The sequence below is a fragment of the Vigna unguiculata genome, chromosome 1 (genome assembly GCF_037176805.1).
Source record: "Vigna unguiculata cultivar grain cowpea cultivar isolate G323 ecotype 2 chromosome 1, ASM3717680v1, whole genome shotgun sequence".
In the NCBI taxonomy this organism is placed as follows: domain Eukaryota; kingdom Viridiplantae; phylum Streptophyta; class Magnoliopsida; order Fabales; family Fabaceae; genus Vigna; species Vigna unguiculata.
The window spans coordinates 43,191,890-43,263,978 of record NC_140792.1 but is presented as its reverse complement, the minus strand read 5'-3'; the positions used below and the strand labels follow the sequence as shown (position 1 = coordinate 43,263,978).

General features: G+C 30.9%; 6 protein-coding genes across 9 annotated transcripts; 4 read left to right on the top strand and 2 right to left on the bottom strand.

The window, feature by feature from the left end:
* The first annotated feature begins 7,938 nt into the window (after positions 1-7,938).
* LOC114165285 (aluminum activated malate transporter family protein) lies at positions 7,939-10,442 on the top strand. Its single transcript, XM_028049941.2, has 6 exons — positions 7,939-8,331; positions 8,472-8,612; positions 8,725-8,997; positions 9,093-9,202; positions 9,290-9,433; positions 9,648-10,442. Exons 1-6 carry the CDS (start codon positions 8,043-8,045, stop codon positions 10,137-10,139), a joined length of 1,449 nt encoding a protein of 482 aa, XP_027905742.1. The 5' UTR covers positions 7,939-8,042; the 3' UTR covers positions 10,140-10,442.
* Positions 10,443-20,971: 10,529 nt separating this feature from the next.
* On the bottom strand, positions 20,972-29,021 carry DGD1 (UDP-Glycosyltransferase superfamily protein). Its single transcript, XM_028057407.2, has 7 exons — positions 28,344-29,021; positions 27,658-27,690; positions 27,038-27,125; positions 23,207-23,691; positions 22,861-23,127; positions 22,236-22,585; positions 20,972-21,894 (listed from the first exon to the last, which is right to left on the bottom strand). The coding sequence occupies exons 1-7, from the start codon at positions 28,926-28,928 to the stop codon at positions 21,360-21,362; spliced, it is 2,343 nt and encodes a 780-aa protein (XP_027913208.1). The 5' UTR covers positions 28,929-29,021; the 3' UTR covers positions 20,972-21,359.
* A 16,944-nt stretch (positions 29,022-45,965) lies between these two features.
* LOC114193872 (receptor-like kinase TMK3) lies at positions 45,966-49,513 on the top strand. Its single transcript, XM_028083842.2, has 2 exons — positions 45,966-48,581; positions 48,803-49,513. Exons 1-2 carry the CDS (start codon positions 46,262-46,264, stop codon positions 49,309-49,311), a joined length of 2,829 nt encoding a protein of 942 aa, XP_027939643.1. The 5' UTR covers positions 45,966-46,261; the 3' UTR covers positions 49,312-49,513.
* A 2,898-nt stretch (positions 49,514-52,411) lies between these two features.
* LOC114191942 (mediator of RNA polymerase II transcription subunit 27-like) lies at positions 52,412-55,811 on the bottom strand. 3 transcript variants are annotated; one of them, XM_028081405.2, is made up of 7 exons: positions 55,453-55,768; positions 55,164-55,329; positions 54,064-54,511; positions 53,596-53,655; positions 53,439-53,507; positions 53,296-53,339; positions 52,412-53,216 (listed from the first exon to the last, which is right to left on the bottom strand). In XM_028081405.2, the coding sequence occupies exons 1-7, from the start codon at positions 55,751-55,753 to the stop codon at positions 53,048-53,050; spliced, it is 1,257 nt and encodes a 418-aa protein (XP_027937206.2). In that variant the 5' UTR covers positions 55,754-55,768; the 3' UTR covers positions 52,412-53,047. The 3 variants fall into 3 exon arrangements, with proteins under 3 accessions (XP_027937206.2, XP_085530018.1, XP_085530016.1); XM_085673892.1 differs by lacking the exon at positions 53,296-53,339 and having other exon boundaries at positions 52,412-53,250; positions 53,396-53,507; positions 55,453-55,811; XM_085673890.1 differs by lacking the exon at positions 53,296-53,339 and having other exon boundaries at positions 53,063-53,250; positions 55,453-55,811.
* Positions 55,812-56,926: 1,115 nt separating this feature from the next.
* LOC114180352 (protein CHROMOSOME TRANSMISSION FIDELITY 7-like) lies at positions 56,927-59,426 on the top strand. Of its 2 annotated transcripts, none has more exons than XR_003603682.2 (4): positions 56,927-57,352; positions 57,427-57,929; positions 58,431-58,607; positions 58,694-59,426. XR_003603682.2 is itself a non-coding variant. In XM_028066658.2 (4 exons), the coding sequence occupies exons 1-3, from the start codon at positions 57,011-57,013 to the stop codon at positions 58,549-58,551; spliced, it is 966 nt and encodes a 321-aa protein (XP_027922459.1). In that variant the 5' UTR covers positions 56,929-57,010; the 3' UTR covers positions 58,552-58,599; positions 58,694-59,426. The 2 variants fall into 2 exon arrangements, 1 of the variants encoding a protein (XP_027922459.1); XM_028066658.2 differs by having other exon boundaries at positions 56,929-57,352; positions 58,431-58,599.
* Positions 59,427-67,534: 8,108 nt separating this feature from the next.
* LOC114165277 (uncharacterized) lies at positions 67,535-68,567 on the top strand. Its single transcript, XM_028049934.2, has one exon. The coding sequence runs from the start codon at positions 67,577-67,579 to the stop codon at positions 68,441-68,443; it is 867 nt and encodes a 288-aa protein (XP_027905735.1). The 5' UTR covers positions 67,535-67,576; the 3' UTR covers positions 68,444-68,567.
* The last annotated feature ends 3,522 nt before the right edge of the window (positions 68,568-72,089 follow it).

Genomic DNA, 72,089 nt, shown 5'->3' with positions numbered 1-72,089 from the left:
CATAGATGTGGTCATTGGTCATTCTCAAACATCAACATATTGGTAATTAATGTGAATTCGTAAGTACTTGATTGAGTTTTTATTTTTGTATAAAAGATTCAAAGCGCTCTTTTATATTAAATTGACGTTAATATTGTTTGAAGTGTCGTATGTTAAAATCTAGGTATGTTATATTTCAAAATTTAGGTCATTTTCACTTTGAAACTCTTTCAATTTAAAATAGAAAGTGATATAAATTTTAACATGTGACACCTCTAAATGATGTTAAGAAATATGAAATTTAGATCTTTTGTAGTGAAATTTATTGATAGTTTTTTTTTTTAAATAACGGTTCTGATATTATATTATAAGTGAATTTTTAAGTTTAATTCAATTTTATAAAATTGATTTAAAAGATAAAGTTTGTACTTCATTTATATATTATAAAATTGTCTTATATCTAATTAACGTGGAACTTTAATGCTGTTATACATTAAGGTATCACTCAAAATCAAGATAAACCATTAAATAAATAAAAAAGACTCCACTGACTACGGTAGTTTCAAATAGTTGAATGGATATACAAGAAGTAGAGATGGCAAATAAATCCGTCCCTGTGGGTATTGCCCGAACCCGTCCCCGTTTTGACGAAGAATCTCCGCATTGACTGGGTATGGGTATGGGTATGGGGAATCCCCGATTTTTTCAATTGGGTATGGGGATGGGGATGGGGATGGGGATGGGGATGAATATATCCCCGCCATAATACTCGTCCCCGTCATATTTCCATCCTCGTTTAAATTATTAAAATATTCACAATTAATTAAGTAACCCTATATATTCTTTTTATTTTTTATTTCTTCTAAATATTTGGTTTGTCATCATGAAACTCATTCGCATCTCCAATATATTTTTTATCTTATCATAATCTTTATGTAATTATGTCAAAATGATGTATGTCAATTAAAAAAAAATTATGTCTAACATTTGAATACTTCTATTATTTTTTAATATTTTTATTTATTGTATATTTTTCTTTCACATGAGAATGTTTAATACTCTTAATTTAAGTGTTTAATAGCATAAACATTTCATTTACTTGGTAATATAAAAAAAATATTTACTTATTATTATTAATTTTTATTTCATTTCAAGAACTCTTTTATTTCGCTAAAACAATTTTTGTCATTTCTCAATCATTTAGTATATATGTTGATATTTGAAAATTTTTCTTAGATCTCTAAGATATTTTTCGTCTTATCATACCCTTAATTATACATTTGTTTTTCTTTGTGCAATTCTTTCCAATAGTCTCCAAATTGTTTATAAGACACACATTTGTTAATTTTTTAATATTTTTATTTTTGTTTATTTTCATCATGTAGAATACTATTTCGATAATTTTTATCTAATTATTTTTTATTTTCTAACTCATTACAATCATACTTTAATTTTTTCACTATAATTGTATAAATAATTTTTATTTACTACAATATAAAAATTTAATATAATTGTCATGAATATTTTTTTATCACCATCCAACATATATTGGAGTTTAAAAGATACAATATCTATGATAAAATTTTATTATGTTTATTATTTGTTCTTTGCGTCATTTTTTTTATCAACCATTGAGTATATATGTTGATATTTGAAAAGTTTTCTTAGATCTTTAAGATATTTTTCATCTTATCATACCCTTAATTATATATTTGTTTTCTTTTGTGTGATTCCTTCCAATAGTCTCCAAATTGTTTATAAGACACACATTTGTTAATTTTTTAATATTTTTTTTGTTTATTTTCATCATTTAGAATACTATTTCGATAAATTTTATCTAATTATTTTTTATTTTCTAACTCATTACAATCATACTTTAAGTTTTTCACTATAATTGTATAAATAATTTTTATTTACTACAATATAAAAATTTAATGTAATTGTCATGAATACTTTTTATCACCATCCAACATATATTGGAGTTTAAAAGATACAAGATCTATGATAAAATTTTATTATGTTTATTATTTGTTCTTTGCGTCATTTCTTTATCAACCATTGAGTATATATGTTGATATTTGAAAAGTTTTCTTAGATCTCTAAAATATTTTTCATCTTATCATACCCTTAATTATATATTTGTTTCTTTTTGTATGATTCCTTCCAATAGTCTCCAAATTGTTTATAAGACACACATGTGATAATTTCTTAATATTTTTATTATTTGTTTATTTTCATCATGTAGAATACTATTTTGATAAATTTTATCTAATTATTTTTTATTTTTTAACTCATTACAATCATACTTTAATTTTTTCAATATAATTGTATAAATAATTTTTATTTACTATAATATAAAAATTTAATGTAATTGCCATGAATATTTTTTTACCACCATCCAACATATATTGTGGTTCAAAAGATACAAGATCTATGTTAAAATTTTATTATTATATTTATTATTTGTTCTTTACGTCATTTTGATTATTATAACTTTTATTAGTGTATAAAATATAGATTCATTATAATTTAAAAAATTGAAGTAAACAAACATTTAAAATATATTTTAATTTAAATATTTTTTTCCTTTTATATTTTTTTAAAAATATTTTTCCTTTTATAATTTTTAAAAAAATATTTTTAAAGTTTATCAACTAGGTTTCATTAATGTTTGCAAATTTAATAAATGTTTTGGTTCCCATTAAATTTTATTTGGTATTCTAATCTAAAATGTAAATAATTATAATTTATTTCAAAGTATTTGATATCAAAAAAATAACCATATTCCTAATATTGAATATTTGATAATATTATGTTTCCTTTATCGTAATTTTTATTATTTTATAAAAATTAGTTAAAATTAATATTAAAGTAGTAAGTAAACGGGTACGGGTATGAGTACGAGATTATATCTGTTACCCGGTGGGGATGGGGATGGGACAAAAGTTTGATATCCATTGGGTCTGGGTATGGGGATAGGGATGAAATTTTTTTACAAAAATGAGTATGAAATAGTGAAACCCGTCCCCGCCCCGCCCCGTTGTCATCCCTAACAGGAAGTATATTTATTTGACAAGAAAATAGAGAGATTATCCACGTGCTTGGATGGATTTGTTTTATAACATAATTTATTTTTACATAAAAGTTGAAATGTTATACTATAAATGTGTGAATTGCGAAAAATAAAAATCTTAGAAACTTAGGAGAGTAATTTAATTAAATAATTTTAAATTTTATTTAAAAATAAACATTTGATTTTTTTTTTAAATTTATGTCTTTTTTCATTATATTTTCTTATTAAATGATTTGGGATCTGGTTGTTTTAATTTATGTTGGGATGTCATTTATTTCTTATCCAACAAAAGTTGCCATGCATTTCTTTAATGATTGTTGCCTTTTTATTAATATATATACACACACACCCACATTTATTTATGTTAAATTTAGATTAAGTTACTTAAGATTTTCTTTTGTCAACTTTAGCAATGTTTTACAGTTAATTAAATACAAATTTTCATCAGCAACCTATTATTTTTAATTGTTTCAAACAACATAATATTTTGCAAATTAATATTGAAAACATTATTTTTGGTAAATATTAATTATTATTTTTTTGTTGAGATCAATGAAATTATTTTTTAACATATGTAACTTAATATTTTTTTTAATCAATGTGGATAGAGATTATTTTTAATTGGCATTATTTTCTTTGACCTAGGTTAGAATTATTTTTTATTTCACTCTTACAGATTACAACTAATATACGAATAATTTTTTTTAATATCTTCTATTTTTTTTATTGACATAGCTAATATTATTTTTTATCCAAGTATTTTTTTTTTTGACTAACCTTATATTTTTGTCAATGTCAAATGATTTTTTTTGTATACGTTCAATAATTGATAATAGAAAATATCAACTAAAAACTTAAAAAAACCCAATTTAATCAATATATTAATTTAAATAAATATTAATTGGAAAAAACTTTTATTAATATTTATTGAAAAATTTGAATTATTAAATATGATAAAATATTATTTTAAAATATTTTTTTTGGAAACAAATTAATTGACTAAAAATTATAACAAGCTATTAAAACCAAATTTTAAGAAAAAGTATCAAGATTAAACACTTTTTTCTAATAAAAAAGTAATATATATATATATATATATATATATATATATATATATATATATATATATATTGAACTCATATTCATTATAATTGTGTTTAATGATTTTTTTTGAAAAATGTACATAAATGATATTAAAATCAATATTTCATCATGGAGACCTATCAATGTATAATATAGATAAAAATTATGCTCTGAGAAAGACTAAAAAAGTTTTATTAATATAATAAAAACAAATTATGCTCTGAGAAAAAGAAACACATACTTTAATTGGTATTTTTGTTTATTATCTTCAATTTTATAGTTTTCACGGATAAGCCAAACTTGAGTTAAAATGAAATTTGAAGTTAAAAAGATTAATATATGTCAGCTCGTAATGCTTGAATGATTATGATGAAATATGTTCAACATGTTTCATTTGTTTTCATTTTGGAAATCTAGTAAAAGAGTATATAGCTTTAGAATATTAGAAACATTTTCACTTAAAAGGAAAAAATAGTGAAAGATAGGACTGAGTCAGATCTTACTCATTATAGTGGATGCTGACTCTGCTCTGCTTCAATACAATACACATGCCTAAACAATTTTATGATATGCTTACTACATACTATAGTCAACAAATTTTAAAATGATTCCTAAGTATACACCACAACACTGAAACTTCTTTTCTTTGTGTTTAATAACTTGTTGTGCTTATATTCAATATTTCATTTTTTTTTTCAATTGCTTTATTCCCTCGTGCTTATTATATTTCTTTTTATTGGCAATCACAAAACAACAGATATTGAATTCACTTTACTTGGTCTTATTGGAGAATCAGAAATGCTGATGCCAACATGTTTTTGCCTTATCCTTTTTTTTTTTCTTTGTCGTCTTTCTTTTTATCATAAGCAATACACTATCTATTGTTGGATGTGTAGTGTAGTTTTTAATTAGTAGGTTGTTTATTATTGTTTTAAGATGAAGCTAATATTGAGAATATTCAAGAGATTCAAATGTATAATAATATTCAATTACAGGGACGAAATCCTTTTGTCAGAATGAACCTAAAAGAGAGCTTATAAAGTAGTTAGTTGATCAACATGTGGTAGAAGTTAATTACTGCCACAAATTCTGACCAAAATACCATTTTGTTTTCTTTTGCTTTTATTAAGAGAAAACAAATATATATATATATATATATATATGGAAAAAAACTAATTGCATTGTTATTTAATTGCAAATTCATGATATGATAATATTATATATATTCATTCCTGTTTTTAAGTCCTGGTCCAATTCTTTAAGGGAGTTTTTTTTATTTTTCTTTAATACCACCGTAATGGCTGACTTATGCATGCTTCGTCATTTTTCCACTTTCTAGACAAACTACACATATTTAATATTAATAATGAAATTATATCTTGTCTCTGTATGTGTAGGTTATTCGTAAACTTGAAACAAAAAACTTTAAGGTATTTTTAAACTGTTTCATCAGGATGTCAACACGGTGGGTAGGGTACGGGTAGTAACTTCCTATCTATCTTACTTGCTGGATAAATATTTGTCCTGCACCCGTATCCATATATGTCGAGTATCCGTTATGCGGGTACCCGTCTATTTTTTTCTATATCCGCGGATATTCACGGATATCCGTAGATATTTATAAAATTATTTAAAAAATAAATATTTAATCATAAATTCAAATAAAATAAAATAAAATACACCACTGTTATAAATTTTAAATAAAGTTCAAACAAACTCAAGTCCGTACATGTTCAAATAATCATAAAATAAATATAAAATGACGTTTAACACAATGAAAATTCTTTAATTAGTGTTTTGATCAACAAGCTCACTTTCTCCTATTGATTATTGAGAAAAAATTAGGTCTGAATGTTTTTTACTAATATATATATATATATATATATATATATATATATATATATATGAGTATTTTTGTGAATTAAAGTTTAGCGGGTACGAGTATCTACGGGTGCAGATACTATGATACCCGTACCCGCCCGTTAACATGCGGTATCAACGATACCCGTAACCGCGGGTAGCGGGTATCCATTTTTAATATCTGTTTCCTACCCATTGCGGGTTTTATCTGCGGATACCTGCAGATACGAATATTTGTAACGAATTTTGACCATTAATTTTGGAGAGTCAAAATAATATTTTAAAATTTATATATTTTATTGTTATCACTAGTACAACAAAAATAAATATATAATATATAATTTAATTATAACTATAAAAAAAATCACATATATTTAATAAATTTTTCTTTGTACTTTTAAATTATTGAAACCATCAATAATTAAATCAAACTATACACTACTAAAAAAACATATATTTTGTATTAGTTTTGTTTTGAAATTATTTTCATAAGAAATACTTTCAAATTTTGTTATGAAAAATAATTTGTAAGAAATTGCTACCAATTTTTTAGTAAAATATTTATGGTTAGAAAAATTTGTAGAAAATACTTACAAATTTTATAATTTTGTAGAAAATAATTATTTATAAAAGAATTAGCATCCAATTAAAACTCTTAGAAAAAATAACAAAAAAAAAAATCTTGCAAAATTTTATGAAAAGATTGCAAGAAAAATCTCATGAAATAAGAATTCTAGTAGTGATAAATTTTGGGTTATATATATTTTTTCAATCTAAATAATTATATTATGTATAAAAAATTTATCTTCTATTTTATTTCAGAATCTTGTTTAATAATTTTTTTTATTTAAGTAAAATATACTTTTTATTTTTGTTAAAAATTGCTATAGGTCAAAGATGATCGATAAATTTTTTAAATTTGAATAATTAAGAGTATTAAATAAAACCGAAGTTAAAATTTTAAATTAATTTTTTATTGAACATGATAGTAGCAATTTAATTATGAAATTATTAATTAATATTAAATAAGTAAATAAAAGGGATGATAATAAATATTTTTCTTATATATATATATATATATATATTTATTGTTGAGAATAGTCTAAGTGTGAGTCAAAAAGTCTTATATTAGATAGAAAAACAAAGTTAAACACCATAAAAGATTAAAAGTACATAACACCATTGTCTTAAAATTTTAAGAATAAAAGTGGTGTCAAATGTCTTATATGTGTGAAACTAATGTTATACATCTAGAACCACAATCTTAATAACATATGACTATAACTATAAAATATGAAAAAATATATATAACCAAACGTGTATATATATATATATATATATATATATATATATATATATATATATATATATATATATATATATATATATATATATATAATTATAATGATGAAACATTTTGAATTGAAATTTATGAAGAGATTTAAAAAGGGTAAAGGAAAAGGGGCAAAAACAAGAGGAGGTGGGATACAGCGATTCAATGGCTGACTCTGACTAAAGTATATATAGCAGTTACTTGTTTTACTCAATTACTACCCTATTTAATCTTTCTTATGCGTCTCTACTTCTAGATTATCTTTCTTTAATCTGCTTTCGGAAGTAAACTACTCTAGCTGGAACCATATATCCTAACATTCCCTGTCTATGTAAGTTTTGGTAGATTAATTATTTTGGTCAGGGAAATCAGTTTCTTAAAGTATATACTTTTAGAGTTATGGGCATTTTGTATTTAATCATAATAACATATATATGTGCCGTGACAAAGTAACTTTTCTCTCAAAGAAAACCACTCTTTCTCTCCCCGCAAAAGGACAGCAACTCATGTATCTCATTTAAAAAAATCTTTGCTGCACGACACACCTGTACTTTCTGTTCCTATAAATATCACTCTTCAAACTCATTTTCTTCTCAAGCTTCTCAAAATCTTTACCTTACATCATTTCATATATGGTGTTTGTTCCTAGCTTTCTTCTAGAAGTTATTGTATCAGCACATTGTGGCAAGGTTCTTCTCCACTCCATATCTAGTCATGGATATTGAGTCAACAATGGAAGCAAACAAGGGAGGGGTTTTTGTTGATTGGAGGAACAGCATCAAAGCTTTGCCTAGGAACATGAAGTCCATGGTTATCAACTTCACAAGGAGCATAACAAAGATTGGAAAAGATGATCCCAGACGAGTTTATCACTCATTAAAAGTTGCATTTGCTCTTACCTTGGTTTCCTTGTTTTACTACTCCAGGCCTCTCTATGATGGCTTCGGAGTCGCTGGAATGTGGGCTGTTCTGACAGTGGTGGTTGTATTTGAATTCAGCGTAGGTGAGTGGAGACATCATAGAATAATGCACAAACACACTCTCATGTATATCTCTCATTATTATATAATTAATGGTCTAAGTCTGAAAGAGTTTAAGGATTAATGCATTAACATATGATATGTTTGGTTCCTAATTAACCAGGTGCAACCCTCAGCAAAGGTTTAAATAGAGGATGTGCTACATTGCTAGCTGGTGCTTTAGGAGTTGGAGGGCAACACTTAGCGACTGCTTTTGGAGAAAGAGAAAAACCTATTGTCCTTGGCATCCTAGTCTTCATTCTAGGTATATATATTATATAAGCACAATATTAAAGCAGAAAATTAGCTTCACCATGGATTTGAGACTATATCATTTGCTTCTTAAACAATGTTCTAAGTGGTTTGCGTTTTTTCAGCTGCGGGAGCTACTTTTTTCAGATTTTTTCCAAAGATCAAGGCAAGATACGACTATGGGGTGGTGATATTTATATTGACCTTCTGTTTAGTTGCTGTCTCTGGGTATCGAGTGGATGAACTCTTCGAGCTTGCTCATCAGAGACTTTCAACCATTTTAATAGGAGCAACAGCTTGCATGGTTATCTCCATTTTCATTTGTCCAGTATGGGCAGGTGAAGACCTTCACAAGTTGGTAGCTTCAAACATACAAAAGTTGGCAAATTACTTAGAGGGTATATATCTATACTCGGGCCACTATATATAAGTCACATGCTTCCTTTTTTTTGTGTTTCATGTGTTAATATCTGAAGCTCTTATCATTTTTCAGGATTTGAAGTCGAATATTTTCATTGCTCAGAGGATAAAGAAAAATGTGAGAAGTCAGTTCTTGAAGGATACAAAAGTGTTCTCAATTCCAAAGCAAGTGAGGAGTCCTTGGTGAGTTTATTTTTTCTTTTCTTCTGATATTCAACATTTTTATTTGTTAGATTGATCAAATATATTAACCTTATATATAATACACAGGCAAATTTGGCAAGGTGGGAACCGGGACATGGCCGTTTTCGTCTTCGACATCCTTGGAAGCAGTACTTGAAGATTGGTGCACTTACTCGGGGATGTGCTTATAAGATTGAAACCCTTAACAACTACCTTAACCCAGAAATCAATGTAAGACATCACTCTCCCTACGTGAAAAACAAGAATATTCTAGTCGTAGTCACTTTCATGTCTATTATCAAAGTATTTTAGCTTCATATATAATAAGGAAAACAATTTGAAACAAATTAACAGTAATATACACTAGTGAGAATACTCTAAAACTAAAAAACAATTTTAGCTTCATAAGCTTGAAGCTAATATACACTCATTTTGATGGCTGCAGACATCTGTGGAATTCAAGTGTAAAATTCAAGAACCATGCACAAAGATGATTTCAGAGTCGAGCAAGGCGTTAAACGTAATATCTTCATCAATCAAAACAATGACACATCCATCAGCTGCCAAAAGCCACATCGAAAACGCAAAAACTGCAGTTGAAGAGCTCAAATTTGCCCTTGAAACTGTTTCTTTGGAAGACGCTGAACTCCTAGCCATAATCCCAGTTATCACAGTAGCTTCAATACTCGAAGAAATCACCAAGTCAGTGGAGAAAATCCACGAGTCTGTTTCCGAGCTTTCTCAGTTAGCCTATTTCAAGAGTGTTGCAGAACCCAATGTCTCGCCAGAGAAGCCACACCGTCTTCATCGAGGTATCATAAAACCTGTTGTGGATATTGAAAACACTGTCGACCACGTTGAAATTACGATCCCAGAGATAACCACAGACTCGCCAGAAAAAGAAAAGACAGCAACAAAACCCTCCGAACATATGTAAATAGTTGTCACTTACTTGAGACTAGTAATTTGTCATTGCTCAACTTTTTTAGTCTTCAGTTGGGTTAACTAGTCTCCCATCTAATTTTACTCTCGTAGTGTGGAGTAGTTAAATTAAGGTGAGAGGATTTTTCATATTCTTACCTTAATTTCATTACTTTACGTCTTCTTTTCTGTTCTACTGACAGGTTATGCTAGCTGTCATTTGATTTACTAAATTAGATGCAGAAAAGTAAATGGTAAACTAGCTATGTTCTCAGCCACATTTGGTGTTTTGCTTCTTTTCTATGTACATGTTGTATTATTCTACGTTTTGTTAATATTGATCGTAAGCCACACAAATTGTTTGTGAAGTTGAAACAAAATTGGCATGGCTATTATTGTGCCTAGCTACGTTAAACGTGGAACTCTTAAAAGCATATTGTTGGATGGGTAAGCATAGAACCTTGATGATTTCACCACAAATGAATATTAATTTAATTGGAATCCAAATATTAATATTTTATCAAAAAATATAAATAAATAAATAAAGGCAAAAAGGATCATCTGTGAAAGGTATGGAGTATAGCACCCTATAAAGGACAAAAGTACGAAATAATTGTTCAAAGTATTATACTTGTGAAATTATCGTTGAACTTATTATACCCATGAAAGACTTATCATTCAATCTAAGGATTGAATGATGTAATTGAAAAGAAAAAAATGTTAAAAATATTAAAATAATTATATAAGTAATATAGAACTCACCTAATTATATAAGCAAATAGAATTATATAAAAAATTCGAAAAAATTATATAATTAATTTTTAATTAAGTAATATTTTATAACATAATAATCATTTTTAATGCTTTATTTAAAAATAAATAATAAAAAGTTAAATTTTATTGATTACATTACAATTAATCCAACCCCTGGCAAATGTTGAAACTCAGCGGAACTTATTCCAAAATTCTTTTATTAGATTAAGTAACGACTTTGCGTAATTAATTTTTTTTATCAATAAGTTTGCGTAATTCGTATCAACCAATTCGCATATACATCCCTGATCAATAGTAATTTCAAGTTTTAAGATACATTTAAGAGGTTAGTTTCTCTCACCAATATTTTTTTTTTTCATAAGAATGAATCTGAATTACCAAAAGTATAAAGTTATTTACAGTATATCCCGTATTGATATTAATTAATAACGTGTTTGTGTACGAATCCATTGTTAATCTGCTTTTCACAGGATTCCTTAAGCAAATATAATGTTTTCCTTACATAGGGCACAAAAAATGCAAGCCTCATTCCATGAGAAGAAAGGAACATGCAGCCAAAGCATTGGAAACTATAAGCTCTTAATTAGTACTTCAAAACTAAAGTTCGTGACACAGAATCCTTCCGCATATACCTCTTAGGAAACCTAAGGAAACCAGAACATGAAACTCTTTCAAAACATTTGAATAAGATATATGTAATATGTAAGTGAGAAATCTCTTAAATCGACCGTCGTAAAACTTTAAGTGTAACTCTTCATAAAATTAGGATATAAAGTAAGATTTGTATTTCACTTATATATTATAAAATTGTTTTATTTTTAATTGAGGTAAAATTTTTAATATTTATATTGAAAATTTCACCTTAAATAAAAATAAGGTCAATTTATGATATAAATGTAAATTTAAATCTTATTTTATAAATAAATTTTGTGAGATTGAACGAGACGTATTTGATATTTATTATCTTGAATTAAGAGTGAATCTTGATGTTTATGTTATTGTATTTCCTTCTCCGCTGCTTGTCAAAATACCCATCACATTATGTCATGCGTGCTGTTCTCAGTTTTTTCTCTTTTTCAATTTCTTCTTCAAAGGATGGTCTAAATAACACTACAGTTTGTACAGAGAGTTTGAGTAATTTTCGTGACATACTAGATTCAATCATCGTCTTTATCATTGTAAAGAAAAACTGTTCTTGATTTCTAGGTTTTATATTTGAACATAACGTGAAAGCACCACTAAACTTTGCTGCTTAAAGATAGCGGTGTAAATACTTTTCACCCTTTCATCTGCAAGTGACTTTAAGAAATGAAATACGTACGGAGAGATATTAATAAACAATATACTGTGAAGAGAAAGAGAAAGAGAATTTTGAAAAACATGGTAAACACAATTGCGTTGTATCAATCCCAATAAAGGGAATTAGAAATAGAATAAAATGCAGTTCATATAATAATGCTAATTAGTAAAAGGTAAACTGAGTTAAACATGCATTGAATTCTTATATTTGACTACTTAGAAAGCGCATAATAAGACAAAGGTGAAAAAACAAAAAAACTGTGGTAGAGTTACCTCTGTGTTCTGTCTTCCAATAACTCGGACAAGCAGAAGGTGGGTATTATAATAACTCAACACTTGAAGCCATATCTAAAAAGCTGCACATCTGCTACTGAATCACTTGGATCTTAAAAAATAACGTGAGCAAATGTAACTATAACAAAGTAGGTTATTAGATGCATGAATTTATCACAAGTATATTCATGAAAGATGCTCGACTTCACTTCATCGTAAACGAATATCTATACAAAAAAATGACGTTATGAGCGAGCTTCTATAATCAACAAAAAGCAGTTTTGGAATTTCATTGCATGAATTTAAGGTTTCTTCTTCATAACTTGTCAGCACAGACCTATCTTTTAAGTTTATTTACTTGTTTTTTAGATTAGTTTTTTGTATATATATATATATATATATATATATATATATATATATATATATATATATTTCTTGTAATTTTTTATATATAGTCAATATTACACTATCTCTTTTTTTTTTATCAACAAAGAATAAAATAAATTAAATGTTCTATTAAATAGAACATTTGAGGGGTACTCTAACCTTTATACAAAAAAGCAGAACCTAAATAAATAGATGCAATAGCTTAGCATCATGACTCCATCAAAACAAGAGACCATTCAAAACTAAATGATCACAATTTGGAACAATTTTGTGATCCACAAAACAAAGGAGACAAAGAGTATGTTTACGTAAAACACAGACCCCTACCAAATTTCCGAATAGTATAATAATAGTATACATTAATCACACCACATTCTTCCTAATATCAATACTTTAAACGTTTGAACACGTTCTCCACCTCTTTTTTTCATATATTCCTTTATTTTCTACACGTGCATGCACCGATTAAATAGTTAAATCAATTTTTACTTTAGACCATGTCAAACTAAAAAAAATTAAGATTTTTGGGTGTGGTTTAAAAAATACTAAAGGTCACATTTTTGTATTTTTTTATATAGTTAATTATTTAGAAAACATTTTTTTTAAATATTGTCCTAAGAAAATATAGGTTAAACAATAAAACTATGACCTCATTTTCTAAAATAACAATGTGAAAAGTCTAAATTCAAATAAACCTAGATTTTTTATTGTTAGTTATATGTTGAGTTTAATTTGTGTTTAATATTGTGTACAAAGAAAATGTTGACTATTTGTTTTTAGTATTACATTAGAAAATATAGATAGTTATAGATAATATAAAACATTTTTAAAATTATGGGTAGTTTTAGCACATATTTAAAATTGTGGTAATTTATCTATAAATATTTTAAATTATCATATGGTTAGATAATAATTAAATTATTGTAAGATGTATTAATTATCCAATGAATCAAATATCTCAAGTCATAATCGAATTATAGTGCTTAACTATCGAAATTTTTTTTTTGTACTTATGATCCAACAATTGATATTATGGTTCTTCAATTAATTGTTCCTTTGTGAATACATGAAGGAACTCTTCTGAGTTTTCGATTCTATTCTAGATCGTCTCTATAAAGTCTTTTCAACCTCACCCTGGTGGCTTCCGCTTCCATTATGGATTCCTAAGTGATAGAATAGCTATAAGCTATGCATCTCATCCTGATGACTAAGAAATGATTTTCAAATATTCGTGGCTTTAGAAAAATAATGTTGCCTTTAAGTAAAGTTTACAACTACATGTTTCACAACTGAAAATTTGTAGTTGCCTTATTTTAAAGTTACAATTTTCTTATTTTAATCAATATTTTTAAGTTATTATCTAGCTAAAAAATGGCGTAGTGACAACCTTATGTCTATAAACTTGGTATAACTCAATAATCAATATTGGTATTTTTGTTTCAACAGATTTAGTATGATTTACTGTAGGCATGAAATTCAAAGCATAATTAACGAGAAGAAAAAAAAAATTAAAAACACGAAAATTAATGCAAATTTAATCATGTACACTTTCTTTGCATAAAAGAAGAGATTTACGGTGAAAATGAAGACCCAAATATGATTTATTATATATATATTTTTTAACTCAATAACTTGTACATAATAATAATAAAAAAAATTATATTTTTATAATTTTATAATTTTAAATAACAACTTCAATTTCATTTTAACCAAATTTTACTATTTACGTAAATTTATATCATATTTATTCTTAAAAACAAAAAATAGTCATCTAATTCATTAATTTTTTTATTTATTTATCTTATCAAATTATATATAAATTTTTACAAAATTTCATGTAAAATTTATTTAAATTCATAACTTTTTCCTTAATCCAATTAATCTCAACTTCACCTTTTTTTTTTCTTTTCAAATTCATTTAAATTCACTATTTCAAATTCATCTTCGATTCTAAACAAACTCTAAGTAAGTCGGGACTCTCCTCCCTCCTAGGAACAAATTTAGTGACGAGGGTTTTTGTTTCAATCATTTGGCTTGAGTACCATACGCAACTATTCTGTAACAAGAAACAGGTTTTAAGTTTAAGAAACATGCATCTGGTATTCACTCATAGCATTAAGCTTCGTCTTTTTTTTCTATCAACTTTTAGAAGATCCCATCTTAATTTGTAACCTGATAAAAGTAGTGCATGCATTTTGGCACAGTCGCACGCATGAGATACCCATTGGTACAGAATAGCAGAGTTAAGTATGGGCTAAATCAGATTAATCCCAATCAGAAACTGGAAGATTCCACGTACCTTATTACCAAAGTGTGAGGCTTATCTTTAAACCTAATTCTTAGTAGCAGAGTTATTAAGAGATTAATTTGGTCAATGGGAATCACATGCTATGTCAAGTTGCACTATCAAATGGAATGGTTATTAATACCTCATTAACTCAAAGTGCATCGCACGCTATATATGTAAAAGCTGAGCGTCAAAGTAATATGCCTCTTCTGCATCAGCAAAAACCAAGTGTTTTTTGAGGCATAGGTCAAGACTTCCTTTGGTTTATGAATAAAAGATGTCAACTTGACATATGTTGCTGGTCAAAAGAAAAAAATTGATGCTAAGATGAAATAAATAGATAATAAAGTGTGAAAAAAATGGTAAAAAAGTATAGTAAAGAGAAGAAATTACATAAAATAATCTAAAATTCAGCTAGAATTAATTATTTAGTTGAACGTTTATACTCAGCTTAAAATTATCTATATTTCATATTAAGTTATTTCAAAAGATTATTTTTATAAAGTAAGGATTTTACTGGTGGTCGCATATAGAAAAATAAAATATGATTACTATGTAATCTTTCATATTATATATAGAGAGAATTGAGTTAGAAAATAACAAAATAATTATTTTATTTTTTGGCTTAAATATACATTTGGTTCCTATTTTTGTTGATTTTATTCAATTTGGTCCCTATTTTCGTTTTATGTTCAATTAGGTCCTAATTTTCGTTAAATTGTGGTCAATTTGGTCCTTTTCACTAACGGTGTTTAAATAGTTAACGTTTTTGAACAGTACATGCCACGTGTCAGCTCCTGATTTTTTTGATTTTTTTTTTTAATTTTTTTTTTAATTTTTTTTTAATTTTTTTAAAATTTTTTAAATTTCAAAAAAAGTGTCCACGTGTCAAGTCACAATTGTGCCACGTGTCAATGCTAGTGCCACGTGTCAATTTCTGATAGTATTATTTTTTTTGTTCAATTTAGTCCCCATTCGTTATTTTTGTTCAATTCAGTCCCTATATTCGTTATTTTGTTTAATTTAGTCCTAAATTTTGTGAAAATAGAACCATTTAATTTTTAAAATTGACATTATTATTACTTATTTTTTAAATTTAATTATAAATTATAATATTTAATTATTAATTGAATATAATTGTTAGATTCAATTGTTAAATAGAATATAATTATTTAAATATTATTAAAATATAATTATTTAAATATTATTAAAATATAATTATTAAAATTTTAAAAATATATATTAACATTTGTGAAATTTACATTTAAATTTAAAGTATTTAATATTTTTATTGCATTTTATATATTAAAATCTAAAATATTTTATATGTAAATGTTAATTTTACAAATATTAGTTTATTTTTCTAAAATATTTTGAATATTTAAAATATTTTTATATATCAATTTTAAAAATATTTTAGAATATAAATATTAGAAAAGAAATTAATAATTATATTTTCATAATATTTTAAATAATTATATTCTATTTAAAAATTAAATATAAGAATTTATTCAATTTATAATTAAATTTAATAATTTATAATTGAATTTAAAAAATAATAAATTTAAAGATCAATTTTAGAAAAGATATTAATATAATTTGTATAAAAGATATTAAATTTAGTGTCAGACTAAATTGAACAAAAATAAGGAATATAAGAACTAAATTGAACAAAAATAATGAATATAGGGACTAAATTGAATAAAAAAAATAATAATATCACAAACTGACACGTGGCACAATTATGACTTGACACGTGGACCATTTTTTTGAAATTAAAAAAAAATTAAAAAAATTAAAAAAAAAGCAAAAAAAAATAAAATAAAAATCGAAAAAACCAGAAGCTGACACGTGGCATGTACTGTTCAAAAACGTTAACTATTTAAATACCGTTAGTGAAAAGGACCAAATTGACCACAATTTTGAGGATCTAATTGAACATAAAACGAAAATAGGGACCAAATTAAATAAAATCAACAAAAATAGAGACCAAATGTATATTTAAGCCTTATTTTTTTAATATTTATTTTATCAAATCAAATTTATGTTCGCTCTTCTTTGTTTCATTTGTTAATTTCATAACTGTTATTAATAGTACCATAATTATAAAAAATCTTCATTATCATTATTATCACAATAATTGTTATACCACTCTATCACATCAATTTTTTTTATACAACCCTTGCCACAATTACCATCATCTTATGTCGTCTTATTATTTGTTATATTACATACCATCATCCTTATTTCTAATATATTATTTTGGTACACATAGCATGTAATATGTTTGTTTCCCTTTTATATCCTATTATGCCATCTACTCTTATATTTTATCTTATTCTAATTAACTTCAAACAAGTCCTGGAAGATCGTTAACTTTAAGGTTACTATAAATAAATTAACCCACTTAATTAATTTACAGTGAACTATAAATCACTACTGACCTATGATTTTTTTAAGGCTGCTAAGTCAACTCAATTATTTGGCATTGACAGAAACGATAATGAGAAAATTTTCATATCCTAAAGTCAAAGTAAACTATGTTTAAAATTTACAAAGAATTCAAATGTAATAGAATTCACCAAAATCTAACTCTTCTTAACCCTCGGAATTAGATTACATATGTTTCATAATTTTCTTCATCAAAACCTTTTCAAAAATAAAGCAAAAAATTAAACAAATTTCTTTTTTAATTTCAAATTAATTTATTCAAGAATAGAAGTGTTTTTTTTAAAATAAATGTAAAATGTCTTCTACAAATTAATATATACAAAATTAATTTTAATTCATAAGAGAGAAAAAAAAACTTTTTTTCCCTGTAGAAATAGCTATTATGAGATTCTATGTCGCTCATTAATTATATAAATTAAGTTGTTGACTTGGATCCTCTCCAGACTATCAGTTCTCTCCAACCCCTCTATCCCTCTAATTCTTCATTATTATTTTTTTCACCATATGTTTTACTGTCTTTTTCTTTTCCGTGCGTTTTTATAATTTATTGGACTTTTTTTCTTGCATCTCCAAATGTTTATTCCTGCATCCTCATATGAAAAAGCTTCTCATGTTTCCTTTTTTTCAAATTAATTATCTTTGAATTGTACAATCTAGAAGTAAAAAATACTTCCAAAATACATAAATAGAAACTCAAGAAATTAGAAAGAATTAGAAAAAATAACTCGTGAATTGCATAATCCACAAGTCATTTTACTTTCAAATTACAAAGTTCAGAAAAGCAAAATGGGGTCTTTTTACATAGGGTTGAGTCATATGTCTCTCCAAAAAATTACTTTCGCAAAAGTCATTTGACTTCCAAATTACACAATAAAAAAAAACAAGTGGGAATTTCTTTTATACAGGGGTGGAGAAAGCAATATATAATGGTGCAGAAAGAAGCTACCAAATTTTTTTAGACTGGAGTGGCCCAAAGGAATCTGATTTGGATGGTTCCCACGGAAGCCCCTAATCGAGTCTAGTTAATTTGCAGTAACAATTGCTTCCTGCACTCCTCAAATTTCAAGTGCTCCCATCAAATATGTGAAGTATCAAAATTAATATTATGGGTTTTATAATCTACATTTAGTTTTGTTTTATCCTTTTCTTCTTTTTCCTCACTAGATAGTGCAGATGTGTGTGAGTTCTCCATTCACCCACCCTCACAAATTGTTCTATACCCTCAAATCAACATCCATTAAATTCTCTCCCAACAAAACACAAATTCAAGGAAAAGAATAAAAAAATACCCAAAAGGAGTTGCGGATGTAGAGAGATGGAGTTGCAGATGCAGATGCAGAGAGATCGAAATTGCAGAGAGAAATGGGTACGCGGAGACACTTTTAGAATTTGGTCTTTCTTCCTACACCTCCAAGCATTTCTTCTACACTTCCAAAATCTTTTTAAATTCCAAAAGAACCCTTTGATCACTTAAGAAAATCCACGGACATCACACCCCCCAAAATGACTTTCGGATGTCGACTTTCATAAGTCAAAATATATCACCGGAATTTGACTTCCGAAAATCAAAATGTTCACCGGAAGTCAACTTCCGAAAGTCAAAATTATCACCGGAAATCGACTTCCGAAAGTCAAAATATTCACCATCCGAAAGTCAAAATGTATCACCGGAAGTCAAAAATTATCACCAGAAGTCGACTTCGGAAAATCAAAAAATTAATTCTATTTTAAATGATTTTAATTCTTTTTAAAATTTATGTTTTCTAACTTTAATTTAATATAATTTTTTTAAAAACATTAAAAATATTAAAAATTTAAAAATTTAAAAATTTAAAAGAAAAATTACTTTAGATTTTTTTTTGTCTGTTTTTAGTTAAAGTTTTACTATTTTAATTTAAATTATTTTTCTATTTTATTTTTAATTTTATTTATTTTTTTGATATTACTATATTTAGTTTATTTATACATTTAATGTGTATAGTATTTTATATTTTATTTGAATTTTTTTAATTTTATTTAAAAATAAAATATTTAACTTTAATCATATTTTTAAAAAATTTCAATTATCTATTTTTTTATATTTTTAAATTTAAATTTATTTTAATATAATTTCTTAAAAATTTAATAAAAATAAAAAAGAATTAAAAATCATATTTAAAATAACATATATATATATATATATATATATATGTAAATAATGAAATTTTAAATTTAAAAAAAAAAACGAAAATATATATAGATATATATTTTCTTTTTGTTTTTTTTAATTTACAGTTTTATTATTTTAAAATCAATTTAAATATTAAATAAAATTAAATGAAGCAGAATAAATTTTTATTTGTTTTGTTTTTTTATTTAAAGTTTAATATTATTTTAATTTTACTTATTTTTATATTTATATTTATTTTACAGTATATTAAATAAAAATAAAATTATATATATAGATATTAATATAATTTTTATTTTTAAAATATATATTAAAAATATGAAAACATAAAAAATAAATAAAATAATATATAATAAACTAAAAAACAATTAAAAGTTAGAAAACATAAATTTCACAAAGAATTAAAAACATAAAAAATATAATTAATTTTTGGACTTTCGGAAGTCGACTTCCGGTGATAACTTTTGACTTCCGATGATACATTTTAATTTCTGGAAGTTGATTTTCGATGAACATTTTGACTTTCGGAAGTCGACTTCCGGTGAACATTTTGACTTCCGGAAGTCGACTTTCGGTGATACATTTTGATTTCCAAAATTCGACTTCCGGTGATATATTTTAACTTTCGAAAGTTATATATTTTGACTTTCAAAAATCGACATCAGTAAATAATTTTGAGGGTGTGGTGTTCGTAGGTTTCTTAAATGGTCAAATAATTTTTTGAGAATTTAAAAAAATTTTGAAGGTGTAAAAGAAATTTGGAGGTGAAAGAAGAAAGACCCTTAGAATGACCTTTCCGGAAAGCATATTTATGCGTTCTGATCTCTCATTTCGGAATCCACACCTATTTTGTAACCATGTCCCGGAACACATTTTCAACATTATCGGAATCCATTTTCCGGGAGAGTTATATATGTTCTACCTCAACAGTCTCACAACTTTCACATAAAACAATCAAGGATAAAAATAGAATTCCAAAAATATTGGCTGTATGTAGAAATTGATAGGGTGCAGCAAGCAATTGGTTTTGAAATTTATTCATCCTTACATAAATCAGTGACAACACTTTCTTCCCCTCTTTGAACTAATTTCTTTCCTGATTAAGATCACTGCAGCAATGCCCTTTATTCTTTAATTTCTCTCTTTCCCACCAACCAAAATGCCTGATATTTCCATGTGGAGAGTGAATGCCCTAAGGAAGTCCTTCAAATTACCACAACTGAACAATTTATTCCACGTAAACCGATGCAAATTTATTACAGCTTATTCTCCACTAGTTACGTGGGAGAACGTTCTACTTTTTGTCATGCAACTTTACATTAGCTTTCTACAAGTGTTTTAGTAAAATATTAAACTACATCACTTACAAAAAAACAAAAAGAACTACAAAAATTAAGAATTGAAAACCTAGAATGCTAGAACCAAAGACAAACCACTGTAATTCAGAGCAGAAACTAAAATTCAAACCACTAAACTATCACCATCCATCCATAAGTTTTCCTACCTACAAGCATGAGATGATAGTTTTCACAGCACTGCTTGTCATGATCTGGTATGACAAGTTTCCCTTCGTCACCTGTTCAAACTAGTCAATCCATTCACCAGCCATAGATGGGATTTTCTACCTGTGGCGGCAAAAGATGAAGGTCTTTACAGTGCTGTTTATCGTAGTCACGTGTCCCAGGTATTGCTCCTGTGCATAATCTCAGGAATTCATTCCCAGTGAGACAATAGTGAGCAAATGCTAAGCCTCCATCTACTAGTTCCGTCAGATTAGGCATTGAAACTGACTTGGGAACGAGCTTTCCTTTATCTAGGCTTGACTTTTCACCATTATTTTCCTTATTCAGGATGCTGTCAAGCTCAGAATATTCCATAAATCTTTGAGTAGCGGCCTCCCAAGAAAGTTGATATCTTTGCTCAGGTGTTAGAGGATAAGGCTCGTTTTCTAATGCTTCTTTTACTTTTGCCACAAAGTCTTCGGACGTCCTGTACGTCAAACAGTTGGGAAATGACCTGAAGAACTCGTTTGACGGATGATCAGCACAAACTACAAATTTTCCCATGGCAAGTGCCTCAGCTGTAGCAGTGCATAGCACATCGCTAATGCTAGGATTTATAAAAACTTTGTACCTACAAGAAGGATAAATAAATTGTGTCAAAACAGGAACAAATTTTATAAAAAACAAGTTTCAGATTGTCAGGGTATGTAAAGCATAAGAAAGAATCATGTGTAGGTGAATGTGCAGTATGCATGCATAAAAAATTGCATTTTCTGAACACAATCAATTGATTCAATTCACCTTAAAAAGGTAGGGGAGTAAAACATAGCACAGTTTCACGTTGTAATAGATGTGTAACTTCAAAATTTATTTTCACCATTTCATTTAGGGTATTTCACAACAAATTCTGGACTACTGTTGTGAATATATTTCACTATAAATTTCGGAGCTCAGTTTTCAGACTGTTCCTACCCGTGAAGAGAATCGTCTGCATGATCTCTTCCTTTTTGAAAGCTGAGATTCAAATCTAACTTCCTAGCTGCACTCTGAACTTCATTAGCATCCTCTCCATTTCCAAACACATCCAACTTGAAGCCATCAAGGTCAGCCTTATGTTTTGCTAATAAATCTATCAACTCCTTATATCCCTTTGCCCACACCATCTTTCCCAAGAAATACGCGCCTTTTGTAAAGGATTTCTGCCCAAGCTCCCTCTCTGTAGCAATTTTTTCTCCAATTTCCAAGAACTTCGGATTCACACCATGAACATTGCAAATTACAGACTTGGGTAAATCCTGAGTAGCAGCTGAGAGACGAAGAACCTGAGTATATAAAACAAAAAATTTAGCACATTTTCTCTTGTTTAATTCTTTTATGGTTAGAAATCCTTTTATCAACAAAAACACCAAAACCATCTAGTAATCTCCTGAGTTAGGTAGTGGCGGCCTAGACTTTTTTTAATTTTTCTTCTCCTTAAAGAAAAAGTCAGGTCAAACACAATTTTATAAAAAGCTTTAAAGTAACTTTTCCAAAATAAAGGAGTTTCTACTTTTAGAAAGAATGCCCAAGAAAAATACTAGGATGATAAATTACATACCTTGTGGCAGTATGCTCTAGTAACCCAGTTGTTTATGTGTTTCACAAAGAATGCCTGGAGTGCTCCATTTTTCTCCCTCTTGATATATTCCAAGTAATTTGTGTGAACAATACCAACAACATGGTTGAATTTGTCAGTCCAACGTTTGCCATGATGATACCAATTTAAATGTTCCGGCTCTTCCAGGATAGCAATGTCAGCATCCCTAGATGGTATAAATTGAGAAGTATCTCCAGCAGGTATTATACTCCGTCTTTCTTTTGAAAACTAAACATGAGAATGAAGAAATGTAAAACTTGACATAAGTGATATGAAACATAAAGGAATAATTCTATTGAAAACTTACCTTCCCAGGATAAAAAGAAATTTTGAAGTCTGCCTTAAAACCAATCCTTTCTTCAAGCCAGCTACGTATATAAACTTCCTGTTCTTCTGGTGAAGTAAAAGTAAGACTTCCGGGGTAAACAAGCTCTTGATCTGATTTACAAAGCCATGGAACCAACAGAGTGACCTTTTGCTTGGCAGATTGTGATAAATATGCAGCTCGAAATAGGGGGTTTACAGCTGTTCCTGTCATCCAAGGAAGACTAGCAGTTGTGACTATTGCGACATGTCTTTCACTTTCAGACGGATCATGCTTAGCATGGTCTGTCCAGAATCCACCTTCGTGACGGTGTCCCGTGCTTTGAAGGACGCTTGCTATTCGTAAATCCAATTCATCATTTATGTTTCCATTCCCAACAATAGAAGACTCTTCCCCAGATAGGGATTGCAGTAGAAAATGGTTTCTGCGTTTGCTATACAAACTTTCGACTATCTTGTCACATACGTCTGCAATGAAACCACTTGAACAAATCATCAAAATTGAATAGCAGATAAAGTGAAACATAAAACCATGAACTAGATAACTAACTTCAAAGAAAACAAAGATATTATCCAGTCTACTTAAAAACATTGATCTTGCACCAAATTTGAAAAAATTTAATTACTATAGTCACTGATCAGTGACCAAGCACTAAACAGTTTCACATGAGTATGCTGCGCTAATTTCAGTTTACTATAAGTAGCTCAGAACAGAAAACATTATCTGATTAAAGGACATTCATAACCTATTCATTTCCTATATAATTATATTCTCAATCCAGCTGTTGAAATATAACTATGTAGATCTTAAGTGACAAATGATGGAGAATTTAAACAATAATAGGTTTCAGATCAAATGGTTAATATTTCATTTGAAAATTATATAACACTGTACATTATAAGGAATTTTGGCAGAGACAAATAAGAAATTAATATTACACAAATTTATTCTCATAGAAACTCAGAAAATAGGATGGAAACAAGAGAGAAAGAATTAAAGGAACAGAACAGAAAGGAAGAATAGAATTCTCTCCAACCATTCAGGAAGGATCTCTCCTTTCATGTACACAAACTATCAAATTCACATAAGGAGTCCCTCCCCAAACCTTATTTCCCATATGAATTATTAAAAGGGTTGTTTGGGATTGCGTTTTGTGTACACACGTGTCTTGCTATTTATAAGGAAGTGGTAAACTGTCAAGAGATAAAATCAATAATTAATAGAGAAATATTTGAAAAATAATTACCTATTGGATGTAATAAAATCATATCATATTTCCTCATTTAATGTAATCAAGTCATATCTTTAACACTCCCCGCATATGTATCATATTAGTCAAGATTGTTACAAATGTGTCGACTTGATAGACTTGGTGAACATGTTAGCTAGTTGATTGTTCGAGCTTGTCACAAAGCTTCACACATCGATTTGGTGCAAGTGTGTGAAGATGACATGCAAAGGAGCTGGTGCACATTAAAGCAGTTGGCCATGAGTCACGAAGGGTAATGATTTCGTAAAAAGGGCAGCTCCAATCACGGTCAAAGGATGTGTACTGGAGAGCCAACAAAATTTCAAAGGGCGCAGCGGTTACTGGAGAGCAAATATTGCTTAAAGAGCGTTCTGACTGCCAAAAAGAAAAAATGGTCAAAGGGCACGGTGGTTGCAGGAGAGCAAACTGCTCAAAAGACACGGCAACTACCAAAGAGAAAAAAATTCTCAGAGTGTAGCGATTGTAGGAGCACAAATATGATTGGCAGCTGGTGGAGAGCAAAATTGCTTGGAGGGCACAATGGCTTCTGGAGTGCAAAAATGCTTAGATGGCGTGACAGCTGCTTGGGATTTAAAAATTGCTTGGAGAGCGTGGTTGCCGCTGGAAAGCATAAAATGCTTCAGCGGCTATTGCTTATCCAAGAGAGAACGTCAGAGACAAAGTCAAGTTCAATACGTTTAGGTCAAAAGTCATAGCCTAACATCATATTGATGACAAAACAATTCACAGATGGTACCACTCAGATACTTATATTGAAAGGATTTTGTAATTATGTGTTGTGTACACATGAGTATTCTCATTTATCATGAAGAAGAGACAGAAATTACAATAATAAGCAACAAAATCAATAATTTAAACTGAGAAATATTTGTTAAGAGATTTTCCAATTTGATGTAATCAAATCATATCCTATTTCCCTATTTAATGTAATAAATCATCTCTTTAACATTGTTCCTGCTAAAGCTGAAATGGATGCTTAAGTGAGAAACACTTATTGTAACACTCTTTTTCAGTCTCTTTTTGCTATTTGATCTCTATTATCAGTCAAAATCTGCCTCTCCTCATGGAAATATCCCTTATTTATATAGAGCAAACTTCACCTTTTCTCACGCCAGTTAGACAGTAACCCAACCATGATCAAGCCACTACAGTAATTGCCTCTGTTCCTTGTGGCATTAATATAGGAAGCAGTGCTAGTGGGTAAATCAGGTATGCGATATGTTGCTCCCTACTCGACTTCCTAGCGACTACTACTGCCAAGCACGGTGACCTAGTCAAATAGTATAATGCCTCGGCCCCTAACCAATAGCTGGGGCGATTTGCCTCCCTTATGAGGTAGGCCCATAACTGTTACATAAATGACGATGATTGTTTAAAAACATTGCCCTAGAGCCGAGGTATGGACCAAAGCCCGATGCTCAAAATTGCATCAGCAATGGAAGTGTGAAGCCTAAGAATGAGGCGCTTAACCTCACCCTAGGGCCGAGGTATTAACCACAGCCCCCGGCTCAAACTTGCATCAACGATGTGGAGCCTAAGAATGAGGCACTTTTACATCGCCCTCGGACCGAGGTGCGGACGAAACATGTATAACCAATCCCTTCCAATTAACTAACCAATTAGTCCAACAAAAGACTTAATGGATCAAATGAATAACATCCGACTTTATTCAATACTCACCATATTTCCTATCAATTGATGTGTTTTTGTGATAAATCAAAAGTGAATAACTAGAATGAGTATTTTGAAAATCTGAAATTGGATTAGAAGTATACCTCATGTAAATCATGCTAATAAAAATCTCACTAATGAATCTTTCTACTCATTACATTATATTAAAAATTAGTGTAAAATATAATGACAAATGAACATATCTTAAATCGTGATCACAAATTTGTTGTATCTTGAATTTTATTATTTTCAGTGCATGATAAAGTTGACAACTAAGCACTTGACAATCATATTGATTACAATCATTTTCAACAAGAAATTATTTGATGGTTTGGGAAACAATTTTTCATCTTTTGAACAATAATATTCATCTACTAACTAACTAATTATCTGCATGATCCCCACATAGTTGCATGAAATATGTGACGAGTTAATCACACACACTGTTAAATAACTAAGGGATGAGGCAGCTAACAAATACATCAGAAGTCGACCCCTTCCCACTTACCAATCACAACAAGAATAATGCAGCAGTATAGCATAGCAATGCAAATTCCAAAAAGAAGAGTAGAAAAAGGACATGGGGAATTATTGTGGCAGGAAAACATTACATCGGTTTCTTTCATTTACCTACTTTACCAGATACATGAAAAAGAATGCTTATACTAACCATTCATTGTTTAAGATTTCAGGAAAGAAGGAGAAACCAACTAGGTGATTTATAAACACAAGAAAGTAGAAACAAAAAAGTCACTTTCCATTGAAAGTGAAAATGTTTCTACCAAAGTTTACTGATTAGGAAAAAGCAGAACATAAACTTCCAGTAAGATGTATAAAGTGGAAATCCCAAGTAATTGTGCATAACTATGTACCTCTTTTCACTCCAAGATGGTCCAAAAATGGCCCAGACTGTTTTACAAAGTAGGCAAGAAGTTCGGGTACATCCAATGGTGGCACTTCCTATGAAAGATGTATGAAAATGTTAACCATAGTTTATGATTCAAATCAAGGCCACAAGTTCAGAGCAGACAAGAATCAGAACTCAGGAATGTTAATGACACGTGTTGAACACATCCATAGCATAGATGTCAGTGTGATGCTTAAGTGACTTAGCCCATATTTCTTTAGTATCATATATCCAATCTTCTCCTAACAGATTGCCCTAATTTCTAAATTAAACATTAATGTTAGTTTGAAATGGAATAGAAAAAAATGTCTATGCCAACTAACTGAAAGAAATATTTTTTGATATCCAGCTAAATAAAATCAAAATAGTGGAACTTAATGCCCAGAGGCGCAACCTAAGGATCCATGGACCGGTGTTTGATCGTATTCAACAATATATATGCATAGTGATCCATTGAAAGTTAGATTAGAACCTTCAAATGACCAGTCACATACAATTTCTTCTTGTTAATTTACAAAAAATTACAAAATATTTGCCCAGACATATTTATGTGAACAAAAGAACCAAAACATACAACGAACAAACCTTTGACTCCTCAGGTTCCTTGCACATTGATTTCTGCAAGAAAGTCAAGACATGAACATGTAAGCTCTCATAACAAAAGCTCTTCACAAAATTTGCTCAATTGCCCAAAAAATACAAGCCAGCAATCACAACAGCAGTTAAAAAAACAAAATCTCCCGAATCCTCATAAAGAACATTTAGGTAGAAACCACATACATGAGCCGAGCACATGACTCTCTAAAACTAAACAAATAAACCTGTCAACACACATCTCAACCAACAAATGGCTTGACCTCAATACTGTTGCACTCGTGCCCGAAATATGGCTCTTACAATAATCATTTCAAACTCCTTCTTAATTTCCTTAAATGTATCATTAAAGTTATTAAAACATCCAGTAGTACTAGTAACAGGAACCAAACACATCAGTTATCAGTTCAGAAAGTAATTTTTAAACTGTCATAACAAAAAACGGTTTTTAACAGGTAAAAACAAATAATCTTCCTCCAAGTTCTAACTGTAACATCAATAATCCATCTGCATAGATGATTTTCATTAACAAATGCAGTGGTACAGCCAAGCAAGTTCTTCCGCCAAAGAAACAATGACTTAAAGTTAGCCACAACCAGAGACCCTACCCAAAACACACAGAACCCTACAATTAACAAGAAACCGAGTAAATTACTAAAAGAGAAAGAAGCACAGACCAACCCAGACTTCACTTTCTCCACGAATTCACTGTTCTTGAAAGCCTCGAAAGAAGAACCGCGCTTCTCAAACTCCTTGAGCCTGATCTTCAATGCACGAATCGGTTCCCAGTCCTTCGATTCACCCTCGCCTTCGCTTTTCCACTCCTCCCAGAAACTCAACCTCCTTCCCCTCTTCTCGAAATCCAGAATCCCATCTTCCTCCGCTGACACAATAGCCTTCTTTATCGCGGAAAGGTCGATTCGAATCCGCGTCCTCGGGCGCCATTTCTCCAGAACCCTCTTGCTGAAATCGGGTGAGGAATAAGCGCGTCGAATCTCCGACAGCTTCGGGCGCAGACTCTTGACGAACTCGATCTCCCTCGGCGGCGGAGAGCGCATGGCCGGAACCGAGAACGGCGGCGTGGCGGAATTGAAGAAGTTCTCGAGCTCGCGGTCGAACGACGTGGCTAGGTCTTTGAACGAGTTCGCTCGGTCACGCATGAGTTGAATATCAGCGTCCGCCGAGTCTCGAACCTCGCGCCAGCCCTTCGACAGGAAGGAGAAGGCGTTCGATGAGGTCGGAGTATGCGGATGCGTCGCCATGGATCAACTCCGACACCAGTGCGTTGTTTCTAAGAGTGTATGCAACGCGGAAGAATAACGAATTGTGTCTCCTTTCGTAAGAGCCACAAACGAAGATGGAGGGAGGGAGCAACCAAGTTTTAACGGTCAAGATTTTCGGAGAGTTCCCAAATTTTCTCGAAGCTTGGTCATGCCACGTAGGATGCACAACGGATTACATGGTGTCGTGGAAAGATCACGTGCTGTGCTGATGTGTCAAAATATGGTTGGCCCACGTCCCGTCTCTGTGATTATGGGATGTGGATTCGAGGAAGAATATTCGACCCGCCTAGAGAAAATATGCTTGTTAAATACTAAATCAAAACTATACTATCATACCAAAATATATATTCTATTGTTTTTAGAAACCCCGTGCGCTTAAGAGTCCTAGTATAAAACAAAAAAAAAAAAAAACCATAAAAATGATTTCTTTTATCTCAACTTTTCTTAATGTTCCAAATAATACAGTTGGCATTCTGTATCCCATTTTCTCTTCCTCTCTCCCATAAGTTCTTCCAAGAATGACAGTAGCAACTTAGCCAACGTAGGTTGGCGCCAAATAACTATGAATTCTTATAATTGTGGCTCTAAAATGGAAATACCAGAAGTTAACATAATTTGTTGAATTATGGATTTATTATAGCTCCCGTTATTTTAAAAATTAGTTTATAATATAGGTAGACATAAATCTCATTTTAAATTAAATTTAAATTACACTATAACTTAAGATAATAAAGATAATATAAAATGATTGATCAGAAATACCAATACTTTAATTTATGAAAGTTGTAATAAAATGTACTGTAAAAAGTTTTTGACACCACTGGTTAACTGGATTCAAACGTTAATAATTAATGTTGGAATGTAAATGCAATTGTTTGAAACTCATTATTTAAGCAGTTGATGATAATGCGACAAAGAAGTGATGGTTTTTATGACAAGCAATTGACACTAACAGCAACGGTGTGGAAGCACGCAAAAAAGAACCATCGAAGAAGACTCCTTCTTTTTTTCTCTCTCTATCTCTGTAGCCGGTGAGCAAACAAATAACCACCGATTCAACTATTCATGACATGGGGACCAAGGACAACATTTTTGTGCTAGTGCTTGGATCCTTCACGGTAGTTAGTACTAAACTTCGTTTTCTCACGAGTATTTTAGTTTGACTCCAATGTTGGGTATTCCAGCCCATAACCATTTATTTGCATCACACATCATGTGTGTGGTTTGGATGCTCCCACTGTCTGGTTGCTGGTTGTTGTGTGGGTTATTAGGAATGTGAACCCACTATGTTTTGTCCCATTGTGTTTCTTATTTTTTTCGTTTGGCGCACCTTCCATCACGCCACACGCGGCTCACCATTATAGTCTTTCCTCTTCTTTTCCTAAATCCTAATGTTTCGCTTACCTTATGAAAATTAGATATATGCATGCACCGTGTCTGCGGTTGGAATAGTGATTTGGGGTTGCTCAACTGAAGGCCCATTCAAATACGTCTCTGGCTAAGCTACGTTTTCGGCCCAATATTTGGGACTACTCTTGGAAATCTAACCCACATATGATCGAAATCGATTCCATAATTTTACTCTTTTTATACAAATAAACCCATATTTTTAATTAAGTAATACGAAAACTGGGACCTTAATCGTCTAAAGAATTGTTTCCCTAATAAATCCATATTTTTTATTACACATAAAAAATCTTTCATATCTTTATTTCTGTATTCTGTAAATGAAATTTGGGAAAGTTTACTTACGTAATTTAAAAAATAAATAAAAAATAGGTCTATTTAATAAAAAAATGGCCATCCTTAGAGTAGCTACCGTAAATTTAAGAAAGAAATCCTATAATATAAATTTAAAATTCTAGATCGTGATTGAGATAGTGAGTCATAAAAATAAATAGTTTAGTATAAACTTTTACATTGTAACAAAAAGTATAATTCAAGATAAAAATAAAATAAAATAAATATATCATGTCATTACTTTTTGCAATAAATATGAACTTACAGAGATACCAAACGACGTCCAGCAAAATTTAAATCACCAAATAAGAAAATACATCCTAGTCACTATAAAAATTATATAAATACATAATATATATAAAATAATCTCTTTTCATAAACTAAAAAAACAATTAATGTAGTTGGACTCTTAATTATTATCAGGATAATAAATTAACTACCATTAGTAACGAATTAAAAAAAATTGCTTAAATATATTAATAAAATTTTTATTTGCAATAAGTAATTCATAATTTTGAACATCCGTGTGGAATGTTGCTAATTGTCATCATTTTGTGGGCTATTACTTGCCCACTATATGTTTGTCCCACCGTGTTTCTTTTATTTTCCGTTTGGGACCAGATTCAATTAGGCTATGTTATAGACTTATAGTGTATAGTTTCTTCTGACATTTCCTTTCCATAGTTTTAACGTTCACTTTCATAAGTTTCTTTAATTTTGAAATGCACATGTCTAAATATAATTTTCTTATTTTTAATTACAAATCAAATCAAAAATAGATTTGTATTTAAGTTTGTTTGATCTGAAATATAATTTTTATATTTAAAATTGTGCATTTCAAAATTACTTATCTTATGTATGTTCTAGGGGTACAAAATTTAAATTCTAAATTAATTAAGAATTTACTCAGATGCAGAAAGAAATTTATGGAAATGCGTGCCCCTTTTTTCCCTTCAAAGTCCAAATAGGGCCCGACAAATTATCCACGCCCAGACTTCTAAAACTGAGCAGGGTGCTTCTCCTGCAGCCCACGTTTTTCTTTATGCACCTCCAAATTTTTTCTTTTTTCTATGTTACCCTCTTAACAATAACAAACTGGATAACATAATTTAGGAAAAGTTACTACATCAAAACACCCGGGAGATGCGGGTTAATTGTTTTGAGAGATTTAGTTGTAAGGTCTTAAAATCTTTGTGTCGAATTTTCAAATCTGGTATACACTCACAAAAATCGAATTTCATAATTGAATGCTTAAAAAAATTTTGCCGCTTCGTTGTTGATATGTTATGCACCACCATGATCAATGTCACCAAAGAGTTCAAATTCCCTTCACTTGTCCTTTTCACTTCTGCTATTGCTTTTATTGGTTTGATGCTTTATTTCCACACACTAAAGGAAGAGGGAAACACCGAGTGGGTCATGCCTAGTTATGCGAAGCCACTCCCAACACAGAATTTTCCTACCATATCGCTAAGGAATCAGTGGGGGAAGTTTTCACTGGCCTACGAGAGGGGCCTAAAGATAGTCGATGGCTTCATAATAAATTTATATGTTCATCGAATTTTGAAATTATTTTATTTACCAGATTTTAAAACCTGATTATGGGTAATTTTTTTTCAATGGATTTCGAAATCCAGTTAAATGTTATTAAACGTCGGATGTGAAATTTATTTTTTGTGAGTGTTCATTAGATTTGGAAACTTATTTCGAAATTTGACAACTACACCCCTCAAGAAAATTAACTTAATTTTTTGCTTTGGTTCACATCACATTTTCCAAATAATTTTATACGATTAGATTTTCTGGATTATGTTATCCGGCTTTTTATTATAAAGAGGGTAAAATGGGGAAAAATGGAAACGTTTGGAGTTACAAAAAGAAAAACATGGGTGTGCCCAACTAAACATAAAAATATATTCTTTTTTTTTCTTTCTTCCTACACCTCCAAAAATTTCTTTTGCACCTCTAAAAATTTTAAAAATACTCTCTGACTATTTGAACAAAACCCACATAGATCATACTACAAAGTTGTTTTCGGATGTCTATTTCTGATCAAAGATTCTTTTGAAAATTGACATCCGGTTAAAATTTTTTACTTTTAGATAAAAAATATATATATATATTGAAAATCGATTTTCTGCAATATATTTTTACTTTTGAAAATTGATATCTGAAAATAATTTTGGGGTGTAATATCCGTTACTCTACTTAAATAATCTAATGATATTTTTGGGATTTAAAAAGGTTTTAAAGGGAAGAAATTTTGGAAATGCAGGAAGAAAACGCTTTCTTTATGGTTCAGAGATCCAAATCCGGCTGTAAGTTTAGTTTTGGGTTTACTAAGTTCGGCCTAGCTCCACAATAGGGAAAAAGATTGGCTAAAACTTCTTGCACTCCATCAAATTTCATCCCTCACCCGTAAAAACACTTTCCAATTCTTTTTATAATAAAAGAAGGAAGTGATTAATTTCTAGAAAAAAAAAAATCGTATTCCAAAAAATAAATTTCAAAAGTGATAAGATCTAAGAAAAAGTTGATAGGGTGCAGGAAGTAATTGAAAAAAGATTTTACACTGAGTGGGCTGACTTAAAAGACAATACTGCAATACATTATTGTAGGATACATTTGGAATTTAAATATCGGGAGAAATGAAAAAGGAAAGGAAGATGCAATATTTAAATTTTCAAGAATAACACTAAATTAAATTTATGCTAATCTATTATGTTTATAATATTTTAGGGGGAAAAATGTAGTTTAGGAAAAAAGTCCACTGTTCAAATCTTTTACAAAGATTTCTTATTTGATAAAACATATTTTATAATCAACGAAATGAATACTCGATACAAAAAATAATATTTTTATTTTTAACTGTTTTTCTATCATTCAATTTGAAATTTATTTAGCCAGCTTCTTTAGCAATCCTACTCCCATTCTTCTAATCCAAAACCCAACACTCAATGTTTTTGAGAGTGGAGTTTAGTCTTTTAAGGGGGAAAGAAAAAAAAATTTTCAATTTTTAGATTACACTAAAATTTATGTATTTAATTTATGTATTTAAAGTTTTTAAGACACTAAGTTTATATTAATCTATCATTCTAATATTTATTTTAAAAATTATCAAATTCAATAAATGTCCTTTAGAACAAAAAGTTATCCTCCCTTCCCTTTTTTTCTTCAAAATACAATTCGCAAACATATTATGGGAGTTTCATAAGTTTCTTAAAAAAAAAAACCTTTGAACAAAAAATTATTTTTAAAACTCGTAATTTATAAAATTTACATTATTACTATAATATAAAAATATTTTATAATTATAAAAATTGGCTTTCCTATATAAAGTAACTAACAGGAATTAAAGTCATACATAAATGTTAGATATATATATATATATATATATATATATATATATATATATACACTTCCTTTATTGTAATTATTTGATAAATTTCACTTTTTTTGTAAAGATAGAGACATGATCTAATAAATCTTGAATACATTTCACTTGGCACTAAAATATGTGTTATATATAAAATGTGTAGGAAAAAACTTATTTTAACACATCAAAAGATGTTAGTAATAAATTCTCTGATATATATACTCTTACGAATATATATGTTTTTCTTTATTTTTTGTTCCTTCTTATTTCTTTTTATCAAGCTATTAAAGTCCATTTTTTCAGAACAAAATATCATTGATAATCCAAACTCCAAGGCAATTGATAATCCAAAATATCACAGCACTCCACTATCGTACTTAAATGCCAGGCTGGGATGACCAAGAAATGTGTACCCCATTTCTTTTTTGTTGGTCCATGGCAAGTATATAATTGAGTTAAGTGTTGTTTCTAATGTCTACTTCTGTTTGTGTGATACACTCAAAAAGTGACCTTAATCCTTTAACTAGGGTTTCAACATATCTGGATAAGGCAACTCAACGAAATAACCAAAAATAAATTGTTTTGTTTAGAGTGGTGATAGGTTTGATTGGGTCAATAAATCTAATGTTGATCGCGTCAATAATTAGATTTGGTTTAAAGAATTTTTAGTTTTACACTTTGAAATTATAAGATTAAAGGGTTTGTTAATAATTAGATTTGGTTTAAAGAATTTTTAGTCTTACACTTTAAGATTATAAGATTAAAGAATTTGTGTAGTGTTAGATTTAATGTTGATTAGTTCAATAAACCTAATGTCGAAGGGTATGATTGATAAAATGTCAGCTTGATTGATAATTAGCTTGATAAGTCCAATACTGATTTAGAAATTGAAAAAATGTTGATCGGATCGATAGGAGCAATACAGATATAGATATAGAGATGGAAAAAATGTTATTTCATTTGATAAGTTTATCCTGAGATAGAAAAAATGTCGATTGAACCCATAGGTATAATACAAATCCAATAAGAAAAATGTTGATGGGATAATATAATGAATGTTTATATATTTAAAAGGGATTACAAATAGAGGGTCCAATAATAAATAAGAAACATTAAAAAAAAATTATTTGAATACATGAGAAACTTAAAATCTTGGAGTGATAGGAATTTTGGAGGTACGAGAAAAAATAAAATAAAATGGTACTTTAAGAGATGAAAAATAAGACATATATCACTTTTAAATGGTCATAGCTAATTGGTAATAGTACTTGTTGGCAGAACAGTTAGCATGGAAAAATATGTAGATTACCTCAGAGTCTCAGTTTCACAACCACCACAAATGTATTGTTTTCGTTAGTATTAGTAATCCACACATTTTTAGCATATTTTTTACTTCAAAAGAAATATTAGAAATTAATATAATTTAGAATATATTGTTTCATTTCTTCTTTGTTTGCAACAGGTTCTCTCAAGAGGTTTTTCCTTCTGGTTGGAGAGGGTATAATTCCCTTTATTTAACAGGGGATAAAGTTTTATTTCAAGACAAGAATATAAAATAGGTCTGTACATTATTGTTTTCGATCCAAGCATAAAGAAGTTTCTAAGAAGAAACTTACGTTGTAGTTTTCCCTTAAAAAATTGAATAACCTCAAAGGTTGAATATTTGGACATTCCAGTCGTCAATATCGTTCAGTATATAACAGCTGGACGCATATAATATATCAAATTAAAGTTTGAGTTTTTTCCAAAGATACTACTGAATCATGTCTAAGTTTAATTAGGCAAGATAATGAACAATCAGTGATATATTGATTTTGAAGTAAATAAAGTAAAAACTCATGGATATAACATGTCTAAATTACATGTTATACTGTAAAAATAAATTAGAAAAATGTAATTAAAATATTAATATATTAATTTTGAATAGATTAGTTTTTATTAATTGGTTTTATATATTTTTTTCTTTATGTATTGTTATTGAACATTATTTAAATAGATTATTTGAATTTTGTTTAAAATTTATGAATGTTATGTATTGTATTTGATTTGAATTTATGGTCAAAATATGTTAATTATTTTGTTTGTAAATACTCACGGGTATCCGTGAATATTAAAAGAATATGTGAATACATGCATAATGAATACTCGTACAACTATAAAAACAAATGAAGAACCAATATTTATCTCATGGTTAAGGTATAGTGAACATTCGCTTAAGTCCACATTTTGATCTTGAGAGTTTGATGCAGACTTAATTGGAAAACATTCTTATGAAATTTATAAAGTCACATTTAATATGGAGTATTAGAGATCATATAATTACAATATAGAATATTATGAGTGTTGAGAATTTATAGGGATGATAAAATATATGAGAGATATAAGATATATGATAAATGTAAGAGATATCTTATACTAGAGAAACTTGTTGTTTTATTTTATTCATATTATATATATAACAAAATGTATAAACTATAAAGTCAGATGACTTTACGTGATTTTTTTCTAAAAATAAAATGACAAAATTATTGATCGAATAATTTTTCTTTTCCAAATAAATATTAATTTAGATGAATGTTTATGCTAGAAAAGAGACTATTCCTACCCTACTTATTGATATCCTTCACGAAAAAGTATAAATATTCATGAGTTATTAGAAGAAAGAGCGAATATTAATCCACATATAACATTAATTGCTCAAAAATATAAATGTTATTATATTAATGAGTCAGTATTTTCTAAATTTTGGTCATTATTAATTATTTAAATGCCGTAAGTTTACATTATGTTTTTTAAGATGAACTGTAGAATCTTTAATATTATGATGACATTTTAGAATGTTTGCAATCAATCAATAAGGTACCAATTTAGTTACCATAATTTTTTTTAGAAATAATGTGATGACGTGTGTATGTTAGAAAGACTAGTAGGTAACTTGACATATCACAGTGAATAAAATAAATTATATTATTGTAACTAATTAAGAGTCACACCACATCGTAATGATGTTATACTTTATATTTCCTTACATATTCCAGAAGTTATTAAATTGTTCTCTAAATAACTTTTGAGACTAAATAATTTTTGAGAGTTAGACTTATTAAATTACTCGACTTGATTTAATTAATTTTTATTCAATTTTCTGTTTTAATTATTATGAAATTATAAATAAGTTATACTTTTATCATCTATTTAATGAAAAATAAGTTTCTCATGTTTTCTTTAACGAGTTAGACTTATCTTTTTTTTTAAGTGGTTCTAATGACTAACTCACATTCTTTTATTAATTTTAACATATGTTTTACAACTATAATTAACACCAATTCTTTAACTAGATTATTAAATAACTTGATTTAATTGTTTTTTTTTCAATTTTCTATTTTAAGTAATTATGAAACTATAAGTAAGTTATATATAATTTTACCAAATGATAAATAAGTTTTTCATATTTTTTTTGAGAAATTTTTTTGTACTCAGCTAATTTGACTTTTATATAAGGGGAACCGTATAACTGATTTAATATTTTATCTCAATCCAATTTTGTAGATTCTTTTTTATAATAGATATAATTTATTTAAATTTCACAAATTATTTATTTTTTATTATAAATTTGGTATGATTTATAAAAACAAAACAATTTAAAATTATTGATCAGAACCTTTATTGAACTATAATACTTTTATCGAACTATAATACTTTTTAGAAGTCGCTTAGAAGTTGAAGTCTTAATACCTTATATGTGAAAATTGAAACAATAACCATATTTATTGATTGAATATTTAAAACAAAAATTGACTAACAATTTGTTTTATCTGAATTATTTTTTGTAAAATTTATTTGTGATTTATAAGAAAAATTATGTCTCTACATAAACATGGAAATTTAAATTCAAACTCATATACATGAAATTAAACGGATTAAAAAAAATAATATTTTGAATAAATATCTTTAAGCCCTTCAACTCATATACATGAAATTAAACGGATTAAAAAAAATAATATTTTGAATAAATATCTTTAAGCCCTTCATTGGGAATGAATTACCATTCTCTTCAGATTAGGGAATTCATGTTTTTATCAAGTCTAATAGTTTCACATTGTTTAAAAATCAAAGTCTACAACAATTGGAATATTTTTTCCTCCTTTCATCTTTTGAGACGACAGACAATACTTTAAATGTATGGTGATTGACAACGATTCTATCATTAAACTTATGATTAAAACAATGACCATATATATTGATTGAAAATTAAAAAAAAAATACTACAATTTATTTTGTCTGGATTATTATTTGTAAATTTTATTCGTGATTTATAAAATAATTATGTCACTGCATCGATCTATGATTAGAAACTTAAATTAAAATTCATGATGTCTATAAAATTAGACTGATTAGGAAAAATAATATTTTGAATAAATATGAATGACAATAATTAGGACTTGATTTGGTGATGAACATATGGATTTTCTACCATTAGATCAGTATATTCCATATATGCATTCCAATTTGTTAGTAGTTGCTCAATTATATTCTTAATCCCCCGAAGCACTTATCAATATGTAATTAAGATATATTAAAATATTATATATTTGTTGTGTTGTGTATATGTTCGCAAAGTAGTTTTCGTATAGTATGAGCACTTAAATGAAGATTATAATATTGGATAATACTAGAGTAAGGATAACGTAGAATTAAACGGCAAAGTGAAAGGAAAGATCGGGTCCCAACTTTTGACCCTTAGATCCCAAAAAGATTGATCTCGTTGAGAGTGCGCAAACTACAAACAAAAGCGTGGCAATAGCACGATACATGGACCCCACACGTGTCTCCCTCTCCGGTTAACTACAAATTCAACTTTTTGCACCGCCACTTCAGGGACTCGCACTCTCCATTTTCTTGGAATCATTATGATATAGCTATGTATGTGCCTTGCCCCACCCCACAAAAACAAATTGCCACAAAAATGCCCTAAATTATAACAAATTAAAGGTGATGCATAGCCAGACCCCACAGTTGTTGGTATATTTGTTCATTTGTTCAACACTAATCATTGCTTAAACACCTCCAATGCTATTATCATGCATAACATTAATACACCAACCCAACTACTTATGGCTTCCCAAGAGATTGATTATTAGATGCAATCACTTATGCTGCACTAAATATTCGTTGTTTTTAATAAAACAAAATATACTGTGTATCTTATTTCTAATAATGTTCATGACTGAAGTATACAAATAAACATTTTTTCATTGAAATACAAGATATGATGTGTCATTATTATTGCAATTACCAATCGCACGTTTGAGTGATACATAGGCCATGATATCTATGTGTGATGATGACGATGAGAGAAAGGTATACCATCCTTACTTGACCCGACGTTTTTTTATTAATTCAAATTAATTATGTATTGAATTTAATCTTAAATTATTTAACACTCGAATGTTTTAAGAAATTAATTTTAATCTATATAATCTTATAAAATTGATTTAGAAGATAAAATTTACATTTTATGTTTAGTTGATATGAGATTTTCAACACTCCCTTACGTTGAACATATATATTTCGAACGTGAAACTAAACATAAATGGGTAATTCGATAATCTTCAATCTTACAAAATTACATTGTAAGATGAGATTTACACGTATTTATATACTGTAAACTTGTCTTATCTTATTTAATGCAAGATCACACACAAATATTTATCCAGACTAATCAAAGACTACATGTTAAGTTTTTAAAGGAGAGGGTTTCACTGGAATATACAACACTAATGAGCTGAGACCAACCACATAAGACATTGACACCACTCTCAGTCTAAAACCTTAAGGCAATGAGTTTATGGATCTTTAAGAACAATGTTCTACCTTCTCATTTCTAGCCAATATAAAACTTAAACTCACACTTGAATTCCTAATACTACACATAGTAATCTAACAACAAAATCATCATATGAGCTAAATCAAGGTATAAACTACTTACATTTCTATTAAATTAATATTCACACTTCTTCGAAGAAACTACCGTTCATACAAATTAAATTGTTAGATTATAAGTTTGTGTAAACTCCATAAATACGTGTTAATTAATTGAAGGATGAAGAGGATTTGCGCGTAAGATCATGGTAATGGGATGGTTTAGTGAAAACGATGAAATAGAGTAATTGACATTCCATTTCGGTGCATTCACCAAATTGAAGACATATGGTGAAGTAACTTTTATCTGTGATTTCTTTAATTTATAATAAAATTGCTATAAAAAGAACCTGATTATGACGTTTTTATTTTTTTTAACCGTCTTCCATTATATAAAGCAAAACAGCTTTAACTGAAGAAGAAATCCATTGTAATCTAGTTTTTCCTTTCCATTTCCCTCCACTTAAGCAAGGATTATAAATTTTTAATAGATCATCATTTACTTCATTCTTTTAAAAAGTCCACGTGGTTGGATGATGCCGCTACACAAAAATAATTATTACAACCCTCCATTTTCAACCAAAAAATCTAAAAAAGTAATTACAGTTGGATTGCAATCTTAATAAAAAATATAATCTTGCAAAAAGAAAAAAAAAAAGGACAAAATTTAGAATAAGACGAAATATCCATGAATTGGGTACCCGTGAAGTGCTATCCTTTCGTCCTTTGCAACATTCCTTTGAATTGAACACATTAACGTTGTACTTTTAAGACAATTATTAAAATATTGCATGTACCGATAGGATATATATAAAAAAGTTACGATACAGAAATAATTGAGTTAAATTTGTTTTTAATTTTCTTTTTAGTTTTTAGTAAAAATAAAGTTAGTTATTATTAAACTTTAGTCCAATTTAATTTTTTAATTTTATAAATTTAGTCTTTTTAAAGTAATTACAGTTGGATTGCAATCTTAGTAAAAAATATAAAAAAATTAAGTCTTTCAACTTTAACATACATTGTTAAAATGATTAAATTCACACAATTCTATAATTAAAAGATTAAATTATATCAAATTTTTAGATAAAGACTAATTTTAACTTTTACTTAAATTTAAGATACAAAAAATATATTTAATTCACAATTATTCAACCACACTATTAGCATACATAGTAATTTTACCGACTATTATAATAATTAAAATCAAGGACGTATTACAAATATTTTTAATTAATTGATCACATAAAAACTTACATTGAGAATAAATCCCTATTATACTCATAACTATTTTTAATAAAAATGCCCTCTGTTGATGTTTAAATTTGTTAACAAAATTTTACTTTTTATATTACACAATTTGTATCAAAGAAATTCAAGGGATTCTTTCGTCCTTTCAAGATTATCGTTCAATATCTACTCTACCTACATGTATGGGATTGGATTCTTCTTCCACTCAGAATTATGACATGATACTATTATAATATTCTCACATCAAGCCTTTATTAATTAACAGTTTAGTCTTTTGTAAAGTAAAAATGAAACTCATTAATATGATTTCTTTGTAGTTAGATTGACAAAATAATAGAACTGTTAATAAATTATCCATTGCACAGAAGACAGTTTGTCGTTTTGTGCTCGAATCTTTCCTTATGTACTGTTAGAGTTCTAAACCAAAACTACGATTTTCAAACGACCAGTCACTTAGAGGAGAATTTTTTAGTATTTCGGAAAAGATATGCTTAAAATATGAAACTAAAATAATTTATAAATTCTTACAAGTTTTGTTTACAAAAATATTAAAGAGGATTGAATTTATATGCTTTCGTATCCTCCCTTTAAATATATATGGATTCCATTTGCAGATATTTAAGAGTTGTTCCTGTTGTTTTTTTTTTGGATAAAGTATTAGTATTATTTATTTTTTGTGGAATAGTAACATTTTTTTCCCTTTTTTGAAATATTTAAATATAATTTAATTTTTATATCATTTTGTTGATATTTAAAAGATGTATAGTTGTCTCAGTGAAAAACAAAACTTATTAGCCTGAAGACAGTAATATTGGTTTGACTTTTACTATAATTAATTTAAGAATGAAAGCTATTATAATTATCTTTATCAACGAAGCTTCATAATACCTTCAGAAGCTTGCGAACATTTTATTTATATGTATGAAGTTTGGAAACTTAAATTTCGTAATACATTGATTAAAATATTTTTGGTTTTATTACTATTTTCCATATTTTTATATGAACATTGAGTTTCATGCTTATACTCATGATCTATATATCATCATTTATTTTTTGGAAATAACTATGATCACATTTACGAACTTCTTCTTCTATTCATTGCCAATCATATATAAGTTTTTTTTTTTCGATGTAATGTCATTTAATTAGTTGATAATGAATACATCTACGAACTATCAACAGGAGTAATAAATAATATTGCATCTCTTGCAATATCCTTTTCATAATTTATAAAAGGTATTAAATAAATATATTTAATATGTTAAAAACAAAAAAAAAACATTATTAAGTTTTTATTTATTGAGTAAATTTTACAAAATTTATTAAATTGTTTGAAATAAATTGTGAATGGGTGACTTTAATCTTTCACACAATGCTTCGTCACCATTGAATTTCTTATTCATTTCGTCGCTTTGTCTGTAACGCATTGCAGAATAGGAAAACGGATGATATACAAATTTTAACAATACTAATAAAACTAAGATGACAACATATATGACTAAATATAATGCTGCATCGTTTATTAAAACTTTCCCATGCTCTATAAATAAAAGTGTTAAATGAAAAAAAGTATTTATTGCCCTTAAAATACAAATTAAATGAATTTAATTTTTTTAAAGAATGCAAATGTATTGTGAAAAGATTTAGAATATTTGATTATATGGCAGTTACAGCCGGCGGCTAAAGGCTATAATGTTACATATGATATTAAATTTGAACTGAATTTTTTATTAATTGTTAATGTGTATAATTCTGATTTTCATTAACAGATTGTTTGTATTAATTTATGCCTATTTAATAATTACAGCTTATTATATGAGGTAGTAAATAGTTAAACAGAACAATATTTTACATCTATTAAATGAGTTTAATTAATTTGTTTGTACATAGTTCTAAAACAACAAATATAAATCGGATCTAGTATTGTGCCACTTCACCTACCAGTAGCTACACGTACCCTCCTTTATGTGATACCCACTGCAATAAACGACGAACTAATCAAAGAACCCATAGATTAAGGTGTAATGACGTAATTAACTATTAAATTATGGTGCAAGAACAAATTACGTGCACGGAAGTGTCATTAATTTTACACCTATTAGTAGGTAAATTGTTTGTATGTGTTGTTGGCATGTACCTTAAATCTGTAGTGATAAGTATTCGTGTCAAAAATATCCTCAATATTTTACAATTAAAAAAATCACTGAAGTGGAGGATCACAAGAGTAATCTTATTAAGAAGAAAAAAAAAGCACGAGATATTATTTGTCTGCCAAAATATGCGCGTAACTTACGGTAATGTCAATATTTGATTCATTTCTTTTTTAGCTTTGTTGTTTAGCGTAAGAAGATGCATTATTGACGAAGTAATAATTTAACATATATTATTTCGTCAAACATTCTTTCAGAAATAATAATTTATGGGATAATGATATTTTGACTTAATTTTTTTTAATTTATTATTTTAATTATTCTTTAATTATCTTTTTTTTTTTTTATTTTAGTTGTGTAATGTGATAATCTGAAAATGATTGGAGTAACGAGTTTAACGTGAATAAAAAAATGAGTCAAAATATATTATTCTAATTTATGTAATAATTAAAATAGTAAGTATTGGTTGTGATGACGAGTACTTTTTAATTGTACTATTTTATTCAATTCTAACACAAGGATTGATGTCACTTTTAACCTAAAATCTTAAGATGATAAATTTTTAAATCTTTATATTTTTTATTGGGCTCAACTCTATCCACGAAAGACTTGACCGTGACTTAAATTTCCATCGATATTAATATATAAAAAAGCTATATTATATGTACACACTTAGGGTGTATTATAGTTCTTATATTTGTCTAGGAAGTGGACTATTTACACAATGTGTCTCCATACAGCAAGCAATACACTATAGGGGAAACCCCTGGTTATACCTTCTTTTTTTTTTTTTAAGAAATTGAAAGTGATTAGGAATATATCATCGTTAGAAATTCAAGTCTGAGTCTAAATCTTACATTGAATAAAAATAAAAAAATTGAACACCATATAAGAATCAAAATCCATAAATTCATTATTTTAAAATTTTGGATTAAAAGCAGTGTCAATCCCTTATTTAATTAGACTCATATTTATTAATATTGTATCTTTCTGGTAATCTTTATAGAAAGAAAGACCTTCACAATCATGATAAGAAAAATGAGACAGGAGAAAAATGTAGCGGTGGAAAAGTCTACGCTTGATGAACCGACCTAAGCGAATGAAGGAGGAAAAACTGTTTTTTCTATCATACTGTGTTTAGAATTATGACTCTCCATAAACTCCTTTTGGGAACTTTTTTTGACCAAGATGAGTGTTATCTCAGCATATCTTCACCGAAAAATAAATGAGTCTTTATTTCGGCATTTCATTGACTTGAAAGGCTACATTGGAACTTATTTCTCACTAATCATATTTTGCAGTTGTTTGTAAAAGTTGTAAATGACCAATTTTGTGGATCTAGAAAATCAAATGGCTATCTTTTGGGAAGGAAATGCCTTATCTCCTTAAGGATTTGAAAGCAAATAAAGTCAATACTTTAAATATTAGGAAAGTTCCAAACAACGTTATTTAACTCTCGTTATCACATACTAAGGAATTATAATGGATTGAATGCATTACAAGAGAGTAATGAGAGAATAGTCACTTCATATAAAATCAACAAAAAATATCATCTCAATAATCTCAATATTAAAGACGATATTAGATAATTCACGTCAACTTATATATAAAATCAATTTTACATTATATAACTAGAACGATCTTCATTTTACAAACTAGTTATTCGGAAATTACTTAAACATTAACTCATTTCCTAATATAATATCATAATTTATTATCTATCTGAATGAAACCTGTTAAATTACCACTCCATCTTTCTATGTAGACATTATGGTGATTGTAAAAAAAAAAAAAACATAAATAACCTAGCTGACGCACAAAAGGACGGAAAATGATTAAATGTCATCTAGATTCTTAAATACTTTTTTACAATTAAGGTATCATCCAACAACCATTCTAGTTGAACCCTTCTAATTAGGTTAACTTATTCATTTTTACATAAAGAATCATATTCTACGTCTTAGCACATTATATATGAATTTATTATAAACGTTGCAATAAATTGCTCGTTGTCTAATTGTATTGTATTAACTTCACTTGAAAGGCAAAATTAACTTACATATTATAAGTATTTCTGTGATGTTGTGCAAAAATTCAACTTATTCTCTGATTTGTTTTTTATTTGATCATGTTAAGTGTAAAATAAACAATTGTGTTTACTTTTACCTAGTAATTACACTAGAAAATAGTCAATACTACTTATTTGTGATCTTTAGCTTCATGGGAAGAAATTAACTCATTTACATTCTTACAAATTAAAACATTTAAATATATATTATATTTTGGTAAAACTTTCACTTTTTATTATGGAAAAGTAAAACTTAAATGTTAAAGATGGATTTAGAATGTAACAAAAAACTAAATAGTTGAAGAAGATACAAAAGACGGAAGGATATTCACAAAAAGGAGAGAATAAAGACATATTTACTTTAGTCTATGAAATTATAAGCAATGCTCAAATTAATTTAAATTTATAAAATATTTTTTTTATGATTTCTGGTATAAAATGAATATTAAAAGAATATTACTAAATTTAGATGATGATTAAGATTAAAATAAAATAGCAGAATGGGGGTTGGGGGGTTTTCTTCTACCTCTTGGGGAGTGAAGGTGTCTGTGCGACTGTGTGGGGCCCGTCAAACCATTTCGTCCTTTGAAAAAATGAGGATGTGACTGAAACGAGGCTATCTGTGAGACCGTCGTAACGGGAATTGCGAAATTCTCAAAAGCAACACCCAACCTAAATTCTCACTTTTTCACTCATCTTCGCTTTTCCACTGCTTCTTTTGCTACCCGGATTCAACATGCGCCGCTTCAAATCCCGCCATTCACTACCCTACTTCCACTCTCTCAGATGAACCCAACATTCACGCGCCGCCATGTTCCGCTCTTCGCTTACTCTCCTCTTCACCCTCCTCTTTTCCCTCGCCTCTGCCGACCCGCACGACGTCGAAATACTGCGCCAATTCCGAAACGGGTTGGACAACCCGGAACTGTTGCCGTGGCCGGACAGCGGCGATGACCCGTGTGGTTGGAAGTACATTTTCTGCGACAATAAGAACCGCGTGAACCAGATTCAGGCGAAGGGGTTGAACCTGAGCGGTCCTCTTCCGCAGAACCTGAACCAGCTCACGAATCTCTTCAACGTGGGCCTCCAGAACAACAGGCTCAACGGCCCATTGCCCTCCTTCCGCGGCCTGTCAAATCTCAAATACCTGTATCTTGACAACAACAACTTCGACTCCATACCTTCAGATTTCTTCGATGGGCTCCAGAGTTTGGAAGTGCTCGCCTTGGATAATAATAACCTTAACGCCAGCTCCGGCGGCTGGCACTTACCGCAAACGCTCCAGGGTTCAACGCAGTTGACCAATCTCTCCTGTATGGGCTGCAACCTCACCGGCCCATTACCGGAGTTTCTCGGAAAAATGAACTCGCTGTCGTTTTTGAAGCTCTCCAGTAACAACTTGACCGGCGAGATTCCCCTGAGTCTAAACGGCTCTGCGTTGCAGGTTCTGTGGCTGAATAACCAGCAGGGGGAGCGTCTCACTGGAAGAATTGACGTTGTGGCCTCCATGGTTTCGCTCACGAGTTTGTGGCTTCATGGGAACTCATTCACTGGAACGATTCCCGATAACATTGGGGATATGAGCTCCCTACGGGAACTTAACCTTAATGGGAACAACCTCGTTGGGTTGGTTCCTCAAGGTTTGGGTGATTTGAAGCTGGACAAGCTGGACTTGAACAACAATCATTTTATGGGTCCGATTCCGAATTTTAAAGCGGCTCAAGTGTCTTATAATAATAACGATTTTTGTGTGAACAAGTCAGGGGTTCCTTGCGCGTTTGAGGTGATGGCGCTGTTGGGGTTTCTTGGGGGGTTGAATTATCCTGAGAATTTGGTTGACTCGTGGAGTGGGAATGATCCTTGTGGGGGTCAGTGGTTGGGCATAAAGTGTAATGTTGATGGAAAGGTGAATATGATTAATTTGCCTAATATGAATCTTAGCGGGAGTTTAAGCCCTTCTGTTGCGAACTTGGGTTCTCTTGTTGAGATTAGGTTGGGTGGGAATGATATTAGTGGTGCGGTGCCTGGTAATTGGAGTAGTTTGACATCTTTGACATTGTTGGATCTGAGTGGGAATAACATTTCTCCTCCATTGCCTTTGTTTAAGACTGGATTGAAACCTATTCTTACCGGGAATCCTCTCTTCAATGGTGGTGCGGAGAATCCTTCATCAGGGAGCAAGAACCCGTCATCTGGATCTGGGAATGTCGACCCTGCATCGGGTCAGTCCAATTCCAGTTCGAGTGATTCTCGTGAAACTAAGAAATCTAAACGGAAAGGGTTGGTTTCCATCGTTGCTCCGATCGCGGGTGTGGCAGCTGCGGCTTTTCTGCTCATTCCACTCTATGCATATTGTTTCAAGAGGAGGAAGGATGGCTTCCAAGCTCCAACCTCACTGGTAATTCACCCTAGGGATCCATCGGATTCGGACAGTGTTGTGAAGATTGCTGTTGCTAACAATACAAATGGAAGCATTTCCAATTTGACAGGGAGTGGTTCTGGGAGTAGGAATAGTAGTGGAATTGGGGAGTCTCACGTCATTGACGCTGGAAATCTTAGAATATCAGTCCAAGTTCTCAGGAACGTGACCAAGAATTTTGCGCCCGAGAATGAGCTTGGCCGTGGTGGATTTGGAGTTGTTTACAAGGGAGAGTTGGATGATGGAACTAAAATTGCAGTGAAACGAATGGAAGCTGGTGTGATCAGTAGCAAGGCATTGGATGAATTCCAGGCCGAGATTGCGGTTCTATCAAAAGTCCGGCACCGGCATCTGGTGTCTCTTTTGGGTTATTCTATAGAAGGTAATGAAAGGATTCTAGTGTATGAATATATGCCACAAGGGGCTCTAAGTAAGCATCTTTTCCATTGGAAAAGCTTTGAACTGGAGCCACTCTCTTGGAAGAGGAGGCTCAATATTGCATTGGACGTTGCCAGAGGGATGGAGTATCTTCATACGCTGGCTCACCAGAGCTTCATTCACAGAGATCTTAAGCCGTCAAATATCTTGCTTGCCGATGATTTCAGAGCAAAGGTCTCAGATTTTGGTTTGGTAAAACTTGCTCCTGAAGGTGAAAAATCTGTAGTTACCAGGCTTGCTGGGACTTTCGGATATTTGGCGCCAGAATATGCAGGTATTTTGTTTACTAGTTGAAGAAGGTTTAATCGTTGATGTCATCTATTTTAGTTCTTGTCAGCTTGTAATAGAGTGTCAGATTCTACGGGAATAACTAATTAACATTACAAAATTTAATAAATCGATTAGCATTATATGTCTTGTAACACAAACTTCAACTTTATTTGGTATGTTCAGATTTTATACTAATCCTGATTTGAATGTTCAAATATATTTCAGTGACAGGAAAAATCACTACTAAAGCAGATGTTTTCAGTTTCGGGGTTGTGTTAATGGAGCTATTGACTGGATTAATGGCACTTGACGAGGACAGACCTGAGGAGAGCCAGTACTTAGCAGCATGGTTCTGGCATATAAAATCAGATAAGAAGAAGCTAATGGCTGCTATTGACAAAGCCCTTGATGTTAAGGAAGAAACATTTGAGAGCATCTCCATCATTGCCGAGTTAGCAGGGCACTGCACTGCCAGAGAACCAAGCCAACGGCCAGAGATGGGTCATGCCGTAAATGTGCTGGCACCGCTTGTTGAAAAATGGAAACCCTTTGATGATGACACTGAGGAGTATTCTGGGATCGATTATAGCCTTCCCCTTAACCAGATGGTGAAGGGATGGCAAGAGGCAGAAGGAAAAGACATGAGTTATATGGACCTAGAAGACAGTAAGAGCAGTATCCCCGCAAGGCCTACTGGATTTGCAGATTCTTTTACTTCAGCTGATGGCCGTTGAAACAAATTGTTTGTTCTACCCTCTTTCCTTTTTGTTTTTCCAAATAGTTGTAGATAGCATGCTCCTTTCTTTCTGTCTATCTTAAAATGTCTGTCTTAAAATGTCGTGTGTATGCTTTGTATTTTCCACTATGACATTTAAGTGTTAATGGTTGTAGATATTGAGCCGCAATCAATCGTCAATGGTTTAGTTCATTTATTTATGTTTGAGTGATCTTTTGTCAACCTTATGTTGGTTGAGACTTTTGATGCGACCTTTTAAGCTGTGCCGTGGTGAATTGATGCAACGCAAACCCAAATGCATTGACATTATAAAAGTATTAATGTTAGGCGGGGATTTGTGGGAAGATATTTTGCCTGGTGCTCCTCCTTTATTCTTGTAGAGATGAATAGTGGAAAGTACTGTGATCAAATCGATGGTGTTATTGGAGAATCTCTTTATCCTCACCCGAGACATGACTGGTAAATTTCATGCATGAATTCACTTCTGAAAGGGTTGGATGGAGTTCAGTGGATAAGGTATTCATTGTGCACATATTGATGTAGATTTTGAATATTCTCTTAGTTATTGCGGAAGACACGGAGAGTGACATATTCGCCATGCTACTGTCTTTTGTTACTTGTATTTCCTTCTACTTTTGGTGCATTAAACTCTAATGGTGATGGGTTTTTGCCTTCTATGATTTTTTTGTTTCTTTGTAATAACTCATAATGCATTTACTATCAGTTGTTGACCTTTTATTGATTTTGCTGCTCTTGCATCCCTAAACAATAATTAAAAACTGGAGGAGGTGATTTTCCACGCACATTTTATTGATCCATGTTGCGTTCGTGTTTCTTTAAAGATGCATCATATTCGTTTTCAATATTTTGATAACGACTACTCAATCAAAAGTCCAGGCAATTGGAGGTACAGCATGATGTTGCATATCGTGTGAAAAATTTTATGATGAAATTGAGAGCAGGTAGTGACCAAAACTGAAGTTCGGGGATGTAACTTCATTCAGAAATGCTTGGAACTGCATAAGAGGCACGTGACTCGAACTAATATAACCAATGTTGGGTAGTTCGCACTCTGATGAAAGGTGGCATGCGTTGGTGACTAGTCTGTAACACGCATTAATTTTGGATCAGAGTGTGGCGTAGTATAATTGATTTGGAAAGTAGCCCCTAAAACTGTTAATTGTTTTGTTGAACTAGCAGTAAATGCGCAGAAATCCACCGGAAAATATCTTCCACACAAATCCCTTTCCTTTGTTTTTTTTCTTAACAATCTCGAAGCTTTCAAATCGGCTTTGGTGGCAACTTTGGAAGGAGCGAAAGACACGAAGCCATGTGCCATGTGCCATGTCTTTTCTTCCAATACTTATCTTGGGGGTTGGAGACTTGAAATTCCACTTAAAAAGGCTATAAATTAGTTATGGGGTGAGTACGTGATAGACACATGGTGTTCTGGGAGTTATGGTGGAGTCCAATTTAGATGTTAGTGGAGTTGGGTCCTTTGCAACTACGTTGTTGTCTGACATGGCAAGTGGTGAAGGGGGAAGCATGAAATAATTATCTGCCATGCAGTTGGCACACACATAAGTGTCTAGGGATGTGGGCGCAGAGGGTGTTGGTTCTTTTCAATGAGTGAGCCAAATGGCATCTCAAACTCAAATTGAGATGTCAGTTGAATGACCAACCTTTTGCCACGCACGAAGCTACTCCTGCCGACAACTGGCCCATGTGAGGATTACACGCCATTACATGCAATTATTGGTTCCCATCGATTCAATCCATCAGTGACAAAGTTGTAGTCGTGTCATGCCACTCTCGAGTTTTTTTTTTTTTTTTTTTAATTTTTCTTGTTGTTTTCTGCATTTATTTATTTGATTGTTCGTTGCCACTAAAATTAAACACTCCTAAGTTTTTAATCATTTGTTGATAACGAGTCCTTATCAGATTATTGTTTTTTATTCTTTTCAAAGTGCCTCTGTTTCTCACGGATCACGGTAAGGGCTTTTGACTTTTGACTCTTACGCAAATCTATCAATATAAAAGTTTATGAAGAATTCATAGCGATTATAACCACATATAAGAACTATTAGAAGGATCACTGATCTCTGTTCATGGATTATATTTAATCTTGAATATCACTATCACATGCTCTACTCTTATTTTTTTTATTAGAATAATGGCTAATTATTCGTAATAAAATTAGAGATAAGTAAGTTAATCTTTATATAATCTTATATGTAAACTTCTTAACTTCATAATAACCACTAAATTCCTTATCCATTCCCTACAATAAACAACTAAACTTCTCCCAATTTCAACCTTGTTCCGAATCATTTTCACTATTATAGCCACAGCCATCAACCTTAAGGAAAATGGATGTATCAAAATCAACCACTGGTTGATTGGACATCAACACGAGGAGGTTTTCAAATTCTAAGAATTGAAATATCTCCAGCACCCACAAGTGAAGCTCCACTAGATTAAATTAACATAAGTACGGTCTTTTAAAGTATGTGCAAACAAACAACTGAACCCCAATCTCAAGAATTTTTTTCAAGATTTTCATGTCACCTGTAATCCATTATGACTTAGAAGTTTGAGTTAGAAAACCATAATGATTTTACATGATGTGAATGTGATACGTCTAAACTATAAACTGAGTGTTACTGGTGTTTTACTAACAATCATATGATACAAAGAACTCAAATAAGATTTTAAAATTGATGATTCTCACATACGTTAGATAGAAAAAAGAAAAGGGTACCTTTCTTCATTGCACAAATCATCCTGAGTGATCTTGAGTGCTCCCTTTGGAAATTAATTAGATAGAATGAAATGATAAGAAGATTTCACCTCCTTGACTAAGCGTTATCTCTTTCGTCGTGCATGAAAAAGATAAGATTTAGGTCATGATGGGAGCCTTATTTCACAGTGAATGCCAATCTTTTCTAAAACAAACTATTCCCGTAAAATAACAATTGTGATAAGCCCTTAATTGTTTATTTTCCTTAACAAATCACATGTCTATCACACGAGACATAAAACTTCAGTTTAATTTAAAATTAAAAAAGATGCAGACCTACAAAACAAAGACAGCATAATTAGAAATAAGATATGGCTTCTTATTTTCCTTTTGATCAATAAATTAATACTTAGGACCGATTCGGTTCCTGCAATAACAAGACTTGTCAATTCGATAATTTTAGCTCTGTCCAGCCAATAAACTGTTTTGCTATGGGTACATCATCCTCTCTCACAACACTTACATTCATAGAACCATGTACAGGTGGCTCAACCACAGATTCTCAGTTGCCCAGCAATTTTCCATTATATTTGGAAGGAGAAGGTGGTTGTGTATCGGCATAATATACTAAAACTCCTGGCACTTTCATGTAGCAAACACAGATCATAATTATCTTGTACCTTTTGCTTGAAGCCATGATCAGTGAGAACTTCCAGGTGTCCAAAGAACAAATCTCATAAAACGTGATCTGAGATATATCTTACGAGAATCAATAGATCCGACCACTTTTACGAGGCTTACATAAGAAGCTATACTCGATAATTTCCAGAAGATGCAATCCAAGAGATGAAATATATAGACCAGTTGTAAAGAAAACCCTTTACCAACTCATATCTTCCAATTCATGCACACAACAATGAGATGGAAACTCTAGCTCCTGGTAGATCCATATAGAATTGAGCACTTAGTTTATCTGAATCATAGGTAGATCCAGTTATATTTCCTCAGAAAGGCAGCCGATATGATAAGTCTTAGTATCAGAATTCTGGTCTTTTGAGGATATGCTTAAAATTTTTGAAAAGGAAAACTGCCAATAAGGTCGATGGACGGGAGGTAACAGTAGAGTTGATTTTTTATCCATTGCAAGTAGCCGTGAACATTTGCTGCACCACCAACAAATTGAGATCATTACATTTCCTAAAAGACAAGAAAATCTAAGGTTATGGAAACATTAAATTGAACCTGCATGGTTTTGAAAACAGAGTCTGGTAGCTGGAAATCCAGTGCTACAACACAAAAGGAAGAAAGCTAAGAAAACCTCAAATATATTAATAACTAATACCTCATAAAAAAACGAAGTATCTAGAAAAAGATAATTACAGTACCAAAAGACAATATAAACTGGTTTCAGTCTGGTTCCCGAGAAAGTACTGCAGAGCAGTCGCAGCATACTCCTGCAATGCAAGACAACTATAAGCTATAATAAAAAAGACATCAAAGAGTAACTAAAAGAATCAAATGACAAGCAACATAGACTGTTACCGTAATATGTCTAAACACATGATGAACTGAAAAACCCCTTGCATGCACGTAGCTTCCACTCTGTTAAGTAGTACACAGTTAAAACTGGAATATTCAGATGTAAAATCAAGCAAATTGATTATGAAATAACAAATAAGCCTTTTTTAAAATAAAAATAAGTCATATTGGAGCAAATAAATAAGTGCAAAACACCGAGGAGGTAAGAATTCCTCCTAAACTAAATACAGAAGTACGGAAAAAAAATCTGTCTCAACAAAGCTAACACTGATATACCACGGTCTTTTCTTCCTTGGCTGAGAATCATAAAAAGTCACATTATGGAAGGTTCGACGTCTAAATCAAGTAAGTCATTAAATGAGAAGTGCAACCCATCAAAATTTGTAATTCGCCATAAACTTCAGCAACAATAGAGTATTCGAAGAAGAGTTCCTAACATTTCTCATGTGACAGAAACACTGGAAGGTATACCTCATGTGGAGAAAAGAAAGCTACAGCGTCAGGATCCATGGAACCTGCAGGATGCAAGGATATAACAGCTCTGAAGATAGATGGGAATAACATTTCTATCACCGCAACCTTCTCTTCGGCAACGGTTCCAACTGATCCTAGCCTTAACTTATTAGAACCGTGATAGTTATGTTCCAGAGAACTCTCATTTGCCGATGAGCTAAGTGCGGAAGCTCTTTTTAACCAGTCCAATCGTTCAAAAGTTAAAATTTTCAGACTTGGCACATCCTTCTCTACAGACTTCAGAACATCAGGTAGCGTCCTTAAAAACCTAATTTCTTCCTTGGGATCCACTGTAATTTCTTCAGACCCACAACATTTCTTTGAAGCCGAGTCACTGGCCTCAAGTCCATCATCAAGATGTGGGAAAAAACGCCTTTTCTGATCAGTGAAGGCTTTGAGAGCTAACCTGGTATCATTAAAGTAACACAAATCAGCAGCATCGAGAATGACAAGTCAGCAACCAAGATCATTATATACCATAAACAAAACATAAAGAGAGGGGCCAAGTACTTCTTTGACAATTGTATTCAACAAAGTGGAGCAGCTAAATGTCGTGCAAAATATTGTTTGCAAGGATAACTGCAAAATTAAAGTCAATTTGAGACCAGAAAAATTTGGAGGCAAACTTGACGAAAGTGAACTGAGACGTCAGCAAAAACAGTACAGTCGTTAATAGTCTTTCTCTGTGTCTAACTGTCTACGATAAACAAACTAACTTACTAACATTAACTGTCACCATTTCTACACAACTTAGACTGAGGCGGTTAGCACGTAGCATAGGGTCATATCAATACGTATTCCGGATCGAATAGTAAAACTGGAAGATTAAGATATCAACTTATGCATGCACGCGTAATCATCAAAAAGAAAAAATCACTGGTCACAGAATACCAGATACCATCATTCGCTAAGCTGTCTTCCATATATTCAACACATCACCACCAAATAAACAAAACACGTTTGAATTTGAATCCATTGTTTTCCATCCTATTTCGTTATCCAAACACGGAAATTGAAATGGCATACAGAACTGAAGAATAAATTTAACAAAAACAAACCTAGTCCTGTCGACGGCAGAAGCGCCAGCTTGACCCGCAAGCTGTCGTTTCCACGCATAAGCAACCACAGCACCATCTGGACAAACAAGTGGCATATGCAAGCCCCAAAAGTCTTTCCTCGATCGAAGTGATTCACTGAGAACACCAGACTCTTCCAACTCCTTACCTACAAAACCGAAAAACCACGCAGAACTAATCATAAAAACGACGTTGCAGAGTGCAAACCAAAACCCTAATCCGCGGGAACAAAAAAAAAAACAAAGGGGCACGAATGCAACAGCACGATTACCAAGCGATCGAAGGTCTTGAAGATACTGACGCATGCAGGCGTCTTCCTTGAGGAACATTTGGAGAGGCTTGTTGCCTTGGTGAGGCTGCGCTGCCGCGACGAATAGCGCTTCGAGGAGGCGGTCGGCGCCGATTCGGATGTCGGCGATGATTCGTTCGGCCTGTCCTAGCTTGTCCATTGCTTGAGCTACCTGCTTCGGCGGTGCCTCGGAAGCGGAGCCACCGGAGGAGGGAGGAGGAGTGGAGGTTGAGATGGGTGCCGTCGTGGCCTGCTGCTGCGTTTGTTGCATTTGCATTTGCATTTGGCACGCCCACAAAGAAAGTGAGTTTCGTCTTAGGTAGTACTTTCGTACAACACGGATTGGGCCTTCCTTCACCAGTAACGACATATAAACACATCAAACACAAGGCCCATCAACCACTTGCTTTCGTAATTTCTTATCAACGGTTTGTATATTATATACGCACTTAACTTTTTCCATAAATTCGCATTTGCAAAATGAGAAGTCTTGGATAAAGGATAAAATATAATAAAGCATAAAAAACACACTCTTAATTTAATTTAATTGATGAAAAATAAGAGAAAATTTTCAACTTGTATTAACACCATGATCGATAACAATATCTAATATTCAACTTCGTGCAAATTAATTACTTATATGTTATTTTATCTTATATTTTGTTATATATAGAAAGATTATATGGATGAAATTAAAAGTTATTTTTGTGAGATATCTATAATATCTATTATATATATATATATAAATATATATATATATATATATATATATATATATAAATAAATATATATATATATATATATATATATTTCTTATATCTTTTCAATTTGTTAAAATTTTAAATATCTATAATATTTCATATTATAATATGTGTCTCTTAATTTTCATAAAATCTGCATTCCAATTAAATCTACATCAAATTTTTAAGACTAAAATGCAGATTTAAATGAATATTTAATTTACTTGGTATATAATATATGAATATTGTTATAGGTTTACTATATTAAAAATAAGAGAAAAATTTATTTGACATCATTTGGCAATTTTTGTAAAAGTAAAATATTTTTAATAAAAATTAATTTTTATATTTTTAGAAAAAAAATGAATAGTAACAAAAAATAATGTAATAAGATAATAAAAAAAATATAATATCAAAACACCAATGTCCTAAAAATAAATACTATAGCAATTTTTTTTCATATTCACAATATAAATATAAAATAATTCTACACAGTCAATTAATATTTATATTATTTTTAGAATAACACCTATAAAAGATAAACAAAATTAATAATATCAATGAATGTATTATTTAAGTCTATTATAACCATTTAATAAAACTATATAATAACTTGTGTCTTTAATTTGTACCTAAATCTGAATTCATGAAATCATTACCTAGCTATATGTATGAAATAATTGGGTTTGGACATTGAAAAGAAACAACGCGGGGAAATTTAAAAACAGAACGAAAAGTTTTGGCGGCAAATGAAATAAAATCATCAATAACGCTGCCACAGGAGGAAGAAAGAATCAGAAATGCAGTCCAAGATCACCGCTTTCTTCACATCCAGCCCAGCTTCTTCTTCTCCCAACTATGACGATGATTTGTCAGTCTGGGAGAATCAGCAACACCACATCATCAACACCTACACCCGAAGGCGCCCAAACCCTAATGCTGGTACTTCGGATCCGAAACCAGCAACGCTTGTAAAAAACAAGAAGAGAAGCTACGCACAGTTTCACCTTGATTTTGGCCAATCCGATTTCCTCTTACGCGCGTGTTCTACGTGCGGCGTGAAGTTCACTCCCGGCGATCCACAAGACGAGAAATCCCACAACGAATTTCACAAATCATACACGCAGGGAATCCAATTCAGAGTTAGCTCTCCGCCTACACCCTCTTCTTTTGCCGATTATTATCCCCGATTTTATCTTATTTCCTTATTCTGCAGGGTTGGACCAAAGAAAATGTTATTTCTCTACCCGGTTTGGACTCGGGTCGGGTCGTTTTGTTCTCGGAGCTCGACCCGTTTTCTCACAGGAAGAAAGTTGAAGAGGTGGTGAGGATGATGGAAATTGAGATTGGAAGTGGGTGGATACTTCATGAGCGCTGTAAAGTGTATCTGTTTGTTTATCTTAACAGGGTTGCTGGATGTCTCGTTGCAGAACCAATTGAAAAGGCATTCAAAGTTGTGTCTTGCTCTGATGCTGGACCTGTTCATAGCGCGAAGAAAAGGGGAGTGACGACGCGTTCTACAACTCTTCAGTTTGGGAATGTTATTTTTCAAAGGGAGACCCAAAGAAAAGTTGTTAATGTGAGTGATTCTGAAAAGATGGAAGGGGCAATCTTCTGTGACAGCGAACCAACTGCTGCTGCTTGTGGCGTTAGGGCCATTTGGATTACTCCCTCCAACAGAAGAAAAGGCATTGCAACCCAATTGCTAGATGCAGTGAGGTAACTTCAATTAAATTTGGATTCAATTGACCCTCTGGCATGTGCACCCCAATTCATCATTAGTTTCATTATGGAATCTTCAAATATTTTATATAAATTCAATAAGTTCATAGGTAATGCAAGACCTCTAACGAATATTATTTCTCTTTTAAGTCCTAATGCTAACTGCATGGAACGAGTGCTAAGTGGTTGGGAAAATGTGTTTGATTTTACAAAAAGGAAGTATGATAATTGATTTTGTATCATTTCAATGTGATTTTAGAAAATATATAGATGCCTAGTTATTTTCTAATTTGACAAGAAGTGATAACTAGTTCTGTGTTGGATTAAAAGGGATATATCGAAGTCTTGTATCAAATTGACTTTTAGAATAAAGACATTAAAACACATCAATTTATCTCCAAATTATTTTTTTAAACACTCATCTAAACGTACATTTAATTATTCTTCAACCATTTCCTGGCCTAGTGATTTGAACTTCCTGATTTGAATTGGTTGCAGGAAGAGTTTTTGTCCCGGTCTTGAGCTTGGACGTTCCCAGTTAGCATTCTCCCAGCCTACCTCTGCTGGAAAGGCATTAGCAACTAGTTATACTGGCACTAGGTCATTCTTGGCCTATTAAAGCCAACAAAACAGTTTATTAGTAATTCACTCTCTTGACTGTCAATAGGTACAAACGTAAGCTATTATTCTTGTAAAGTGTAACCTTTTTTAGCTCATATAAGCTATGAGTCTCTTATCTCATTTTTTTTTGTTGGTTCAAGGCTTTGTCATTGTGAGTTGATTTTACCATTTACTTCTCGAGAGCCCTCATCTGCAAGAAGTCTCTAATATTGGAACAGAATTGGTGGCTGGAGTTTATCAGGGCCAGCAGAATAATGCTTTTAAGCAGCCCCAACAGGCCTGGGAGAACCAGAATCAAGGACAGCAGCAGCAGTATAGTTCTGGAGGGAGACATATACCTAAATGAGATATGTGCCACCACCACATCTGCAAACACAGTTGTTTGTCTAGCAGCCCTATAATCAAATGCAAAAGATCAATCAACAGGCTCAACAGTTCAAGCAGAATGTAGGATCCAATCCTGGACAGTTCCAGCAGTTTGGACAATCAGGTTTTACTCTACCACAGCAAGCCAAAGTTGATCCAACAATAGAAGCTACGATTCAAGATTTAAAAACTCAAATTGGACAACTTGCTACTGCCGTGAATGAACTGGTTCAACAGAAGTCAAGTGCGATTCCTTCTCAAACAGTGGTCAACCAAAAAGCAAGTCAAGAGTAGTGATAGATCAGTGTGGGGATGTTTCAGATTCATTCTTTGTAATTATCATTTAGTTTGAACATTTTCATTTGATTTTTTTTGCTTTTTCCAAGAACCAATTTTAATTCTCTATTAACATGTGAATAATTCTCCCCCACACCACATATAATGTAAATTCAAGTTGGCGGGGAGCTTTCTCTGCCGTTTTAGTTTGCTTTTACTGGTTTGCCGTTACTTCTGCATTTCTTCTCTGTTTTAGTTAGCTAGGATTAGATACTAGGTCTGTTCTTAGTTTTAATTTCGTATTTGGTTATCTTTTAGTTAGATTCACTGTTTAGTAATTGTATCAGTAACTTCATTAATATGTCCGCCACTCCGGCTTGTATTGTGGCATTCCAGAATCTTCACTGTAGTGGGACATAATTGACATTTTTTACAAACAAGTATGAAATTGACTTTCGAATAAATAAGTATCATCTTACTAATTAAATTTAATATATATTTTTTGTAATTTTATTTTAAAACTTTAAAAATTATTCTTATTTTTTTAAATATTTGTATGTATCTACGTATATACATGGATATTTTGTAAAATACATGTGGATATTTTGTAAAGAAATATCGATAAATAAACAAATAGGTAAACAAGAAGATAATGAATAATTTTTTTTATTGCGAATTAGATCGCGGATAAACATTGGTATTCGATCTCTTACTATTAACATTTCTAACTATAACATATAAATATAATTTTGTAAATAAATTATTTATGTAACTATAATAATAATTATATTAATTTTTTTAGTAAAAATTAAAAAAACAACGTTTTCGTTGGGGAAGAATCGTAGGGTACGAGAAGGTTTAAAATAGTCAAGTTTGTAAGATTCTATGCAGACATTTTAATTATGTTCACTTTTATCTTCATTTCAGTGTAAACGTATTTTTAAATATTCATTTATATCTTATTGGTATTAGAGATTTAGGAATTTATTATTCTAAAATTGATAATAGATTAATTTAGAATGAACAAACGAAATTAACCAGTAAATTATTAAATAATTAGATTTTCGAAATTTTTTGTACCTTATTTTTTTGAATATTGTTTTTATTTCAACAAATAGTAATATATTTTCAATATGTTGGAATATTTATGTCAGATAAGCTTTTAGACATATCTTTTAAAAACACTCTTTTTGACACGAAATGCCTAATAAATAGTCTTTTCCTTTTAAGGTCCCAAAGAATTGTCTTAAACTTAAAATCAATTAGTACAGATCAAATTCAATATCCAAAAGATTAACAAAATATATAAGCCACCGAACAATTTCCAAAACAATTAGTAAAACATGGAAAATAAAAAGTTGACCATTAACTAATTATGCTTTTCATATTACAATGATGTCTGTCATATACACCTAAAACAAATCACCACAGGCAGCAAAACAAACAGTTACCAAATGCTCACCAAAATTAACCCTTTTAGGAAATATTTTAGTTGTAATATCGTCAACTTTAACTCATTATGATTTAACATCTCCTGTTCCTTTCAACAAACCCTAATATATATATCAAGTCAAATATCATCATCATCATCAACAACGACATTCCTCCCTTCTTTTCACCGACCCAAATCTGAATTTCTGCAAACCCTAATCATGTCCGTTTCAACACCTCCAGTTGAATCAAGGATCCAATTCTCTCCTCTCCCTCAAGAAATTCAGGAACACCATCTTGAGATCAATGATCATCACATAATGATGGAGTCATGCGAAGAAGAACAATTCGATTGGGATGGTCTCGTGATTTTGCTACGCTTGACCCTGCTTGCAATATTGTTCGTCGGACTTACCCTTCACCATAGGCAAAAGCAATTATACCAACCAACCTTTGATCCCATCCCGCCCAAGTTCTTCCTCGACTCGTTTCACGTTCCTCATCTCGAAGTTTCCGAGGCCGAGGTGTCATCCACATGGGACGCGACCGTAACCATATGCAACGTCATGAACTACTCCAACATCAACATCCTAACCCTGCAAGCGAAAATAAGTTACGAGGAAAATGAAACGTTGGCTGTGATCACTCCCATTATGTTACCGAATGCAGTTTTGTTGTTGGAAAATGAGACGACAAAAACGTTGCATTTGAAGTGGAGTACGACTGGGTGGGAAGCGGACCAACCCATTGTGGATGACACGGTGGTTCAGGCTATTGGTAAAGATATTGAAAGAGGAAATACGAGATTTAGTTTACACATGATTATTGTAGGAGAGGTTTGGTTGGACGATGGGTGGGTCAAAACTTTTATGATGTATCCTAAATGCACTAATTTGGTGGTAAATGTTGTAGCGGGGGGTAACACAACAACATCAATCGTTGACCACAACCCTAAAGAATGTGTAGGTGTTGTTCAATGGGGGTCTGTAAAAAACACATTCTAATGTATTAATTCTTTGACTAATTCCATGTGATTCTATTCGCACCATCACACAATTTGAAAAGTTGACGAAAATTCATTTAACTTAGTAAATAAGCATAGTTAAGAATATATAATATATGGTCATTAATCGATAAAAATACATAAAAAAGGACTTCCACTAAAACTAAAATAAGATTGCATCAACTAAAATTAGTAGCTAGGAGTTCTGACCTTATCTAATCGTGTTAGTAATAATTTTATCTATCTATAAATCTCTACGCATAATTCAAACTCTTCAAAATAAATTGGGATGATAATAAATACGAGAACCTAACAAAATTGCAATTCAAAGGGTCACAATATTCAGATTTAAACCCTCCATTGATCATATTTTTTTAAAATCTTATTTAAGTCATCAAATTTTCATTTTATAATTTGGTCATTTTAAATTGAGACCGATTAAAATCTGATGACATAATTGAAATTTTTGTAAAAAACAAAAATCAAGTGAGAGTTTAAACCTATTATTTAAAAGTGAATGGAGGAATGAGTAAAATAGATAAAAATGAAAATTGAAAAACTGATTTTATTAGATATTGACCTAAACTAACTACAAGTGCTTAGCTTGACTAAATGGATTTAATTAGATAAACATATTAATAATTTTGTTGTTTTTTATCAAAAGTATAAAAATAAATATATTTACTGTATTAAATTTTAAAAAATAAAGTTTTGTTATCTTCATAATTATTTACTAAACAGAAAATTAACTAAAAATAGCTATTATTATTATAGAAGAAAACAATTATTGTAAGTCTAATTGTTAAATAAATAATTTTTTGTACTAAAAATAGAATTATTTGTTTTTTATTTAGGTTTATTTTCTTCCACTTATCGGTAAACATAATTTTTGAAAGATAATCAACATCTATTTTCACATATACACAACACAACCATCAAAATAAGTTGGATATATCTTGTAAAACAACTTGACAACACCATGAAGAAGTCCACTACGCATGAAGAAGTAGCTCATAAGAGAACTAAGTGGAGTAGTAACTTTCTAAGTCAGAAAGAGAATTTTGTTCTGAACATTTCGTTTGCTGCTAAACTTTTCTTTGGCCTTTTACATTCACTAATCGTTACTTTTGGTAAATGCCATTGCATCACTTTCCAATAATAATCTACTAAACATGAGAAAAAAAATATTTTTCTTCCTTTTTCTTTGTATGTCGACCTTATTTCGAGGGTGGATCCATTTTTTCTTTAATGTTTCTTTTCATTTCTCCCGTTTCAATTATTATTACTATTATTATTTTATTTCCAATCTTTTCTTTCTTCTCCCACTTTAACTGCTTGATATTAAACATACTATAAATAAGTTATTGACTCCTTTTACCCACTATACTTTTCTAACAATAGATTTCATAAATAGTAAAAGTTTTAGTGTTTCTTTTTCTCACGTTAATTTCTTCCTGTTAGCAACTCCAGAAACATTATATATATATCAATGGAGAAAACTAAAGACATTAATTAGGTGTAGGAAATCGAACACCCTCTTTCCCGTGCAAAAGATGGCCAACGAATTTAGGGTTCGTTTACGCCATTTCCAGAATATGCAATATCATATAATCCTCTGACCCTTCTCTTCTCCCCACCCATTCCTTTCTCTGCGTAACTCGCCCATCTTCATTTGTAGATCCGAAGCTATACCCATGATGGCCTCCTCGACAGCCACTAACGTACAACCTCAAAACGAGCGAGGCCATGTTTATAGATTTTCCCCTGTTCCCCAATCAGAAACTGATCGTGTAATCCACGAACACCAACCGGTATCAGTTTCCGTGCAATCCAGCGGCACAACGTCAGGTTCAGCCATGCCGGAGAATTATTACACGGAAGAAATATTCAGCATCAGCTCACGCGCCTGCGAACTGATTCAAGATTGCCTGGGCCTCATGTTGTTGATGATGCTAGTATTTCTGCCATTATACAAGCGCTTGTGGACGCCGAATGAAAACCCTGTTGCCCCGATTTTCGTTCTGAATTCGATGTACCTTTCGAACTTCACCACAGGCAGCGGAGGGGTCTCTGCCACGTGGGATGCGAAGTTTACGGTGACAAACGCGAACGTGTCGAGCATCTACTTCCGGGACATTCACTTCACCATATTCTATAAACGGAACCCAGAAGATGCGATTTCTGTGGCGTCTTCTTACCCGTTTTACTTGGAGAAGGGGGAGTATGTGAAGCTGCATTTGAAGTTCACGAGTGAACCCTTGGTGGAGAAATGGTTGGTGGAGGAGATGGGAAAAGATAAGATGAAAGATGGGTCATTGAGCTTCGGAATGCAAGTGAAGGTGGAGGCGATTTACTATGGAGAAACATGGGTCGCAGATGTACTGATGAGTCCTCATTGTGAAGACTTAAAGGTTCAGTTTCTGGCTGGTAAGAATTCGGGAAGGTTGGGTAACCCTAATCGGAGATTCACCATCCCTATACATTGGAAGCCATTCTCTTTCTTTTGATTAAACTTATAAACATTTCTGCGATTGATCTACTAGCTAAGTACGTAGGTTGGCTCTGAAGCTTAAGAGTTTTGTAATCCTTCAGGTCGTGTACCAATTTTTATTTAGCTGATTCATTTGGCTAAATGCTAGTAAATCACTTATATATACAGGCTTCCATTTTTACACTTTTCTTTGCTGTCTTTTTTATTTTCTTTTCTTTGCTCTGTAGTCACTAAAAAACGAAGGTGGAAAGAAGAAGAAATAGTAATAATATTATAAGTGGTTTGATAAAATAGAAAATAACTCGACAGTTAAAAGATGGGTGGAAAAAAGTTTTAAATGGAAATATAAAGAATTATAACTAATAGGATTAATTATATTATAAATTTAGTTTCTAATAAAGTTTTTGTTGAATTTTATTTTACTTTATATTTACTCCATTCCAATATAGGTCATCATCACATGTGATAGAAAATATATGGATTATTATTATAAAAACTTAGAGATGCAAGAAGTTTAAAAATATTTTAGCCTTAAATAAATTATCGTGAAACAATATATCTTTTAGGGACCAAATGTACAAATGTAAGATTTTTTTTAAAACGAAGATAGCTGCTTCAAAAAAAAAATTGCGTGGCCAAAACATTGTAATGGATGAGATTAACTGACGGTAATGGACAGAGTGGGAACGATCTCGCTATTCCATATCATTCTAAGATTAAAAAATTCATTCTATTTTCCATATTTATATTTAACAAAAAAAATTAAATTAAAATACTAAATAAAATTTCTTAAGAATCAAAATATTTATTAAATTTATATACATAGTTAATAAAATTTGAAAACATTTTTGAAAAAATATAAGAAAAAATAAATATTCAAATTAAAAAATATTTTAAACATATGTATACTTTAATTTTTAATTTCTAATAAAATATTTTTTTATATACTAATCAAAGTTATAATACATCACTCAAAATCGCAAAGAATAAAGATTAACTAATAATAATAGAATTTTAAAATAGATATTTTATCATTTAAACTTTAATATGTGTTGAACTATGATAAAAAAAATCATGACAATTACATTACATTGTTATGTTATAGTAAATAATTTTCTTTATACAATTATAGTAATAAAATTACATCGTATGTGTTAGAAAATAAAAATAATTTTTAAAAATATCAAAATAGTATTGTAAATGATAAAAATAAAAATATTAAAAAAATGATCAAATGTGTCTTAAAAACAATTTGAAAAATTATTGACTAAGATCACATAAAGGAAATAAATTATTGTGTACATAAGGATGTGACAAGATGAAAAAAACTCACTAGTGTAATAAGGACTTTTGGCCCCAGTTATTTTTGTCATTCTGCCTCGGTTTTAGAACCGAGGCATATTGGGTGAGGCCAAAAAGAGTACCTTTTGACCTCGGTTATTATCTGATGCCGTAAAAATACTTTTCTATCTCGATTGCAGAGAAATCGGAGCCATAGGTTCAACAATATTTTTTTTAATTAAAAATTTCGCAGAGTCTTTGACCTCGATTATGTAAGAACTGAAGCCATATACCCCGTCTGTACCCATCTTGTTGCAGCGGAAAGTAATCATTGACACCCGTAGAAACAAAAAACAAGGATTCATCATGTTCTCGGTTTAAGCAAACTGTCTCGTGTCACCAATGTGTTTGCAAAACGTCTCCAAGAACTTCAAAGACTTGCAAATGAGGTGTGTTCTGCTTTGCATGAAGGAATTCAACCCACAGGTGTTGCTGTTGTGCTTCAATGCAAACACATTCCCTTTCCAGACATAGAATCAAACTCTTTTGGCTCAAACCACAAAGGGGTGGTGGGAATACTGGTTTCTTCAGGCTTTGGTGTTTTTGAAAACAAAGATGCAAATTTGTGGGCTGACTTTTTTGGCCTCCTTAACTTTAGAGGCATTGACAAGGACAAAATTCTTGATAAGGGGTCAATGGACGACCAATGTTAGTGTCCTTCTTTGTCTTCTAAAGTTTCATCCAAGAATGAAGAGCTGAACTCTGTCATGCTCACTACAGTAGCTTCAATTCTCAAGTCTTTAAGTGAGACGAGGCATGGGAAGAACTTAATTTGTTTCTCCTGCAACTAAAAAGGGTACATCATGTTAAAGACAAAAAGTAGAGGAAATTTCATTTAATTAGTCCTCAATCAAAACTTAACAGATTGGGCTAGTTATAAAAAATTAAATTGTACTTATTTTAGATATAGCTCATTTTGTTAAATTGTCTAAATTGGACGCACAATCCAAAAAATAAATACTATATTAAAATAAATTTAATGTAAAATAATAAGATCTTAAAAGTATTTTAGTTAATACAGTACATAAGATTTGAATTAATGTATCCTTACGATTGAAAATATTGAAGAAATATAACTCTATTATATTTCTTCAATATAATTTTCAACTAAAAAAACTCTCTTTTGTTTTTTGTTTTTTGTTTTTTTTTCATTTCTTTCAACCGAAAGCACTAATTTAATTTACAATACATGCAACAACTTTTTTTTACCGATGAGTTTTTTTTTTTTTTTTAATTTGCCTATATATAGATATGTTTGATTATTTAATTTTTTCTTTTAAGTTTCTGTATTAAAAATATGTCACGTTTGATATATAGCTACTCTCAATAAAATAATTTGTTTTTTTTATTCCTCATTATGAAAATTATAATTAGAAATTGGCAATTTTTCATGAACAAGAGGTAAAAAAAAATCTATCTAAAACTAAACATGATACGAAAAAATTAAAATGGTATTTAACTCAAACAATATAATTGTAGATATTCATCTCTTATAGATAGAGACACTAACTACCACAGTTTTCATTTTATTTTCTTTTCGTAACTGAGACACTTAAAAAAAATGTAGACAAGGGAAAATTATGTTATAACATTACTTTCTCTAAACAACTAATTCTCAATTGTAATAACAGTAAAATATAATAATAATCTCAAATATATCTTATTTATACATATAAATTTGTTAAATAAATAATATTAAAATTAAAGGTTGTTATTCCTAGTTTCAAATCAAATCAAACCAAAGTATTATTATAGTTATTCCTCTATCACGATAATTGTGTTTGGAAGTAATAGTCGTAGGTTGACAAACTTACTGACATATTTTATTATGAGAGAAAACAAAAAAAAAATTGTTAAATGAGTATAAAAAAATATTAAAGTAATTTTTTTTCCAGATAAATAATCTCTAACATAAAGTGATTTTTATGAAATTGGAATGTAGGTTATTAACCAATAAAAGAAACAAGCACCTCACATAATTTTTAAGGTTTTTCTTTTGAATCTAAATATATCTTGTTTGTTTTATCTATAAAAGAGAAACAGCCGTAGCTTGTTGTTCCTTTGGTTCTCCCTCTCAAAATCACGATTAAGAGAGGGAGAATCGGAGAAAACAAAATGATGGATTCATCCCATGATGGTAGAGGACATCATCCAAGCAGAGCATTCTCCTACGAGTCATCTTCTCACGGTGATCGTCCAGCATCACCACCCATGGAAGCACCACCCAACATGATGTATTACTCACCATCAATGGGATACCAGCCACCACCCATGGCTCTGCAAGGTTACCCTCCAGGATACGACCCATACCCTAATGACTACCCTCCACATTCTCAATCTCAAGTATACCATTACCCCGCAGGCCCATACTTCAGCGATCCACCCACCCATCACAACGCTGGTGGAAACAAAGCCTTACTTCGTGGCTTCCTAATCTTTTGCTGTGTAATATTCGGAGGCCTTTTCCTTGCCACCCTTGTCATGGCGCTAATGATGCACCCCAAACTACCCGCTTACACCGTCAATTCCCTCTCCGTCGCCAACTTCAACGCCTCTACAGCGCTAACCGCCGATTGGAACACCAGCTTCTCCATTCAGAACGTCAACGACAAGCTTAACGGTTTCTTATCCGGCTTCAAGGTCGATCTGTTGCACAAAAACGTCATTTTAGCCATGAGTTACGTACCCGATTTCGGGTTGGACAAGAAAGAGGTCAAGCGAATCGACGCCAAGATGTCGTCGATGGGGTTTCCGTTTCCGACGTCGGACATGGTTGAGATGGCCAAGGATCAAACCAGTGGCTCCGTTACGGTCGTTATGAGGATTGCTTCCATGGTGGAGTTCAAGTCTGAAACGTTTACCACCAGAATGTCGTTTGTACTGGCAATTTGTGACGGCTTGAAGGTCGTCTTTCAGAACCACACCGGCAACGGCGCGTTGGACAATGGAGGAAACCCCGTTGTTTGCCAGCTTTATATGTGAAAAATACAGTGCCTCATGCTTGGGTGTTATACTCATAATTCTGTGGTTTTTTTTAGGGTAATAGGAAGAAATCTAAGTTTCCTTTCATCCGTATATATTTTTGCTGCTAATTTTGTCAGAATAACTTTTTTGGGTAGTTTGTCTCGTAAACAACAAATTCTATTGAAATTTATCAATCGTAATTCATTTATTCTGCATCAGAAGTTATCATTTTACACTGGTGAAAAATCGTGCTCGCAACAACTTTTCTCTCCTTCTCCCTATATATTTATATTTATTGCCGAATATCCAAAAGTTACATATATAATATATTAATGCAACAAACTAAACCCTTAAAATCCAGGCAAATGTTTGACAAATAAATAAAGAGCATCTTCTTAAAATCAAGGGTAATTAATTGCTTCCTGCACGCCACCAATTTGTACCTGCACTCCCATAATAAGAGGAAAAGACTGAAACACCTTCACTCCCATCACTCCCCTTTCATCATCACGGCTCCTGCACAGAAAGAAGAAGATGGGGAGAATGCTGTAGAGCAAGAAGAAAAAAAAAAGCGAAAATAAACTCGTTTAGAAAAGTTTTTTGTAACGTATTTTCATATTTTAGAAAGCTCTTTTAAAAATATATTTTACGTTAAGTATTTGAGAAAATTCATTTCGAAAAATATTATAAAAATTCCGGAAAGTTTATTTTAAAAATTTTATTTTCCAAAATATATTTTATGTAGTTTGGAAATTTTGTTCCGATAATTCTGTTTTTGAAATTTGATTCTAAAAATTTTATTCTGGAAATATTATTTTATAAATTCCAAAAAAAAAATATTTCGGAAGGTTACCATAATATATAATGTGGAAGTATTTTTTCAGATGATAAAATGTTAGAAAAATTGAGAATAATAAAGCCCGAGATTGTAGTCTTTGTTTGCTCCAAACGTTGGTAATTACGGCCTTTTCGAAAAGACTGGGTTAGGAAAGAGGATTTCTCTTCTTACATTTTTTTTCCTTGCACCCCTATATATTTTGTAATCCCTAAACTACCCCTAATTAAAATTATAATAAAATTTTTACATTTTCTTTTAATATTTTTTAGATTGGATATTCTGAAGAATATTTCCGAATTTGAAAAAAATGTCTCTCAGAATACTGAATATGGAATATGTATTTTTTTTATACCCTTGGTCATTTCTTCTTTCTCTCTATTGGTTCAAGTTTCTCGTGCGATACAAGGTTATATATTTTAATTAAAGGTGGAATGAGAATTCTTCGCTTTATGAGGTGCATGAAGAAATACCACAGTAAAAAAGTCTAACTAAATGGTATGATAGTCCTGGAAGGACCTATACGAAGATCCAACTTATTAAAAATTTAAGTGTGAGTCTAAGTCTCATATTAATTAAAAATGAGAAAGTAAAATATTATATAAAAATAAAGATCTATATACTCATAGTCTTAAAGTGGCTTCACATCTTATTGGTGAAGAATGATGTTAATATATTATGTAGGGCTGGGCAAAAATAACTGCACTGTACTGAACTACCACAAACTGCACTGAACTAAAAAACAGTTCGTATGAACTGCACTGAACTGAAAAACAGTTCAGACGAACTGAACTGAACTGTTTTTTTGAAAAATAAACTGGACTGAACTGCACTGTACTGAACTGCACTGCACTATAATATGAACTGTACTGAACTGTTTTATGAACTGCACTATATCAGAACTGAACTGCACTATTTTTTAACTGAACTGCACAATTTTTTACTGAACTGCACTATTCTTGAATTGAACTGCACTAATTTTTAACTTAACTACACTATTTTTGAACCGTTTTTGAATCGAATTGCACTGATTTTGAATAAACTTCACTATTTTTGAACCGAATTGTACTATTTTTGAACCGAATTGCATTGATTTTAAACTGAATTGCATTATTTTTGAACTGAATTGCACTGTTTTTGAACTGAATTACATTATTTTGAACCGAATTGCACTAATTATATATGATTGTAATACGCAATAATAATATAAAGTTTATAATTTGAAAGTGCTTAGGAAATAATACTTGAAATAAGCCTCATACTTCAATACACCAAAATCAAAATATTTATACATCTTAATACATAGGTTCTTCAGTAGTTTCTCCCATAAACAACATCAAAATGTTAATACATCTTAATACATCTTCAATCATCTAAATTAATTGCACTTGAAGGTCCCACTTCGTCTTGAGAAGTTATATCTACAAAAAAAATATATATTTTAGGCTTTCATATAAAGTATCAACCAAAAAATATATAAAGTTTTCATATAAACTCACTTTGCTCAAATTCATCAAGCTCTTTAGGATCCTCATCAAAAAGTATAGAGAAAGGTGTTCCTCTTAACCAATCTTGTGTGCAAACAAGTACTTCCACTATTTTAGGCGTTAGGCAACACCGATAAGGACTAACCACCCTTCCTCCTGTACTGAATGCACACTCTGATGCTACGGTAGAGATAGGAATGGCTAACACCTCTCGAGCCATGTTTGCAAGGATAGGAAAACTAGTTGAGTTGACCTTCCACCAATGTAAAACATCAAGCTCAACTGATTTTGTATAAGGTTCAGGATCCTCTCTCAAATATTTATCAAGCTCTGATATATAATCAAATCTACGTCCTGTAGCTCTTAGGTAGAAACTCATGCCATGAGGATCATCATCTTCATCATCTAGTTGGGATTCTTGTTGGCTACTTTGAGAACCCTCCTCAATCCCTTGATATTGATCATAAAGTGCTTTTAAAGATGACAATAATTTTGATTTCAATCCACTGGCCATGCTAGATTCAAATATATAGTCAATGAAGTAATTAACAAAATCCAACTTACTCCTAGGGTCAAGCACAACAGCAATCAATAATAGTATATTAATTCCATTGGGATTTCCCCAATATTTGTCATACTTACCCTTCATCCTCATTGCCATCGATCTTATGCTCACATCACTACTCTCAAAATATTGTCGAATCTTTTTACCAATTCCAAACACCTCCTTCATATACATATGACTAGTGACATAAGAAGAACCAGAAATGCGCATGGTAGAGTCATAAAACATCTTTAAGAATGGTAGAACAGACCTCGCATATTCCCAATCCTCTTCTAATGGCACACCACTACTTTTGGCCATTTCAGCACCAAATTTCTTATCTTGCATATCTAGCAAGACAAATGCATCTTTGTACTTCAAGCTTGCCTCTAACATTAGATAAGTTGAATTCCATCTGGTTTCAACATCAAGGCAAACAAGACCTTTATAAGAAATTCCCTCTTGTTCAACACAAGCCTTGAATCTAGCAAATCTAGCTGGAGAAGATTTCACATATTTAACCGCACTTCGAATTTTTGAAATTGAATCCTTTATCTCTTTTAACCCATCCTTCACAATCAAACTTAATATATGTGCACAACAACGCATATGAACATATTCTCCCTTTAAGACAAGACAATTCCATGATAACATCCTTCTTTTGAGGTATTGGACCCCAACATCATTTGCTGTAGCATTATCCACAGTGACACTAAGGACTCGCTTCAACTCCCAATTATTCAAACAAGCCTCAACATGTTTAGCAATGAGCTCCCCTGAATGACCTGTTGTTTGAGA

What these genes read in the sequence shown, in the direction of transcription:
- LOC114193872 (XM_028083842.2), top strand. Translation starts at nt 46,262, where the DNA reads ATGTTCCGCTCTTCGCTTACTCTCCTCTTCACCCTCCTCTTTTCCCTC. An exon ending in TTTGGCGCCAGAATATGCAG is followed by an intron (nt 48,582 to 48,802) that starts GTATTTTGTTTA and finishes AATATATTTCAG; the next exon opens with TGACAGGAAAAATCACTACT.
- LOC114165277 (XM_028049934.2), top strand. Translation starts at nt 67,577, where the DNA reads ATGATGGATTCATCCCATGATGGTAGAGGACATCATCCAAGCAGAGCA.
- DGD1 (XM_028057407.2), bottom strand. Translation starts at nt 28,928, where the DNA reads ATGGCGACGCATCCGCATACTCCGACCTCATCGAACGCCTTCTCCTTC. An exon ending in AGGAACCTGAGGAGTCAAAG is followed by an intron (nt 27,126 to 27,657) that starts GTTTGTTCGTTG and finishes CATCTTTCATAG; the next exon opens with GAAGTGCCACCATTGGATGT. An exon ending in CTAGAGCATACTGCCACAAG is followed by an intron (nt 22,586 to 22,860) that starts GTATGTAATTTA and finishes TTATATACTCAG; the next exon opens with GTTCTTCGTCTCTCAGCTGC.
- LOC114191942 (XM_028081405.2), bottom strand. Translation starts at nt 55,753, where the DNA reads ATGCAAATGCAAATGCAACAAACGCAGCAGCAGGCCACGACGGCACCC. An exon ending in TCAAGACCTTCGATCGCTTG is followed by an intron (nt 55,330 to 55,452) that starts GTAATCGTGCTG and finishes TCGGTTTTGTAG; the next exon opens with GTAAGGAGTTGGAAGAGTCT. An exon ending in CCAGTTTATATTGTCTTTTG is followed by an intron (nt 53,340 to 53,438) that starts GTACTGTAATTA and finishes TTTGTGTTGTAG; the next exon opens with CACTGGATTTCCAGCTACCA.
- LOC114180352 (XM_028066658.2), top strand. Translation starts at nt 57,011, where the DNA reads ATGCAGTCCAAGATCACCGCTTTCTTCACATCCAGCCCAGCTTCTTCT. An exon ending in CGCAGGGAATCCAATTCAGA is followed by an intron (nt 57,353 to 57,426) that starts GTTAGCTCTCCG and finishes CTTATTCTGCAG; the next exon opens with GGTTGGACCAAAGAAAATGT. An exon ending in CAATTGCTAGATGCAGTGAG is followed by an intron (nt 57,930 to 58,430) that starts GTAACTTCAATT and finishes AATTGGTTGCAG; the next exon opens with GAAGAGTTTTTGTCCCGGTC.
- LOC114165285 (XM_028049941.2), top strand. Translation starts at nt 8,043, where the DNA reads ATGGATATTGAGTCAACAATGGAAGCAAACAAGGGAGGGGTTTTTGTT. An exon ending in TGTATTTGAATTCAGCGTAG is followed by an intron (nt 8,332 to 8,471) that starts GTGAGTGGAGAC and finishes CTAATTAACCAG; the next exon opens with GTGCAACCCTCAGCAAAGGT. An exon ending in ACCTTAACCCAGAAATCAAT is followed by an intron (nt 9,434 to 9,647) that starts GTAAGACATCAC and finishes TGATGGCTGCAG; the next exon opens with ACATCTGTGGAATTCAAGTG.